The 72,089-nt window shown below is 43.1% G+C and overlaps 1 protein-coding gene across 1 annotated transcript; it reads left to right on the top strand.

The window, feature by feature from the left end:
* Positions 1-42,536: 42,536 nt before the first annotated feature.
* arhgef39 (Rho guanine nucleotide exchange factor (GEF) 39) lies at positions 42,537-70,719 on the top strand. Its single transcript, XM_048267292.1, has 12 exons — positions 42,537-42,699; positions 44,918-45,085; positions 45,785-45,879; positions 49,302-49,422; positions 52,464-52,582; positions 58,936-59,006; positions 61,008-61,136; positions 63,782-64,011; positions 67,280-67,368; positions 68,751-68,922; positions 69,292-69,407; positions 69,777-70,719. Exons 2-12 carry the CDS (start codon positions 44,930-44,932, stop codon positions 69,814-69,816), a joined length of 1,338 nt encoding a protein of 445 aa, XP_048123249.1. The 5' UTR covers positions 42,537-42,699; positions 44,918-44,929; the 3' UTR covers positions 69,817-70,719.
* The last annotated feature ends 1,370 nt before the right edge of the window (positions 70,720-72,089 follow it).

Raw genomic sequence — 72,089 nt, 5'->3', positions numbered from 1 at the left:
TGCTGTTACTATGCAGGATGGGGAACATTAATCACTCCAGGACAACTGCCTGTAGGATGCTCTATTTAGGAAGCCAAGTCCATCACTGATTCTGTTTTTTTCCCCTGTCTATCACTTCAGATGTAGAGCAGAACAACACTGATAGCTAAGAATATGACACAGTTGAAATAAAAAAATCATGCAAGTAGTACATACAGAAACCATATGTATCTTTACAAACATGCAAGAATTGCATTTGGTGATTTTAAGAACACAGATAGGGCTCTGCACAGTTATTTCCTCATTTAATTTGTTTATTTGTATATTCCAGGCTAGATGTTTGTGCACACAGAGCAGAGGCGTCTCTGTTCGGGGGAAGAGTTACCATGTGGGGTCCGTATCGAACCCTGGCCATCGAGCCACTATCCCAGCCTGCATCCAATTTCAGCCTGAACGCTTCCTGTTAAACCCCCATCAAACAGACACACGGCGGCACAAAGGAAAACCTCATCTCCACAGGAAACTAATCCGCCGGTGTGCGCCTGTAAGCCTGTCAGTTTTTTTTATTATTATTGAAAGAAGTCATCACTCATTTCACCAAAGATTAAAAGTATGGCTAAATTGAGAAAATCCGCTTAGGAATTCTGAATTTAAATTTGGAGGGGCAGCAGGGAGAGATGCCAAGGCTTGTGAGGGGGAGGCCAGGCAGGTATGGGAGGTGAGATAAATTAAAAATAAATAGATTTGTTTCTGTCATTTGATTTCCCCTTTTAAACCATGGCCTGCTCCCATTTAGTGACTCTTAATGGAAAGGAATTCTGGGAGGAGACAATGGCAAGAAAACAGGATAGCTATGAATGAGTGTGCAGCCCTTCCAGTTTTTTTTCTCAAACGCTCCGTCTGGTTGCAGATTTAGGGTGAAAGGACATGCATGTGAAATGACTTGCCTGTCCAATTAATTGCATCTCTGCTGACAACAAGATGTTTTAGTGGAGAGAATAACAATTGCTTACAGCTAGATACACAATGGCAAGGTCTGTGGGAAGTTCAATTCTACAGTCAGATCTGTACTGCTGCACATACACAACTTTCACAGGTATGATTAAGGTAAATATGGCAAAATAACAGGTGAAGACCCTAAACGCAGTGATCACATTTTACAATACAAATAACAGCTGAAAAAACAGCTTCATAACAACATCTTGTTGTTATGAAGCTGTTTTTTCAAGTAACTGTCATCATGTGCAATTGTTGTGAATTCACAAAATACTCTCTGTTGACCACATAATGCCACTATGTGGATACTGTTTTTAGAATTGATTTAAATTAAGTGTTATTTAGTATAATTTGTATTTTAGTATATTTAGTATAGTCTTTATCTTCTACTGTCCTTATTGCTTAGTTGTGTTTTTTATATTATATACTTTTAATTACTTTTTTCTGCTGTTAGTGAATGTGTGTGTCTTGTCTGTATGCTACTGAGGCCTTGAATTTCCCCTGGGGATCTATCTATCTATCTATCTATCTATCTATCTATCTATCTATCTATCTATCTATCTAATGCAGTTCCTTGTATTTGCAGATCCTGTACTCCTATGTTGCTTTTGGAAGCAGAGTCTTATGTGCATTATAGAGGGAAACGGTGCCCTTTCAGGAGTGTTCAGGCTCTAGCCTATGATCCTTTGCTGCCATTGTTGTTTCACTTGCTGGCCAGAGCCCTCTTCTTAGCTGGTAATTATGTCAGGCCAGGCCTAAATGATTTATTATTTATTTTGCCCGACTGCTGCCAGAGAGACAGCTGCCCCTGGAGTGGTCATTAATCTGCTATCTGGCCGGGCCGGGCGCGGCTCCTATGATCCCGACCCAATCTCAGATCCTAATCCAAGGAGGAAGGGGGCTGCAGGCCAGGATTTGGCGGCCCCAGCTATCTCCCTCTCTATAATTGATAGGTTTTAGGCGATTATACGCTTCACGTGATTAAGATCTATAACGACATATTGATTCGACTGTACTGGGATTCGACAGCGGTGTGAGACACCCACATCCCCCACACCCCCTCTCTTCCCACTGTTTGACATTTTGATGTCTGACATTAGATAAAGGCACACGCTTTTTTACAGTTACAGCAAGCAGGGCGGATGAAAGAGCTGCATGCCGTTTGGGTTTGTATGTACACGTATGCTTACAGTATGGCCGTCCACACATTTGGGTATGTATGTACACGTATGCTTACAGTATGGCCGTCCACACATTTGGGTATGTATGTACACGTATGCTTACAGTATGGCCGTCCACACATCCATCAGCTTTAAGAGCGGAGATCAAAGTAAACACACATGTCTGTGAGGTGGCAGAAATGGATATGTGGCTATTAATTATGATTTAAAAAAAAAAAAACTAATCTGAGTCCTGCCTTTCAATGCCCATGGAGCAAAATGATGGGCGAAGCTGTGCATTGGAAAAGCCATGCCTGGTCATTATGCTGCTTGTGCTCTCAGAAGAACAAAGCCAATTGAAACACTGTACTGGGCAAGGGGTCAGTAATTGGGGTGTGAATGGTTTCCAAATGTGACAGAAAAAATTTAATTTTGCATGGAACAAAGTCAGTGGGTATCACATTTGTGAATCCATCACATCTTTAAAAAGGGAATGCAGTGAAGGAGAAAGCAGTGTGTTCTGATAGCATCAAAGCAGCCATGTGCTTGATGAGCAGCAGGGACAAGATGTTCCTAGTGAGAAGGTCTGAGGCATAGAGGCACAACTCATTAGCAAGGCACCTTATGCAGACCATAGATATTAGAAAGCTAGATGTCCATTGAGTTCTATTAGGTGGCATACATGAATGCAGCAGCCATATTGCTGGGGGCAAACACCTTACTGTCTATGGGCAACACTTGCCAGCAATCAGACAGACACCAGACACCTGTTTCTCCATTGGCCTCCAGTGATTGTTGCCCCCACCATGATGTCGGCATTATGTATGTACGTTCTGGAGCCCAATGCGGGATCTAACTTTCTAATATCTATGATACAGACCACATCCAGACTAGGACCTGCCCAGGTGGGAGGAACCAGTCAGGACCAAAACCAATCAGGTCTGGACCACTCAGCAGTCCTGCTATGGAGGGGGGCTGAACAGTGAAGTCTGTCTGATGCCAAGTTGCTAGCCCTCTCCTCTGTCGACTTACCATGTGAGTATCCATCCTTCTCTCACTAATAAACTGAGCTCTGTTAGGGCATTAAAGAAAAGCAGACAGAAGCACTTCTAGCTCATTCCAGTATTATGGTGCATTTCCATTTTTTCGCCTCGGTCTTAATCTCCATTGAATGACTGTCATCACCCTGCGGCAGTAATTAGGTATGGACTCTGGACAACAACAGACGAGTCGGCCTAGCTCGTCACAAGCAGCAAATTACCTTTAGCTTATGGTAAGCAATATTCCGTGCCAGGCAACTTTTACTGCTGATTAGCAATTAGCCCAAACTACCAGCAGCCGAAGCGCTAATGTTTAATTTGCTCCTCTAATGATATACAGCATTCTAGTGCACACGGGCTCGGAGAGAGAGAGCGAGAAAGTGTGAGTGGGGGTTGAAATGTATGGATTTCTTCTTAATTCCTTTTCATTTACAACCTGACAGGCCTGCAGGTAGGAATGGGAGGAAATTTCTTAGCGATTAGTAATGGCTGCCCCTCAAAGGCGGGCGACTGGTGAATGCTAAAAAGGCATACACAGTCTTTCCCAGGCCTCTCCCTCCTGCAAACCTCATCTCACACAATCATTCACACACACCGGGGCCCGGGAAAAAATAATAGAATTTTTTCTCCAAGACAAGAGAGTAATTACTCTCTCCATCCAAAATGGGGCAAGTGAGAGGTGTTTATTTTGACCATATCTGCAGCCATACGAGCGCACAGTGACTCACGCCTGCTCAAAATGGAAATAGATTCGGAAATATACTATCATGAGACTACGCGCCTTATTATCAAAGAGTGCCGCTGAACAAAAGTACGTAATCACTGGGTTCATTATTTCAAGGAACTGTTGTTCATTACTCCTGTGACATCATCGCTGTCTTCCAGAGATGCCAGTAAAATATTACAGCAGAGTCATCGGGCTAATTGGGCCCTGGCCTACACTACCCACAAGGCCTGATGCAGAGAACCTTCTAATGCCTGTTTTATTTTTTTTAATTTTTTTCGGTAAAGAGCCAGCGCCTTGTTTGCAAACACAAGCAAAGCAGTGTCAAAGGAACCTCCAGTGTGTTCCCCCTGGACCGGGCTAATCTGCAGTGGATTCTCGTTTAAACAGGAGGAGAAAAAAAAAAGGAGGCGCTCATGGGCTGGACTCGACAAATCAGGTGGACTCGCGCCGCGCCGGGCCTCACTGGAGCCTCATCTGGAGCTCAGGCTTGTTAAAAAATGGCAATGGGCACTGTGGGGATAGCCTTCTCCCCTGGGGTTAGGGAGTTCTCGGCACTAATGAACGCCGAGGATAAGGCTCGTTATTCCTCCCTGGCTGCCTGCTATTCTCATCCTGGTTAGTTTCTCTCGCACCCCTCTCTCTCTCTCTCTCTCTCTCTCTCTCTCTCTCTCTCTCAGAAGGCCGCACTGTTTTTGCGAGAGCCCAATATATTTATGATATTTCTTTTAGATGTTTTCATATTTTGGAGAAAGTATCCCTGTGAAATGAGGGCTTGTGTATCATATTAAAAAGGTGCTCTTGCACTTACCGTACTCTGTTTTACTAATTAGAATGCCATGGAACAGTTTCGACCACTGCAATGCACTGCTTTAGTTGAGTCCATTGATGACAACCTGATTTCTAGTAAACATTGACAGCAGACTTGAAAATAAAGGAAATCCCACAGGAAACACTGATTTAAATAATAAAAACAATCAAAAGAATTTGAAGATAAAAAAACTGTCCACCCAGACCAGCCATGCACAGAGGTGTGTTTTCTTTTTCAGACGAATGCAGATATGTAGGCAAGGTGTGCTTTTGCTGTTTGGAAACTTCAAAAGTGCAGGGGATGTTTTCCTTTTCCTTTTCAAAGTCCACAAACCCAACTTTTTTCAAACCCGCGCTGCTGGTTTGCCCAGGCTCCTGGGAATGGCAACTCAGAGAAGGGGGCCTTCGGAACAGAGAGAGAGAGAGAGCTTGGGAACGCGGAGCTCTCTCACTCATCTCCTCACACAAAAACACAAAAGACTGACAGGCTGCGGGTTCAAAGCTTTCACTCCTCTCTCTCTCTCGATCCTCTGGTGTGGAATTTCAATGCTGTATTTCATTTTTTATGGGTGGGATGGGGGTGTATTCTCTCAATGATTCTCTGTCTGTCCCTCAGCGGCCTCCACATCACACTGATGAATTTTGGTAAACTAACAAATAGAGTGTTTTGGTGTCATGGATACCACAGTGTGAATAACTAAGTTCCTGTTTATTAAAATGCATGACGGCATTAAGAAATAACACAGAGCGCGTGATTTACTGCCTCAGCTAAACAAAAGCCACTAGGATTTTTTTTACTGAGTTTTAGAAATTCCTTGCATTCATTATGTCCTAATTAGGAAGCAATTTGACTTTTGACAATTTGATTTTTATACAGTGCGACCATACAGAAAAAGATGGTGTTCATAACTTCTTATACGTTCTGAAATCAGTTGACTGAATGACCTCTGAGGTCAGTTGACTGAAGGGCTTAATTTTTAGAGCAGCCACTGCAACCAACATGCTCGCTAATAAGAGAAGTCACTGGACAAAACAGACACAAAGCTGGCGCACAAGTTCCTGGAGGAAACGCTGTGCATTCAACTGCAACATTACATTAGTAACTGCAGTACCTTTCAGAGAGGCTGGAGCACAGCTATATACGGAGCAATGTCCAAAGCCAATATCTTCAGGTCTACATGGCTGGAAAAGCAACAGTGAAAGAAAGACAGTGAGTTAATTTAATCACTGTAAATATCAGCAGGACTAGCTGTGTGACCTAATTCAGTGAGCAAAGAAAAGATTACTCCTTTGAATGTCACTCACTCACCATCTCATTTTAGGGCAACAGCGGCCAAGAGTATGTGTCAATATTGTACAATCATGGACACTGAACTGTGCTATTGTTGAGTAGGAGCAAGACTGGGAGGTTTTTGGAATGGCTATAACATTGCACACTCCCTTGTATGACCCAAAGGTCTCAAGGATACGGAGTCTCTCAGCCAGCTGCGTCTCCTGTGACACATCAGAGAGGTGAGGGGAGGAGGAGGAGAGGTCAGACCTCTGGGCACTGCTGCTATCTCCGCTTCCTAAGGAGATGGCTGTGGGGACTGTGTCTGAGCGTCATCTGCCCTCTATGCCATTTAGATAAGGAAAGGTCAGAGCACGGCAGTCAGTTCCTGGCCCAAGGCCCCTGCAAAAGCAGGAGAATGATACTTCAGCCACATCAAGGTAATGTTTGAAAGTGCTTTTCATTCCCCCCCCCAAAAGTTTCGAAGTGCCAGGGATTTCACATGGCCTCCTTCAGCATGTCTACCTTGTGTATGTTCCCATCCGCTGGAGAGGCATAATGAAACAGGGTTCGCCTCACGTTACAACGCTTTCCCACTTCTCGTTCCTCCGATGACTAAGCACACCCATCGCCACCCCCAGCCCCCTTCAACTGAACTCACTCTGTTATTCCTGATTAGTTGTAAACGAGCAAATATTTTCCCAATGTTCGCCAGGTTAGATCCCCCATTTAATTAAACTGGCTCATTATGTCGCTCTCTGATTAGTGGAGGGGAATCAATTATTCAATTCACAAACATGGGCCGCAGGAGCTAGAGGTGCACAACGAGCTGCTCATTTAATTCCAAGGACACTAATTAGCTACAAAGCAAGCAGCAACTTTCTTTCTTTCTTCCCCCCTCTCTCTCTCTCTCCCTCTCTCTCTCTCTCTCTCTCTCTCTCTCTCTCTCTCTCTCTCTCTCTCCTTCCTCCCCTTCTTTGCAATTACTGTACAAGCAGGATGCGGGAGGAGGAGTGTGGCAGAGGCGCTCGGCGTGAGAAGGAGGGGTGGTGGGAAAAGTGGAGATGCAAGAGGATGGGCAGGGCGGGTCAATCCGTTCCTTATTTAGCCGGGTTCTACCCCTCGTTGGCGGGGTCAAGACAGGGGTGGTGCACAGAAGGGAGGCTTATTTGCTGATATGTAGATCAGTGGGGGAAGCCGAGCATCCAGGAGAAACGACCTCTGGGAGTTTTGGATGCTTCGAGCCGGAGGCCGGCTACTTTTGTTCTCCACAATCAAACAGCGGGCAATTATCCGAATTATTGACAGCAGATTTCTCATTTCAACTGCAAATTAAGGCTATCAATAAAGCTTTCTGATGCAAAAGTGACTAATTAACCAACGGAGTGAAGCTCTGAAGCCTTGATATGCGGGGGAAAAAAGCTTCCAGTCGGCTGTACACTGTGGAAACACAAGGGAACTAATTAGTTTAATTATCAAAACAGCTAATTAAAATTACACAGTTGCCTAATTAGTTCTGTGCTTCTTGCTGTCTCCTTCTCCCCCCTCTCTTTTTTTCCTTATTGCCCTCTCACTCTTTAATTGACAGGTTGAAGTTAAATATAAAACAGGAAGAGAGGGAATGAGAGAGAGTGAAAGAGAGGGAGAGAGATTGAAAGTGTGTGGATGTGGAGGAGGTGATGGGGTAAAAGGAACACATGGTGTCTCCTGAATATCTTAGCTGATGCTATCTTCTCGTGTGGCAGCTAACGCTAACAGGAAAATAAATGGCTCCTATTCCTTTGGTGAGCACTTCCAAATTTTCCTCCCATTAATCTGTCCTTGGCATGGCCAACTGGAAGGGTTTATCCTCCTCTTCCTCTCTGGGAACATGGGATCCTGACAAATGAGCAGGTCACAGTCAACAGCATGGCCAACTCCGCCTCCTTATCCCCAGAAAGGCTCCCTCTGAAGCGTTTACTTTTGAATCAAATTAAAATAAGCATCTTAGCCAGAGATGAATGCACATCAGAAAGGCCATGCGGAATCAGGACAACTCAAATCTGTCAGTCAGAGTATCCCAGAGGACATGTTAAAGGACAATATGACCAACATTTGTTACAATATTTGAAAAGCCAGACCTGAAGATGACTAGTCTTACAAAAGCTGCAAAACTCTGCAAAGTGCTGACAACACAATTATCTGTAGGTAGTTGATGTAACAATATAAGACACTTTTAGGTTGAAATTGCATACATTAAAATCACTGGATGACATTTACTAGCTGTGGTTACGATCCTTCCATGACTGCTAAAGGGATTGGAGTGGCTAACCATGGCACCCCCCCCTCCCCTCAGTCATCAGTCCTTCTTCCTACAGTAAGTCTAGTGGATAGGTCTGGAGCTGCTGAAGGAGCTGGGCTAATTGGCCAATGTTTTCAGCATCATGTGCATCAATGGTCCTCCAAATGGTCTCATTAAAGATTTCTGCCTGACAGGTTAAAATGATCATCTCTAAATATTAGATGGAGCTGGTGAGAAGCTAGTTTTGACCTGCATAAGCCTGTGCAGGATGACGAGTTGTCTCTCCTATCGTTATGTCAGTATCATATTTAACACAGATTCATTTGCCCTAACATGGCTGAGAACTCCAACACAGCCATGTCCGATTAGCTTATCAGTGCCTCCTGGAAAACACAGAGCATACCTCCTCGACATGGAGAGAGTAATGTGTGTGTGTGTGTGTGGATGTGTATGTGTGTGTGAGAGAGTGTGAATGGGGGAGTGGGGCTGGGGTGGACAGACGATGGAGAATATCATATGATTATCTAGGAGTCCAGGGTCCATCTCGGCACTGATGTGATCTGGACGGCGCAGCAACACAAACAGCCTCTGAGCATGCAAATGGGCCTTGCCCGGCCCTGGCACCTGGCCCCTTTCGGCCAGAGGTATTTTTAGTCGCGCTAATCAGGGAGCTTATTATTTCTTAGGTTCACGGTAACTTTGAACTCCAGACTCCCTCCCTCCTTAAAGATTCATGAAGGCGAGGCCATCGGGGAGCCAGCTCCAGATTGGTAGGGGTCAGAGGTCGGTGTTACCCCTACGGCAAGCAGAGAAAAACAAATTGCATGTTTCAAGGGCAGGATTATTGTGTACCTCTAAAAAAGCACTGTACACATGTTACTGTACGGCATCATATCTATTTCCCCACCACCACCCACCACTCACTTCCTCTCCATTGCAACCATGGCGCCATTTGAGCTCAAATTCAAGAACACTTAAATGTAACCACATCCAGAGTCTGACTGCAGATGGAGAGTAGTAACCTGAGCAAAGTTTATGGAGACCCTAGTTTGAGCTGTTTTAATAGCCAACTGTTTCAGACTTGGGCCATGGTCTTTCCCTGTGGTGCCTTGCTGTCTTTGGTGGCATCAGTAGTGCAATTCAATTTAGCATTTTACAAAGTTGACAATTGCATGAATGGTTATGTGATTCCGGTGTTCGTCCTACTGTCTATGTGTGTTCCGTGCGGACAACATTCCACATTGTGTAGACAGAGATTGTATTTAAAGCAAAAACGGAATAGTGTAAATGTAGCCCGAATATGAAATGGAGATTAGTAATCTGAGCAGAGTTTATGGAGAACCTAGTTTGAGCTGTTTCAATAGCTGACTGTTTCAGATTTGTACCACTTACTTTCTCTGTGGTCGACGTGTAGATTGGATCGAGTACATGGCCACTACACAAAGCTGCAATACTGTAATCCATCGGACAGGCAGTCAATTCATGGATTAGATGATTGGCCATTGAGCCTGTGTCTAGACCAGCCACTGACATGGACTAACAGAACAATGGGGGAATATGGAATTGTCCAGATAACAGCTGACTCTTATACAGATGTGGACCAGATCTGGGCCTAATTCACACCAGAATCAGCTGCGAGCTGCTAGAGTCATAGGGGAGTCTGAACCAGAGACAAATATGGGTACATTGTGTGGAATTACACTATTCAAATGCCTCAGTTTTCTTCTCCAGGATATTTAGCTGTCAACAACTGGGGATTTCCATCAGTTTGGCTCCACTAGGAACATGGAGTTCATGAAGGAAATTAACTTGATTTTCGAAATCCCCCCTTTTTTTGAATACATTCAACAATCTTCCAGTAGTGTTATTGTGGATGCACTTGTAAACTTCCAGACTTTATTAGATTGTGACTGAAAGCAATGGTGCTCCGAAGCAGGGCCCTTTGTATATAAAATGCAATCTGGTCTTGGCTGCCTGGTGAGGGATGCATGTAGATTGCCGGGTGAATTGCCTGCAAAGAGCTGTCCGATTTGAATTGTCAATGCGACTGCTTCCATTTGGCTCATACAGAGACCACTTTGGCTCAGATAGTGCAAAGACAGATTCCATCAGGTCCTTATCTGTTACAACCTGCATTGCTTGCAATTGGATTCAATAGCTACCAATAATGGTGTTATTTTTTTAAACATTAGGATACCTGGATTTTGTGCACTGGTCAGCAGTGGGGTATATGTGTATGAGAGAGGCATATAAAACGAGACCCGCTTTTGCCAACCCTTCTCCCCCCACACTGTCCAATGCCATGAATAGTGTATTATTTCCATCATTTTTCTGACTTCCTGGGGAAAAAAGTAATTTTATCTTGTAAAGGACGTATTTTTTTCTCCTGGCCTGTCCCCAGAGTAGAGTGCATTGTGCTGGGATGAAGAAATCTCCTCACTGCATTGATACATCACTGTAGCCAACTGCAATCACCATCGCCGAGATGTCCACAGGGACCAATTTGGGCCCACAACACTTAAGCCGTGATGGAACTGCTGATGATAATGTTTTTGGAGATTATTAGAAGATTAATACAGGCAAAGCTTTGAAGGCAAAACTAAGCTGTGCTATCACCGGATGTTTAAGTACTCCTGAATCCCATAATCATTTTGACTACGTAATACATTGCTGTAGATTACACCAACCTGTGGTATTGTTGTGGGGTCTTATACGAATATGTTTGTTTGGAGGAGAACTCAAAAGGTAGTTCAGCAATTCATTTTTTATACGTGCCTGAGCAAAATCACCCCAAACTGATTACCCACAACTTTTCAATTACAATTGAACAATGTTCTACCTTTACACTGTCTGAGTATTTGAAACGGCACCATCATTCAAAATGTAAAGCTTTCAGGAAAGTTTTAAACCACGTTTTTTAGACAAATGTTTTTACAAATTGTAGGGTTTCCACAATTGTATGTCTTGTTGCTTTATCTGTTTAATGGAACAGGAAGAAAGAAGATTTCTCATATCTATTCGCTCCCTAGAAGGTCTGGTCTGATCAGTGTGTTCTACTCATACATTCTCAAACTTCAGAGGCAGAGGCATGTCACATAATATTTAATACTAAAACAAACAAATGTCTCATCACAAAAACAACTGATTTTACTGCACACCACAGAGGTTCAGCACATGCTTTGTCTTAAAAAGTTACTTTTGAATTAAAAGTTAAATATGCTAAGCTGTCAGATACAATACATCAGCACTTGAAAAGTTACAGGAAAATGGGCAGCGCAGTTTGAGGCAAAGTCTCAACGTCTGATTGCCTTGCTACACATTCTCTCTCTCAGAGCGGAGCAGCATGGGCGACACACTTCTGTCATATTTACATTTCTTTTCTCTCATATTCATCACTGTTCCTTTCCCTAAAAAAATGGCAGGAATGAAACAGCCAGAAATATAAAGGCTGCGTTTCAATGCCAAGGTGCCTGGGCCTCTTTTAAGCGGTAAATGTTCTAACAGGGCGAGAAGAGAAACGTGATAATGAGAGTGGAGCCCCTTTCCAAGACGGATGCATTGTTTTAATTGTTGGAGCTGTGAGCGGGAAAGGGAAGGAAGGGAGGAGAGACTGGAGTCTCAGAGCCAGCGTGTAAAAAAAGAACAAACCTGGCTTTTCCCGGCAATGTGTTGGAGCAATTATGTACAAACCCCATAATTATGCATATCTTTTGGAAACATGTAAAGCTGTATGGAAATGAGACGGCGCTGTTTTAACACCATGCCACACACCCCCACGGCTGCACATTGTTTGATATTTCAGGCAGTTTTGGAGAAGTAATGGGGAGTTTAAGTCGGTGTTTGTGTGTGTGTGTGTGTGTGTGTGTGTTGTGTGTGTGTGTGTGTGTGTGTGTGTGTGTGTGTGTGTGTGTGTGGTTGGCGAGGGAGTGTCGGAGAGGTGTCTGCAGGTTGTTCACTGAAGGCATCAGTGGAAAAAAAGACATGAAAACCTATCCCTTCTTTCTCTCTCTCTTTTTCCATCTCCCTCTCCTCACTCACTGTGTACACTTCAGTGCATTTCTCTTCCTTTCTACCCTTCCACTCTCCTCCTCCTCCTCCTTATCCCCCCCCCTCTCCCCCCCTTTCTCTCCCTCTCTCTCTCTCCCCCCTCTCTCTCTCTGTTGCTCTGCATGTGCTAGGTCCCACCCTTAATTAAGTCTGCTGGGGTTTAAAAGTGTTGAATCTTGTTTAAAGCCCATCTCAGCACATTTAGAGGGCCAGGAGTATGCATGGTAATCAGGACATCCTAAGCAGTGCGCTTTGCAGTGTGAGAACCTCATTTCAGGCTGATTTCTTCACACTTGTTTTCTGTATGATTCTGGAGGTTGCTCGGAGGGTGGGGACCAGACGAGTGATTATTCTCAGCAGTCTCTTTTGTATAGGCCCGGTAGCCTCTCTTGCTCACAATTACCACTAGTTAATCTTATCTGAGTGAAATTCAATTACTTTTATCAAGGTTATTTCATACACGATAGACACAGCCTGAGAAAAACCTAATTCTAAGCCAGAGAAAGCAGTCATTGTGTGCCAAGCCACTGTTTATATACTAATAATTGAGCTGGGCATTTTTTCCAGGAGAATGATTTGCCCAGAACGCAACAATGCAACATGTTACAGCTCTATGAGAAACCAATAATGGGGACATTATTACGGTTCACCAAGAGCTGAGCACCTGTTACCCGGCCTCAATTCAGAGCCCACACACTGACATTTAAAAATTTCATTTTCAACATTGATAACAGGTTATGGACAGGGCTGCAAGCCAGGAGCCTGATGAAGGCTATTTAAATGCTTGCAAAGTGGCTAGATTAAAATCGAATAAGTGCAGATTTTTTCCCCCCTCTCTTCCTTTCCTTTTTCTGCTTGACTTATCTGGATTGGCTCCCTCAGACCCTCAGCAGCCACTGGAAAGCAGCAGAGTTTTGGCTCCCCCTCCCCTCTCCACCAATTACCCCCGGATGGATTTTTTTTTTGAGTGAAGCGGGATAATTGTGTAATTATCTGGTTGAAATGGGAAGTGTAATGTGTTAAAGTGGGATTTTTTTAAGCCACGGTGAGGGTGGGGGGTGAGGGGGGGTGCGTCGGCAGAGTGGTGGGATTGTGCAGCTGAGTGAGGTTGAGACTCAGCTAAATAGATAAATAACTAGATAAGGACACCCACATGCCACCGCCACACTGTAAGACACACCTAATAAGTCCAGCCCCTGGCCAAGCGTAAACACTAGGCTGGCCTGGTGTGTGCATGTGTGCACAGGCTTTGTGTGTGTATCCATCTGTGAGCGTGTGTGTGTTAAAAAGGATTATGCATTTTGTTTTTTTTTTTAACGTAACCACTGTCAATATTGACCAAATTTCTTTACAGTTTGCTGACCACACTGTAGGAAAACACAGTGGCAACTCTGTGTAAGGCTCTCTCTGCCTCTCCAGTGCCTAGCCTGTGTGTGAGACAGACAGTCGGGAGGTGAGAGGTTGGAAGGTGGTTTAAGTCACTGAGGGGGAGGGGGGGGGGGGCCGCCATCATTTGCCATGATTAGAGCCTGCTCTGAATCTGTAACAGCGAGCAGGAAGCATTTTTTGAATCTCAAATCTAATAATGATGAATTCAGGAACATTTAACATTCAAAAGCGTTTTCATTCGGAAAAGGGATTTTCCCTCTTTCTGGGCCATGGGGAAAAGTCTTATGTTAATTGATACAGGAAAGGTGAAAAAACAATGAAACACCCAAGGTCTATTCCTTTCAAAATAATGCATTATTGCATTGACCCTAATCCAAAACCACTTGCACACCAGGCAATTTCTCAATGCCAGTCTTAAGACCTGCGCTCAAATCCAGAGCAGGTGGTAAACAGTGACTTGTGAAACAAGGAGGAGGGGGGGAATATCAAATGAAAATTCTGGGAGAGGAAACATGAGATATGTTGTCTGCCGCTTTCAGTGGTTGTTAGAAAATAAATTGCTTTTGAAAGTAGAAATGTTTACTTCAATTGAAAAGCATTTTATGCCCTTGACAGGAAATTATTTCACAGTCCCCCTTACACTTGCTCTTTCCAATGGTTGTGCTTTCTTAACCTCAGAAAATAACTCGGCCTCCACATTCAGCTGGAGTATAAACACTTATTTTGTGTTTTGAGCCTTCTCTCAATGGGCACCTCAACTCATTTCTTTCTTCTGTTGAGGTGTTAGAAAGGCAGAAATGAGGGGAAAAAGAAATATTGCCATTCCCTCGGCTTCCGAAAATCAGCCCTTTTGTGTGGAGTGTGTATGAGGCTGTGAGGAATGATTTGTATGAAAATCCGAATGATTATCCAACTAGCATTATTAAAAAAATAAGTAATAAGTTGGGCAACTTTGCTTTTTGAAATTACATGAGTTTCATCAAAACAAAAATCAGCCCATCACGCTGTTGTTATACATTCTTTGTCCGATGCTGTAAAAAATTGCATACTTGGTGAACAAAGGGCTACTGGAAACTTCAAATCATAGCCAACGGTACCATCCCCAGTATAAATGCAAAGCCTCATTTCGTTGTTATTATATTTTACAAGGGCAAATATGAATGCATGTGTGTGTATGAATGCCTGTGTCTAAATGTGTTTTTTTTGTATGGATGTCTGTGTGTGTGTGTGTGTGTGTGTGTGTGTGTGTGTGTGTATACGTGTTGTGTGCGTGTGTGTATGTGTTGTGTGTGTGTGTATATGTGTTGTGTGTGTGTGTGTGTGTACGTATATGTGTTGTGTGTGTGTGTGTGTGTGTGTGTGTGTGTGTGTGTATGTGAGAGGGCAGCCCAGTCGGTCTCAGCCCCTGGAGTCACTCGTGACATTGACACTGGGCGTCAGTCTCTCCCCGGCGGAGCCCCTCTTATCGGAACCTTCTCAGCAGCGCCTGGGCCACAGGGTGCAGGGGAGCAGCCATGTCTGGGTGCCGTCGCACCCCTGCCCACCCCTGCCCAGCTAAGGCTCCCCAGCCAGCTAAATTGCAGGCCAACACTCACAGCCTAGGGGTCCACATGGACTATCACAGAAAGCACCTAACACAGGGAGCATCCCATGCTAGGACACAGGGAGAGGGCCAGGCACAAAGTAATGAACAAAATGAGCTTGTCTCCGGCTAAGACCTGACTGCATGTTTGTTTATTCAAGGTGAAAGCGTTTTCCTGCCTGATAATATATAAGGAGAGCATGAAAGGGGCTTTTATCTACCTTTAACAAGTTATAGCCAATCATCTTTAATGCCCAAGGATGCTTCAGTTAAGTCCAATAGTAAACATAATTCAGCCATGACGGCCTGGGAACGCTTTGAAGTTCAAACTCAATATTGTAACATTATGTTACTCGTATTCCATGGGTTAGCCGTAAATAGATACAAATATGGTGAAAAGCATTATGCTCAGGGCAGAAAAAAATATGTTTTGGAAAATGACTTTGTTCAAAATTCATGAGTAAATTGTGCATGGGAAATGACATCTCCAAATACTTTACTGACAGAGAGATGCCCCAATTTTGTGCCGTTCATATTTGAGTGAGCTAAACAATAAACTCACAATGCACTTTCAGAAATGAGTGTACACTCTCACACAACCCATGCCTGCCTCCCTCACTGAAGCCGCAACTGTCACAACCTTTAGTGAGGTTTATGCTGGCGTGCTTTATCGAGTACCTCTCAATCAAAGCTCAGGTAAACAAAAACATGCTGGAGCTTCTGCCAAAGGCCAGGAGGAAATCTGACCCTCTTCCATCCCTGATGGGTGCTTGTGCAGCCTTTAAACAGAAAGTCCACTGCAAAAAAGCAGCAAATTAAAACACACATCGCAATTAGCTTGAATGGTGCTCATCTCCATTATGAAGGATGCACTATCAACAAAGAGAGCCCCAACCCTCAACCCCCACACACACACACACACACACCACACACACCGAAAAAAGATCTCTGCTGGAACACAATTTACATAAAAGTCAGAGAATCGCTCACATGTACAAACTACATGCAGCTCATGGTCTACAACCAGGTCCAGTGGATACAGACCGTATTATCGTATTGTATATATCATAAGTGCAAATGCATATTGTTACAAGATATTTCACTCTGCTGCTGACAGACAACTACATCAGAGGATGTCAACAAAATGCATCGGGCAGATGAGAGAGGAATAGCAAAATAATCTTTAATCTATTTTAAACAGTTATCTGAAACTTTCAAAATTAATCTCTTAACAAGGCAACTGCAATGCCATCAGCCACCCTGATTGAATACTTGTGATGATTGTCATAAATAGCACGGTTGTCTGATCAAGTTTCTTCATTCAAACTAACGATGACAACAACCAAAAGGAATTGATGATGGCTAATTAGCAAAACCATAATGTTTCCCTCCTTTTCAGCATCTCCCTCGAGGGTATTTTGAATCATTATGCAAATGATGTTGTGAAATGTCAATTAGCACACTAAGCAAGTCTTATGATTTATTATTTGAAGAGAAATTCTTTCCGCAGAGACAAACTTTCCACCAGAAGTCACCTGAAGTAATGAGGAGAGGGTGTCTGCCTGGCAGCGTGCACGCGATGACTAGCTGTTTTTAAGAGCTTTCTTGCAGGCAGAAAACTGAAAACATACAGCTCTACTGATGTGCTGATGACAACAGTAATTAATACATGTTCCAGTGATGACTAACAGTTAGCTAACACTAACAGAATATAACTAAATAATTTCCACAGATTAATAACAAAAAGGATACAAAGGTAGGGGGCATTGCAGAGTGGGTGAATCTTACTTCTATCTCTTGGCATTTCCCAGGCACGGCAACTTGCCTTGTTCCTCAAATGAGGCTCTCTCTCTCTCCCTGCAGAGTGTGAAGTGCTGGATTTTTAGTGGCAGAGAAATTACCCAATAAATCAACCAATAAAAGACAATGTTGGGTGTCAGTTAGGTTTTGTAATTGAATAATTACTGGACAGCACGCCACGGAGAAGTGATTACGGGCATGGTTCTCCAAATGTCAAAAAGCAATTGAAATGAATTGCACAGCTTTAAAATAACTCCTGTGATAAGGCTACAATAAAGCTGCGCTCCGTTTAGCTCCGTTTAGCCTGTTTAGCAAAGCCTCAGCTTCTCTGTTCCCTCGCTCTTTCTCTCTCCCACTCATCCTCCTCCTCCCTCTCTTCACCTCAACAACCCTAGAGTCCCTAGCTCTAAGGGATGCAGTGCACTCTTAGCTTTAGGCAAAGTGCTTTTCAAGGGTGTCATCATAATGATTGTACTTGTTAATTAACCTGAGTTGAAGCATCACCCCCACACACACACACACACACACACACACACACACAGACAGACACAGACACACACCCATTGAAGTATGACACATAGACCAGAGTGAGGAGGGTGGCGCTATGAACACTAAGCTACTTTACAGTAATTAGTTTGCATCCAGTGGTCAGACAAACTTTTTCATTTCAATTATGTAATCTCTATGCTGAGAGAATACCGGTAGTCAGTAAATGTTATAAAACTCTTAACAAGGTTTGTACAAGGTTTAATGTACCCTTGTACAAATGCTTTAATGTGATTCACACAACTGTGGGCATACGTGACTGTTACATTTTGAAGAGTGCAGGTCTGACGATAGAATAACCCACAGTTTTAGGCAGCTAGTTCATCCATTATCCAGAGGTACATTTAATGAACTAAACTTGTGTTCAGCCTCATTATCAGACTTGGCACAAACTTTATCATCCCACTGGTCTGATCTTTCAGCAACATGTTCTTAAGAAAAAGAAAACAAAATCCTGCAAAAAGCTCCAACCACACCAGATCTGGACTTTGATTAAACATTGAGGGACGCCCGCTAAGAAAGAACTGAGTTCAGCCTGTCGGTGCTCCATGCTCACAGGACTCTCTGGAGAGCCTCCGCTAGTTATTGTCCACTGGCCGCAGCGCACTGCCGGTCGGCCTCCTTTAGGTCTCAACTGGACCCAGTTGGCCTGAAAAAGGGACTTTGATCATTATTTTGAGCACGGCCAAATACAATATGGCTGCCTTACACTGCGCTTCCATGCCAAGAAAAGGGACAAAATGCAAAGGCGGGGGTTAGGGGAAGGGGAGCAGGACTTTGATTGGCAGCCCGAACCTCTTTCAGAATATCAAGGTCATTGTTAATAAGATCATGTTGATTTATGTTGCACACGGATCCACTGGGTCTGCTGTGATGATGTCCCCAGACAGGGTATGCTCCCATTTTGCTGAAAAGTAGATGCATAAAATAATGAGAGCAAGTGATAGATTGAATCTTCATGGGTAATTTAGATATATTTTCTTTTTATTTGCTTGATATACATAACAAATGGAACTTTGATTAGTTGCCCTTGTGAATGAATAACTTGTATGAGCTTCACAAAAAAAGTAGGTTATGGTTTTGAGTATTCACTAGAACACTAGATATGGTGATGCAGGCACTACAGAAACTGTGTTAGCTTGGATCCAGGTGATTAGAATAAATGGCTTGCCATAGAATAGTGCTACGCCAGTATGCCATAGTATACTGGTTACTGCCTCATGTTATGTATTTGAAGCAACTTAGAAAAGTCATGACCTGATTATTAATATGTCAATTCTGACGGACTGACTCCATTCTGACCTGAGTTTTGACTTTGTCAAGTAATGGTATGGACTATGGAGGATATCACACCAGGTTACCACATAAGTACTGTACAAATCATCATGTACATTTAGTGTCTAAAGTGTGATTTCCTTTTCATCTTTAAAGGCTGTAGGCTACAGTATACTGTAGAAGATAATGCTGTACAAGATGGCGGTGCAGCCGTTTCGCGGTATGCTAAATGCACTAAATTAAATGCTAAAATCACCAGTCAACACTGAAACTGCAAGTTGTTGGATAATGTAAAAATGCTCATATTACAATAGAAAATAATGTCATCCTTGTAAAATGGTAATTGGGATAATTACATTGCTAAAAACTCTTACATATGGCTAATTGAATGAGAGCTAAATTACATTATGGCTGTTTTACCAAACTGGCCAAATGATTCAACTTGCTTCATGCTAGCTTTCTTTTTCACTGGTCTGGGTGAAATAAGCAGTCAATGTTGAACGCTGGTGTAATGAACTGCCTGGCCTAGTGCACTGTCTGCACACAGTCTTTCACTACATCACACATGTATCTTAAAAAGGAAGGGAAGGGCATATTTAGTTTCATAACTAAACCATACCCAATATGGACTGGACAAACCCTGAAATTTGTTTAAACTATTCACCAGTGACCATGCGCTTTAGACTGTCATAATAGGGCCCTTCAAGTTCAAGATACATTTTAGTGGACTAGTCAACAAAAAACTATTTTGTCTGATTTATTCTGTTTTATAACTCATACAAAAACTGGATAACTGTATTGGACTACTGTATTGGATAACTGTATTGGATAACTGTAGACTGGATATCCTATTTCTGTCACAGATGGTGAAATGTGTCATTATTTATTGAGCATTTGGTGAGAGGTAGACCATTTTTTTTAGTATTTGGCTACATAGTCCAACCACACTTTCAGCATTATGTGGAAAACAAAAAAACACAAAATTAATTATTAGCAAGTCCGGTCTTTACTCAGCCAAGAAGACACATGTAACTCCTTTGTTAGTTAGTCTTCATCAGAGGCGGACAGAGTACACAGCTCCATTACTTGAGTAAAAGTACAGATACCCCTGGCTAAATTTTACTCAAGTACAAGTAAAAGTACAACAGTCAGATGTCTACTTAAGTAAAAGTACTGAAGTACTTGTTTTTAAAAGTACTTGAGTATCAAGAGTACAAGAGTATATTTTCTAAATATTGCATTACTACTGCCACAGTGCAGAAACGTCCTACATGGAGTTATGAAAAATGTTAATGTGGAGAATGTAAAAGGAATTGAAATACAATTTCAAATACAAAATATTATTTTGTAATTGAAACACTTGAAGCGAAAACTATCATTAACTTGTTCAGCAAATTGAAATAGTCTGGCGAGGTGGGACCACGGGTTGGCACATTCCCGGCATCCAGTAACCTGCTGCGTCTTCATCCATTGTTTCGTCCATGGTTTCGTCTCTTATCTAAAGCTGACCATGGAGTTGACTTTGGCGGAAAGCTGAAGGTGGTGCTGATAGGCTGTCCCAATCAGTGGCGCCTGCACAATCCAATCACGTTTGAGAGGGAAACAACAAATTGAGGGTTTCCGAGATTTTTCTTTTTTCCTTTTTTTTTAGAAGAAGTAACAGGTACTCATGGTTATGGATCGAAATGTAGCGGAGTAAAAAGTACAATATTTGCCTCCCAAATGTATACTATATATGTATACTGCGTAGTCCTGCATATCACATAGACTACACCACTGATTTATGGTTATTTTTCTGTTAATTCTATTTTGTCTATCATGGTTTATTTTTAAATTTAGGCCATATGACTTTATGGTAAGCTGTTCATTTCAATGTTAATGTTTATTGATGGAATTGTAACTCATTTTGGACAAAAGCGTCTGCTAAGAACCATAAGCATAAACATAAACAAGTACACTTTATCATTTTTTCCTGTGAACTTATACAAATTTAGTTGTATAGTGAATAAGTAAATAAAAACACTTTTCTATGGCTGTTTGTAAACCTTAATCACTCCATGGTTGGAGAATGCATAAGTGATTCAAGATGACCTTGACATAATTCAAGTTGTCCAAACCAAGTCCTCTTTAACAAAGAATGGGGGTAGAGGAGCGCTTCTTGGACTCTAAAGTTTGGTTAAGTCAGAGGTGATCTTTGGATGGGAAACTAAATGCCAAGAATCAAGAAACTCCAAGAAGAAGGCATGTAGCCAAAACGCGTTGGAGTTTTTTAGAAGGTTAACTTGACCAAGCCATGATAAAGCCATGAGCTTTTTAACTTTTTCAATAGAGAGTGCCTTGGAGTTTCTTGATTCTTGGCAAGTCCTATTTATGCTCACAATGATCTTATCTATGGCATTCTCAAATCTGACTGAAATTGATGTGTTTTACTGTTACTTGTACTGATACTATATACTAGAACAGAGTTTTTTCTATAGTATAAGGAGATCACCTTATACTATAATATAAGGAGACCACCCCTTCCCATTTTCTACCCGTTCTGTGCTGCTATAGTGAGCTCTATCAAGTAGTATAAATCTTTAATTTTAGAGATCAGCATTAATGGCCGAAACCGCCTAAGATCCGAGCTCCCACCCTCCCTTTCATCCTCTCTGCTGGTGGAATCCCAGAGGGGTCGGCGCTCAATCGTTTGCTCCCCTAAGTACACAAAATTAGCTGCTTATCTGTTGATCTCCGTACATGATCCCTATGAAATCCTTTCTGTGCGTCCAAGGCTAGCGCCTGCACAGGAGTTTGCTGGAGGAGCCAGCCCCTGCCTCTCTCCCTGGCTCTGCCCACAGAGAGAAGGGGAACTGGGCCTAATTAAATTGCTCTCAAAGACAATAAGGACTGGGCTTCTTCCTCTTACAGCCTCCCTCGTCACCACCAGGGCTTTGGGCTAATGCTAAGCCTCAGCTTTTTACCTTGCTGATACACAGGGGCTCAGAAATTGAATTGTCATTAATCTTTTTTAGCCCCATGCAAGGTAGCAATATTTCAGAAAATAAAAAAGCTCAAGATATACCAGCTCAAGGGGGAAAGGGAAAAGGAGTCAAGTTTGAGAGGATAGATAAGGCTAACAGAGTTAAGTTTAACTCATTCCCCTGCACAAATCTCATATTCTGTGTGTAGTTCACACTGTGTGCTCCGAAGTCTGTGTGCACAGAAAGCAGGCTATATGTGTGCTGTGTGTGTGTGTGTCTGCAGCACATGTTGTGTAGTATACAGCCTATGGTATCTGCATGTGCTGTGTCTGTGTGTCTAGTCCACATGTTGTGTAGTATACAGCCTATGGTACCTGCATGTTGTGTAGCATACAGCCTATGGTACCTGCATGTTGTGTAGCATACAGCCTATGGTACCTGCATGTTGTGTAGTATACAGCCTATGGTATCTGCATGTTGTGTAGTATACAGCCTATGGGATCTGCATGTTGTGTAGTATACAGCCTATGGGATCTGCCTGTTGTGTAGTATACAGCCTATGGGATCTGCATGTTGTGTAGTATACAGCCTATGGTACCTGCATGTTGTGTAGTATACAGCCTATGGTATCTGCATGTTGTGTAGTATACAGCCTATGGTATCTGCATGTTGTGTAGTATACAGCCTATGGTACCTGCATGTTGTGTAGTATACAGCCTATGGTATCTGCATGTGCTGTGTCTGTGTGTCTAGTCCACATGTTGTGTAGTATACAGCCTATGGTCCCTGCATGTTGTGTAGCATACAGCCTATGGTACCTGCATGTTGTGTAGCATACAGCCTATGGTACCTGCATGTTGTGTAGTATACAGCCTATGGTATCTGCATGTTGTGTAGTATACAGCCTATGGTATCTGCATGTTGTGTAGTATACAGCCTATGGTATCTGCATGTTGTGTAGTATACAGCCTATGGTACCTGCATGTTGTGTAGTATACAGCCTATGGTATCTGCATGTGCTGTGTCTGTGTGTCTAGTCCACATGTTGTGTAGTATACAGCCTATGGTATCTGCATGTCTCATGTTTCTTGAATTTCCCCTGGGGATCAATAAAGTATCTATCTATCTATCTATGTCTCCGTCTCCATGTTGTGTTCCTGCTCTGCTCTTTCACTCGGTTTGGCTACCACACTGAGAGCTGGCTTCCAGAATTGGGCCGAGCCTCACTTGTGCACGGGGGCCGGTGGAAGGCTGAGAGTGACTGCAGCTCTCGTTAGCCGCGCTGGCTATCGCTGGCTATTGATTGGGCTGGGCCACTGGGAGCTCCCTACCTGCAGTTGACTTTGTACTTTTGCTGGAGTTGTAAGGGGTCTGCTGAACAACAGGGACTATGCACATCTCAAACAAGATCTATGAAAAGCCTATCAATTAGGCTTTGAAGGTCAAGCAAACTCTCTCTCTCTCTCTCTCTCTCTCTCTCTCTCTTGCACACACACACACACACACACACACACACACACACACACACACACACACACACACACACACACACACTCCTAGATTCTTTCTTCAGCTGGCAGTAGGCCTATATTCCCTCTTTCTCCTTCTCTCTCTCGCATCATGCCCTCCAAAATACATCTGAAGACTCCATTCAATTAAATATCTCTCAGCTCCAGCTGCTCCCTAAGTGAAAGGTCATCTAAGTCCAGGAGGCTAAAAGAGAAAGGCTTGGCTTCTTCAGAATACCCTCTATCCCCTCCCCCCACACCCAACAAAGCCTCCCTCAAGCCTGTTCTCTCTCCTAATGATACCCACTGGTCAATCCCTAACTAGCAGTGACAGTTCCCCCCAGAAGCACCGCTGTGGACGAGAGCCAATCGATCAGGTGAAAAAAAAAATACATATAATGATAACCCGCAGACATAATGTCAAGCCCTTGCACCGTCCCAATTGGTTGACATTCAGGTAGGCAGAGGGGAGAGCAAACTGCCCAGACATCAAACAAGAGGTGCAGCAGTGAGTTTCAGTGCACCAACAGAGGTCAGCCAACCTCTCTCCCATGAACTCTAATTACCCACACAGTGGCCTGAGGGAGGGAGAAAGGGATGACCAGCGACGTTGAATGACCCTCTCCCAATAACTACATCAACACAACCAGTATATAATTGAGCCTCATTACCAGGGCTACAGTGGAGCAAGTGCACACTGCATGCTTAAGGAGCAGATGGAGAAGGGTGCAATAGTGAAGGGAACATGCATGGTGCCTGTGGCTTATTCTCCCTCCTCACAGTGCATCTGGATCATTACCTTGTTTATGAATTTTGAATGAAACACACATTAAATATGGTGTTTTCCAAAAGCCAAATTTAGCAACAGACAAGGTTAAATCCTTAACCAGGACACTAGCAATTATTATAAAGGGAGTGCGCTTTGCTCCTTTCACCCTTGAAGTGGAGGGCTGGCTCTTCACACTCAAATGTACTGTAGAAGACAAATGACTCCGCAGGGACAGAGTGTGCGTGGGTTCGTCTTACCAGGCAATGCTTTGCCAATCTGTTTTCCCCTTTAATTGCAAGCAGACAAGTGGAACCATACATCTGCTCAGAGCTGCCCGACCCAATACATAAGAGCCATTGATCAGTCTGGTTTAAAAACTGGTGCCACTTTCCAATCCCTCACTGAGAGCCGGCCAGGCATTATCAGACGAGCTGATATGATACACCAACTCGGCTCCCCCCAACTGGCCTCCCAGCCCACACCCTCCTTGAATTCGGGGCGTCTCGTTTTGGATGTAAGATGGACAGACCGGCTGACTCCAGTGCTCGATGAGAAAGTGCAGTGCTGGGAGGTCCCTCTGCCCTGAAGGCCCATCAATAGCCCCTGGGACCGTTGCTTAATGGCAGTTGCACAGGATGGCTGCTGCTCCTCCACTGATTGGAGCGATACTCTGAGAAAGGGGAGAACAACTATCCAGTAAAGCAGAACATGTCTATCTCGCTCAGCCCCTTCCCTTCTCAAAAGTAGAGGAGACTGTTGTGATCAGGTTTCCCATACTATCAATACCATCCTCTTCCTGGCCCCTGCCTATTCCAGTTACCCGTGCTTTCATAGCCTATGGGTCTATTGTGCTTGTGCAACCGGTGGTGACATAAAGGCTTGCTAATTCTCCTGAATTTCCCACATGTGAAAAATAAATTGTTGTTTTGTTAAAGTGGAAATGTGTTTTGAAAGTGGTCCAAAGTAATAGGCCAGGATGGTTTTGAATGTTAAGGATGCATCCTTTTGGCAAACCATGCCACCCTCATATGTTTGCTTACAGTGAAATGACTCATGACTGATGCGAGATCAAATGCAAAGAGTTCTAAACTGGATGCTAATTTAATCTTTTAGCGATCAACACATGCAAGAATCTTGGTGAATGATGTGCAATTCTTTGTTTGCTGTTGTTTCTTATTGATTTGGAGGTCATACATTCTCTTGTGTCACAAACAAAACAAATGTTGCTGTGCTGTATGATTTCTCATTATGTCCCTGTCTCCAGTGGTCTAGAGGCACACCCTCTAATCAATGAGCCATGAGCTCTATGAATTGCCATTGTGATGATTAGGTATCGACCTCTCTCCTTATGGGAATGCTTTATGTGACAGAGAGACTAGTCACATATTCAAATATCACAGTAGCGTATCATTTCAGTAAACACTAAATCCATAACTGGATTTGGATTTCCTGTGCTAGGGGAAAACCAAGGATATTGGCCTATGAGTATATTGGATAACACAATACTATTGTTTCTGCTTAGAGCAGCCTGAGCTCTGTGTATCAGGTTTAACTCCAAAGTTCCAAAGTTAGCATGAGCACTAACTGACTTCCAGTCAAAGTCGAGAAACTTACTGATTTTGAGCCCCAGCTATTTGCGCAAACAGATATGTTAAGTATGTGGTTTAAGTGCCTGTAATTATAAAAAATTGCTTTTCAGAGCAACAATACAGGGCGATGCATTTGTACAGAGTGATAGTGGTGCAGCAGGTTGGAAGCTGGCTGTAAGAGGGCTCTCTGTGTAAGGTAATTGAATGCCCCCCTCCAAGTTAGTGCTTTAGTCCTGCCAGACTGCCTCCGCTGGAGAAACAGGAGTGGCTCATTTGTGGACCCGACTCTGGCAGCAGCGCGTTCCTACAGGTGCCACCCTCAATGTCTTTCATTTCCAGTGCTCTTCACTCTTGCCTGCGTCTGAAAAGTCCCACTTGCTCCCTTTGATTGAACTCATTGGGATTACAACAGAGTTAATCGCTCCTGGGTTTGTCCACTTATTACCATGTGAACTCCCCTCGGCACCCCATTGTTTTCCACCCTTCCATAAAGATTACCTGCTCTCGGCTGCAGAATTGCTCTATTGTCTCCGTTCGAGCGTGGGTGCCTAATGAAAGCCGAGTGGCAGACTGCACAATAGAAACGGCCGCTGTGGCAAGAGGTGACAGTGTGTTCATTAATGAAAGCGCTGGAACTGCCTTTAAAAATAGAAATGCTGGCAGGTCTTAGATTGAGCTATTAGGGACTCATGATTGTATGTGAGGCTCCCCACCCTCCCCATATTTTAAACCAGCAGGTAACAGAAAATTGTGCCAGGAAGCCTGTTGCCAACCTCTGCATGTATACATGCAGAAAAAATGGCAATAGTTTACTTTGTTTGTTTGCTGAAGTAACAGTCAAGGTTTGACTCTTAACATTGTTTAGATCAGATATTTCCTGCTGTGAAGCAATTTTTGCCTTTTGATGTAACTGCAGTCTGACTTTTTGCTTAAGGAGTCGTGGAACGTAAAAAAATAAAATAAACTATTCATGCTAGTCTAAAGCTTTTAGCAGTTCTGCCATAGTTAGCCAATGTCAACACATCCCAGGAAATAAACTTGATTTGATAGACATTTTGGAACATTTTATGGAGAACTAGCTCTAAAATAGCTGAATTATCTGACAGATTTATTTTCAATGGCATTTTGTTGAATTTTGTTGTCATATCTACCTTGAAAACAGCAAATGAATACCTTTGGTGAAAAAAAGCCCATAAATGCAGCAAAATTCATTCAGTCATCAGTCCAAGGACAGACTCATGTCTGCGACACAGACCACTTAAGAAACACTTAATTCATTTTCAATTTGTTTACAGTCCATTTATTTTCACAGTAATGTCAGACTAATTTCATGCTTTTCACAGAATGCATTTTTTCAGACTCTAGAGTGGCGTATACTCAACCCTGAATCAAATTAAGATGTGCTTGAATGACCAATTCATTCCTTGTATTCATGATCAGTATTCAGGATACATGCTTTACCATAGAGAATCCTTCCATAACATCCTTTTCTAAAGCAGAACTATGCAGGTAAAGTGTTGTGTTTTCTATGTTTTCTATAGTCTTATAAAGGTACATTCTAATTTGCCCTAGCTGGGACCACTTGTTTTCCAAACTCTCAACCTATGAAACGTTTTCCTTCTATCAGCAGCTCAACTCACTGAGATATGAATTGAATGAATTGTTTTAGTGTCATCAAATTTATCATGGAGGAGGTAATATACATAAAGAGGATTGTGCTTGTTTTAGATAATAGCCTAAGAGCATCTTTTAAAAAGAAGTTTACAAACAAAGGCTTTTGTACGTCAGGGAACACAGAACAACACTCAACTTAGCCATAGACGTCACCTTAAACACACATTTGCCAAATAGAAAAGGTCAGCAGCACCTCTTGCTAAAACCTTTAGTGGTCTTTTGCTAGCCACTATGAAAGCTTGGCACTGAGGGACTGTCAAAACTGAGAGGGCCTCTGCCAAGAAAAGTGTACGCAACCTTTCGTGTCCTAGCATTGAGGAGAGCAATCCATTTCACCTTAACAGTACTTTAAAGGCCATATGTGGTGTTTATGCTTTGGGTTACCCTTTTGGCTGCTCTCTTAAGGCCTCTGGGGCTGATCTCTGACCTGAATACATATGACCAGAGGATGTTGGGAGACCGCTCTGGACTAAATGCACCTTAGAATGTCTCTGAATATGGTTCAAAGTCAAGGAAACCCTATTAAAAGTATGTATTCAAGGTGATGTATGGAGTTTATGCTTTTTAAGAACTCCTTCTAATGTGCAGCATAGCATTTGAATGGTGTGTATCCATCCTCAAACTTAACTTGTGCTCTGCTATCGAAATAAAAAGTTTGGTTCCAAAATGCATTTTTAAAAACATAAAAAAAACAACTCATGCTATTTAATTGTGTATTCTAGGAAATATCAATCAATTGAGTAAAGATAAATCAAATAATAATACCCAAAAACATTTCTACTGAACTGAACTTTAATTGGACAAAATGTAAAAAAAGATATTTATGAAAATTCATTAACATGGTGGATATAGCCTAGCCTTCAAATGCTATTTAAACCCCAGTATAAGTATATAAGTAAATATAAGTATGAGTATAAGTATATATACTCTTTTGATCCTGTGAGGGAAATTTGGTCTCTGCATTTATCCCAATCCGTGAATTAGTGAAACACACTCAGCACACAGTGAGCACACAGTGAGGTGAAGCACACACTAATCCCGGCACAGTGAGCTGCCTGCAACAACAGCGGCGCTCGGGGAGCAGTGAGGGGTTAGGTGCCTTGCTCAAGGGCACTTCAGCCGTGCCTACTGGTCGGGGTTCAAACCGGCAACCCTCCGGTTACAAGTCCGAAGCGCTAACCAGTAGGCCATGGCTGCCCCTTATCCCATGTAGAGTACAGGTACCTGTAGTCTGTCATATGATTTTGACATGAGTTGAGCCTAATGACTGGCCTCGTTGAAACCAAACCTTCCCAATTCACCTTACTCAGGAGGCGGCCATTGTGTAAACCAAAACGAGGCTACAGGGTACACTGACACTGTGTCTCAAATCGCATACTTCTACACTTACAATACCTAATTTGAGTGCATGAGGGCGTTCACACTGAAAATTCCAATGACACAAAGTGCACTGCAAGTCCCCGGATGGTGTACTCACTCATAATGGTCAAAAAGCTGAGTGTGGAACGCTGGACACTTTTTGCCCTCAACGGGCACCATCTTGGCTATATAGCGGAAGGGCAGGGAGCGTTTTCAAACTCATGGTAATCGTGGTGGTTGAGAAAGCTGAGGCAGCAGCAGTGTAAAACACACTTTACAGAGATGTACAAGCACGTTATAACATAAACTGTTCATGTTTTGACACAGTATGATCATGTCACTGTCAAATAGAGGTTACCAATAAAGTTATATTTAAATGTTGCGATTGTCATTTCCGTTAAATGCACAGAGTTAGTGTTTGATATGAGACGACACTATTCTGTTAAAATTTACGCAGGGGCGTAACTAGCACTGAAATTGGTGCATTAAACTCTTCGTTTAATTGTTTCAGAAATGTAGCAATCTTGTAAACAAAAGGTTTTAAACGCAGCTGTTTACTCAATTCCAAAGAAATACACGTCCATGCCGGATTAGTGATTGTATTTGCGTGCCCGTGTTTTAGGGACATAGACCTCTGAAGTTCACCTACAAAAAAGAACCAAAGCTGCCATCTTTGCCCATATAAGGAGATCCGGGTGTTGATTGAAGCTAACTACCTATGGCAAGTTGCATTGCAAGTTAGCTCTGGGGGTAGCAAAAATCTAAGTTTGCCATCTTTACATACCTTAAGATCACATGAGCCACTCGAAGGCGGAGGACAAAAGTGTGTTGAGCAAAATGTCTGCATTTCAGACTACTTAGTCAGGAGCGATAATTCCCCCATGTTATTTTCCCATAAGAAAAATCACAAGATACCGGATCTCAAAGATGGTACGTTTTTTATTGACCCTTTCAAGAGAGTTCCATTATCAGCATCATAGTTGGCCCCACAAGGCTTCCGTTTTAACATTCCATATGTTATGCAGAGGAAGTAGATTGGGACCCAAATAGAACGTTCAAGCATTGTTTTTGTTTTTATTGTTGAAAGGGTCTATAGGCAAACTGCAGAGATCTACTGGAAATGTGCTTCAATGACCTCTTGGCCAGGAGCAAATCCCAAATTTCGTATGGGTATTGTAACCTTAGTAGGAATCAAGTTAATTCATCATCATGAAATACTTTATACGTTGAAATTGGTTTTAGAGCCCAGAAACAACCTATATTTGGTTATATGTTCTCCATGCTGTAATTTCTGATGGTTTCTGGTCACTGAAGACATGATAGCATGAGATGAAGTCTTCATTCATTCAGCAAATAAATAAGGAGTGGAAGCATTGGTTTGGGAGGCTTCAGGATAAACCTCCCTGAGATCACATGTTACTTGGACATCTGAAGCTCACATGGGAAAATGAGGTGTCAAGGACACTGGACCCCAACTGTCAACTGGCTGACTGTCATACGTCAATCATTTCTTCAAAAAATTATTGCCTTGCTTTCTCCAACATACGGACATAATCTTGTTTTATGAACTTTTGTTTCTAAACAGTGTGTAGTAATGGTCTTAAACCTCAATTCTAGAATATGTTTGATAACAGAACACTCTGCTTTAAAAGCACAAACCCATAAGCATTAATAATTGCCTAACACTCAGCCATGTTGCCTACACTCCACTATTTGCAGTCAACAGAAAACACACATCCGGTGGGGGGTGTTCTAATTAACAGTGTTTTGCATGATTTAATCAATCGTCAAAAAAGTAAAATATCCACAAGGTATTAATTACTGCTTTTCTCCACGTCTCCCGCTACCGCATTCAGTATTCACTCAAGTGGGACACGTTTAAAGTGATAGTCTCTCCACTATGAAACATGAATGAGCATCCAGGGTGGCCTCAGCTTCTGACAATGCCCTGAGTCAGTGCCTTCGGCGAAACGTTTCTTTGGCTCATTTCTGTACAACATCCCTCTAGCCAAGAAGCGTTCCCTTTTCAAGTGTGTTACACAAAGTGGAAATGTTGGAAATGCGGAGAGGAAGAAGGACTGCACACACATAGATGCATGTATCAAAGGCGTGTTGGCATCAGGGGAGGGGAATACGCACACCTTAATCAAGACAAGCAAGCATATTTTATTAACCAGCTATTTATTATTGAGGATATATCAGCTATCAATTATTTAGTGGGTGTTGCCTAGTTCTTTCTTCGCCCTAAGACTGGTCTCAGAGCAGAATACCTAGGGGCTACGTTTTTGGGTCTACTTCCCCTGCATTACTGCAAGCATGAGTTGTTAACTTTCCTACTGTACGACACTCAAGGAGTTGGATTCTCATTAGCAGTGCATTCAGTCTTTCAACCGACAGTGACTTATGTCATTATCATATCAAGACATTTTTGATATATGTGATACAATTGATGGAATTTTCAAAAATGTATTGTATGCATTTCTATTATAATATTTGATACGTTTTTATAATACATGACCTTACAAAAATGGACTGCATTAGTAATGTAATGTGTATGTTTATACAACCATTCGCAAGATGTCCAACAAATGTTAGGTTTTCCAAATATACAAACATTTAAACCCCACCAATGGGTTTAAATAACTGAAATGTAACTTGTTCATTCAGTCTCTGTCTTCTTGGGTACATCAGAATTGGTATGTAGACTGCTGCGGCCCTCAAAGCTTCAGGAGTGCCCAGTGAGCGCATATGAGCAAACAGTCCATTTGGCTGACTAGGTTGCTTGAGAGACATTTTAATTAAAACTGTGACATTGTATCATAAAAACCAGAAATCTAATCACGACGGAATAACTATAATGTAATTATCAGCCAGGCTATAAATAGCTTTAATTTCATGCTTTGCGGAAAATGAAATGGGAATGGCATCAGGGTGTTTACCAAGCTTGCCACCACCCTCAGTGGGTGCCAAGAGACACAAGCCAGGTCCAATTTCCACTCTCTGATCACACGTCTGTCCATTCATCCATCTATCAAACGCTCTCTGTCTGTCATTGACATTGGTATCATAACTCTGTTTCATCTGTGGTCACTCAGAGGTAATGGAGTACTATCAATTAGGCTCTTAGTGAACTGCATAACAGAATCATTTCTTTCTCAGACCCTGCCATGGAACAAATTATCGAATTCTCAGCCGTATCCAATTGCTAATAACATGAGGGGTTAGATAAATGTAAGTTAAGCACAGCTCAAATTGGATTCCACTGTGGCCCATAACTTGAGACCAATTTAAACAACGTGTAGAACAGACTTTGGCCAAACATCTGGGCTGCTGTACTTGACTGAGGAACGTGGAGTGAGCAGAGAGCATTAATGACTAGCCCACAGAGAAGGAGAGAGTGGAGGAGCAGGAATCCCTGATAAGGAGTCACCAGTAGCACAGGTGCAGGAGGTGAGAATCAAAACCATGTGTGTGCCTAATGATCAGAAGAGGTCCTTGAAGTGGTCCTTGGGGAACTGGGAAACGGGGGGAGGACTGGGCCATGAAAAGCAAGGCAGCCAAAATGAAGGGAATAGAGAAATCTTGGTCCCTGGGATTAACTTACTATAAAATACGAACTACTGGTTTAAAACTAAATAAAATGCGTAAAAAGTGACAGCAGACACTCATAATAAATATATATTCATTATTTGTCATGTATTTTTTTCATTCAATTTACAACTGCAGGGCTTGTGCTCTGCAAAAATGAAGTAATCCAGGTGAAGTGAGTTTAAGAGCTGATGCTGAGCACCAGCGTCACACTGCCTTTCAATTGATTGCCATTAAACAGACGAGGCGGCAAAGAAATTGGAGATTGCAGACGCTCCCTCACCTTTGGTCCCTGAGGGAGGCCAAATGGAAGCACTGTCTTAATTATAACTACAAAAGACCACAAACCTGTGGTACCCTGAGAATGAGCTCAGTATATTGATGTACACATTTGAATGATGGACAAAGTGGGGCTTTGCGCAGAACGGTCATAAAACCGAGGTCTTGTGTCCATTAAACCGAGCTATTTCAGCAAATTAGCCATAAACCTGGTGATGATTGTGCTGTTTCTAAAAATGTTAATTCCCTGTTTATGTTTATTGCTGTGTGAGCCCCGAAGTCTTATTTACTCTTTTATTTTTGCGCTTCTGCTGGTCCTCAGTCTGCCCCTTATTGTGCCGTCACATTAATTCCCCCAGTAGTGACGTTCTGATAGGAGCAGAACAGATGGAAATACAGGATTGTCCCAGCAAAATTCATCATGAAAAATGCATTCGACACCTGTGTAATTTGCCTAATCATCTTTTCCTAATAAGCTCCCCCTTTTAATTATGCACGACTTCCACAATGCAATCAAGATAAAAGTAAATCTGATGACTTAATACCCTTCAAAATAATTGGTTCACCCCCCACCATCACCACACACACACACACACACACACACACACACACACACACACACACACACACACACACACACACACACCCCACCCCTCGGCTCATCTCTGGGACAGCTTTCCTTTTGATTCTTCCTCTCTTTCTCCTTCTGGACTTTAATTGGGATTAGAGAATATAAAATGCATGGTATGGCGCGCGCAGTGCGTCAGGGCCGTTCCACACAGGGGTTAGGTCTGCTAGGTGGTTGCGGATAGGATGTTTCCCTGCTGATTCTGTTGGGCAGAAATCAAGACTCTAAGCAGACTTAAAGAGCGTTCTCTCTACCACTCACCCGAAAACCCTCTCTCTCTCTCTCTCTCCCTCTCTCTCTTTCTCTCTCTCTTTCTCTTTCTCTCTCTCTTTCTCTCTGCCTCCGCCTCTTCTAGTGTCTCCATGCAGGTGCAGATGAAGGTGCAGCAGCTGCAAGTGCCTGTCGGTGGGGCTTTTGTGGGCCTAATGAGAGTCAACCTTCACGAGCTCGCTGTCTTGCCGCGCGTCCCACCTGTCACATTGTTACAGGCTGTGTGTGCCTGGAATTAACGCGCGCAAAAAAGCAAACGAGGGCGGCCGCTGAAATCTCAAGCAGACTCTCCAGATTTAAAGGCTGGTCAAGCAGAGTCCACTCACACAGAAGTGGCCAGGGAAAGGTGGTATTTAAAAGTCTTTTTTTTTAGGAACCTGTGATGTTGGCATTAGCACTCACAGAATACCTGAACAGGACTGTACTGCTTTAATGTCCATGAAAAAAGAAAGACTTAGAATCCTCTGTATGATAGCCAAACCCTTTGTTTGCCTTTTGTTTTACTAATCCTCAGTTTCACTGTTGAAATGTTCCCTTTAATTTAACTTCATCTTATACCTTTTTTTGGAGTTCCTCTTTGTTCCCGCTCATCTATTCCTCCACACATCTATTCCTCCACTCATCTATTCCTCCACACATCTATTCCTCCACTCATCTATTCCTCCACACATCTATTCCTCCACTCATCTATTCCTCCACACATCTATTCCTCCACACATCTATTCCTCCACACATCTATTCCTCCACACATCTATTCCTCCACACATCTATTCCTCCACACATCTATTCCTCCACACATCTATTCCTCCACTCATCTATTCCTCCACACATCTATTCCTCCACACATCTATTCCTCCACACATCTATTCCTCCACACAGGCAGAGGCTGCAATTAATGGCAGCGCTTGTCTTTTGTCCTTGGCATTGCTTGCAGAACACTGCATTAAGTTGACATCAATAGCCAATATAGATGCAGGGAGCTGTATCCAGCTGTTGCTTTTGCAGTTTTAGGAGTCACCTGCTGGTTTGGTAGGGATCCCAGAGTCTTTTGAATTCCCTTCAAAGGGGTAGTCATTAGGTTTTGGCCATTGAAAGGGACAGTCTTTTCTTGGGGCACATACAAGAGAACCACTACTTATTATGAATGGATTATAAATTTAGTTCAGGCATGTTTGCATCTTAGTTGTTTCCCAAAGACAGAATTACTCATTCAAATGGGACGGATTTGAATTTCAACAACAACTGGCAAAAGCAATTCACTAGTTAGTTAGTTCAAAGTTACATAAACTGGAACCCTGTCAATTTCAGTGATTACTCTAGAGATACCTCAAATGTCGGGTGGTGTGATTGTGCATGTGGTGTGTGAGGGTTTCTTTGCACCTGTGCCCCCCATTTTCAGGCTCAATCTCTCTGAAACACCTGCATGGGCACTGATGATTTGGAGTTCATTGGAGCTTTTACTTCATTAATTCAGAGACTGCTGAAGTGCTAATCAATGCTGTTGCCTAGATAACAGAACAAACAGCAAGCCCCAGCTCTCCCACACTAATTGTGCTTTATTGTTTTAGGCAGAGCAAGGGTTTCTGTGTGGCTTCTGTTAACTGGGATGCCACGCCTGTTATGCCTCTGCTTCTCCATCACACTGATCTGCACTCTGTCTTCATTTGGAAACTCACACCTTACTGCTGGAGCACGTTCCAGTCAGTCTAATTAAGACATAGCCAGTTGTGAGGAGTCCATGCCTAGTGTTGTCATTTCTGTATCCTGAATTGTTACTCCATAGCTGTCAATTACACTTTGCATTTAATAAAATGAAAAAGCCAGATGATCGTACACAACTTAAAAATATGCAGCTCCAACAGAACAGATCATTTTGTAGATGCCGTCATCATCTGATATGAAAAGCCACTTATTTGGACATGCAAATGGAAGTTGGCCACCTATTAAGAACTTTTATTTGTAATTCTTCCTGCCCACATTCAAAATGTGGCATTCACCTCCCAGAACATGAAAAATGCTAACAAGCTTTTCAAAAAGTATAAGTCTAAAAAAATCAATGGGAAGTTTTAATGGGTTTTATATGTGTAATGATAGAGCAGGTGAAAGGGCCAGGGCATGGGTTAATGGCACTATCAGGACATAGACCAAGTTAAGTGCACAGGAAAGGTCTACCACCAGAGGTTAATTAACCTTTTTAAACCCTAAGGTGTCGGAACACACATACATATTGAATGGAAGCTGCCACAAAAAGCCTGTAGGTCATGGCTAATACATTCTGAGAGTTACAATTAAAACATCATCAGACCACTCAAGATCTCGATTTAAGAGCCATTTATGAGGGGGAAATTCAGAAGGCAATTTATTGCAGTCAAAAGCTATCTGAACGGGGGGCACATGGGTTACCAGATATATAATTTGAGTCAATGGCATAGCAACTAAAGGGACAGCAAGGCCAACGATGCAAGCACAAAGGAATTCACTTTTACAGGCAGTCATGGTAAAAATCCACTTAGTTGTGTTGTAAAGAAAGCCTTAGTCTAAAGCTCATCACTTTTAAGCATATCTTTTCAGTCAAACTAAATTTGATTTCTGTGCCGGTCTATTGTGAGCATATTCAGCGTTTTGTGGTGGAAGGTAGTTTTAAATCTAAAGAGTAACAGTAGCATTCAGACCGAGTAATTATACAGGAGATGTGACATTGTCTGATATTTAAGGCCATGACTTGTTCCATCGTTATGTTTTTCGTAGAAAATGAAAAAAAAAAAGATTATAGAAATTAAGGCACACAGCCCAATTCATTCAAATGTGAAGGTAAAGAATTGTAACGTCTTAACAAGAGTGTTTCGTGTTCCTACACAAACTCCATGACATCTGCTCAGGACAAATAAGGAGAAACAGTAGTAATTCTGAGCATATTCATAAAGAACTTCCACACTCAATCAAATAGCAAAACTTTTACTTTTAAAACTCAGATACAGCACATACGCTGTAAGATCAGTCCCTGAGTGACTGGTATCCCCATCATTGCCTCCACTTTGGAGTCAATCCCAAGGCAAGGCATTCCAAAGGGAATGCACACTGGGAAACGGCTTTTTGCACGTCCTGCCTTCTAGAAGCTTCTTAGCTGCGCTGCAGCGCTTGGCCCGGAGGAGAGAGGGATGGAGAAACACGAAGTCGGAAAGATGAAGCTCCCACTTCCTCCCTTCTCTACCCCCCCTCACCAATCCTCCCGCTTCCATCTTGTCCCATGGGCCCACCAGTCTACACCCTAAACAAAGACAACAAAGTAATCCCCACTGGAGCCCGGCCATCCGTGGCCACGCATGCACCGGGAGCGGCTTCTTTCCACCCATGATGTAATGAACCTGCAAGGCTTTCCCCCGCTCCCTATCCCTGTGCCTGGGTTTGGGGCTGTACAATTTATGTTGCTTTAATTGTTAAAGTTGTCTATACAAACTGATATTCACATTGCCTCTCTCTCCATATATTACTCTGTGCACATTTGTGTGTGTCTCTCTCTCCCTGTGTGTGTGTGTGTGTGAGAGAGAGAGAGAGAGAGGTTTGTGTGTGAGTGTACGCACAGCTTTTGTGTCTGTGTATGTAAACCTCAAATTTGTGACTGCTTGCAAGTCTTGCACCCACTCTCATGCGATGAGGACTATTCCCTTGGCAAACTCTTTCCAAGTAATTGCCCTGTTTTTCCGAATGCACAGAATCCGGTGCCATGGCGATGCAGCGCTTTAATTTGCTGGTAAATAGGCTTTCTGCTGAGTTTAAAGGCACGGAGCCCGTAGTGGGATTTAGCTGTGGGGAGATACTCCGAGACAGGGAGGAATCATTAGGAGAGTAAAGCACCTTGGTTCTGGCTGCGTATTCAGGAAATGGAGTGGGAGGGTAATTCTCCAAACGAGATCTGAGATGATAACGAAACTGACCCAGCACACACTTCAATGCTGTCAACACATTCTTGAATGTGGATGCCACAGGATGGGCATACTAGGACATGGAAACTTCCCGTGCTTTTCAAAGTGAGGGTGGATGGGTGGATGCAGTCACCCACAGATATCTCCAGTATTTCAGCAACCTGGTGGAACATTAGCCCACATTTGGACAATAAATTCTCATTTAGCTCTTCATGTTGATCATGCAATCTGACGACACATACAGTATGCATTTGTCCAAGCATTTGGGATCTATATTTGGATAACCAAACTTCCATTTGGAAGGATAAACTTTCTTTGGGTACTAAAATGATGTTAGTCGCAGTAGTTTTGAGTAAGACCGGAATATACCAACCAATATACCAACAACTGACTATTGGGAGTTATAGCATAGCAGGGAGTCATATCTTTGGCCACACATGACCTAATAACACCAACATAACTTGGTTATAGTATCCAAAACATGCATTGCTCTATTCACCAGGATTCTCCACTGCATATTATAGGTGGCATTGTGTTGGTGGTGCTGCAATGTATCGTGCAATCACGTTCAAAGGAGAATGAATTGCAGTAATTAAAACTGACATTTCAGGAACAGCAGAGAGCTAATAATATGTACAAATGAAATAAGCAACAAGACACTCTCAAACCTTCTTTGCATGCAATCACTTTGAAATAAAAGGCAAAATACCTCTAGAGGATAAAACAATTATGATGAGATAAAAGAAAGCTAAAAATAAGGTTGCAATGAAAAGGAATTTGCAGCTTGTGTTTGTTCTCATTGGCAGTCACGGTTGACTTCAGTAGAATCCTAAAGGTCTGTGCACTGGTTAAGCTCCTCAAACAGCAATGCCAGCCCTGTGTCCATCTCAGTAAGACACACACAATAACACATTCCCCAGTGTATAAAGAAGATGTACGTTTAAAGTCACCGCACCTATTAGTGATAACTCTGATCTTTACTGAATTCTTTAACAAATGATTCCTCTAATGGCAAGGCCAACAGTTGAATGTAAAGTCCCACTCAGTCCATGAGCTTAAACACTTCCTGGCAGTAGACTGCAGGGTGGCGTTCCCTCAGCACTGGTTTCACTTTCAATCGTTTCTCCATTGAGAGACTGACAGCCACTGCACAGTGCATGGACTGGAGATCATTATATCATCTCCTCCTGTTTGCATATATAACTGGGAGGAACAATACTATAGAGAGAGCAGCGGACCTCCATGTACTGCATGGACAGCTCTCAACAATTCCCCAATGTTACCTCATGCACACAAATAGCAATAGCAACTCTTTCTGACGCTTGATGTTTGAGTGACAGCCTTCGAGTGAGCTACTGTCCCCTATCGTCAATTAGGAGCAAACCTCATTGACACGCATAAAACCCTCCCATCCGCTGCTTGCCGTAATTGCAGCCATGACAGTTTATCATTATCCATGAAAACCACTGGGTTTTGCCAACACAACGCTTGTTCAATGGTCCTCTACCACTGGAGTGTCATTCAATTTTTGTGCGTGTGTCTATTTGTTTCCGTGTGATTATTTTTCCCAGGGCCAAACAGTCATTTCACTTTAATGAGCTCACCATTTTCAAACATACAGAACACTGACAAGTATGGAGTGCCAGGTTGTGGAGGCTGATTGAGAGCTTTAATCAAGGCCACCAAAGGTAGACCACAGGCAATTACTGCAAATTGCTTTTGAAAATCCCGGGCAGAGCTTCCCTCCATTTGTATTGTTTGCCATAATCTTTGGGGTTTGTTTGTTTGTTCACCTCTGTCCACAACTTCATTTCCATTCCATGGCTTAATCTATTACTTGCTGTTATGGCCATATAATTAAAGGTTTAACTTTCGGAAAGTTGTGAGTACTTGCGCAGAAGTCCAGTGGAGGTATGACAGCACAGCTTCTAGGTGGATCAGTAATTAGAGGCTAAAAGGGGTTAGCCTCTCTCAGCCTGGAGATGCTACCCCAGAGAATGCTGAAACAACTGCTATAACACCCTGAACATATCAAAATTCACATTAATTAAAACCAACAAGTCCTACTTTCTTAAAGGGAAACAATGATTTTCTGAAAGAAATGTGACCAGAACATTCCCCTTCTTTTAACACCTATGGTTAAGGTTACATGTGATACAATTATGGGTGGTGTTGTTTTAGATGACATGACGGAGCATTGCTGGCTTTAAAGACAAAATTGTGGGAAATGAGTTTTTCTCCATTAGGATAGGTTTCATCACCTGCCGCCTGACTCTGTGCACTGTTTATTATGATGATGCTCCTTTCTGTCTGTGGGTACATGATTCACCTTGTTCTAGACTTTAGGCATAGTTCTTCATGACATCTTCAAGCCAAGGTAACCCCTCATGTTTTGAATAATGCATGACCTGGAATCCAATACTATTGGATTGGAGTGAGATGGACTCAAAAGTTGAATTACAAAACATTGCATTCTTTCATCTCATGAAGTTTTAGCAAGGAGCAAGGGTCAATTAAGAGTCCTCTGGCAACGGTGAACATGAATAATGCACCACAGGCCTGAAAAGCCTTGGGAGAGTTGCTTTACTTGTGTAGATTATTGACACTCATACATTCTTTTTCCTTTCCTCAGGTAAAAAGGGCCCTTTGTCTGTAGCGTCTCTTACTGTTCATGCCTCAATAGCCTACAGGCAAAAAGGGGCCTAATTTGCACAGGTCTGTTTAGGGGCCAATTATTATAATACCAAATTCTCTAGAAACACAATAAAATAATAATAAAAAAACAATAAAGAATGGGCCAACCAAAATCATCATACATTTTAATGAGATACTAATTAAACATGCTTTTTATCAGTATGGAGATACTGTAGTGCAAATTCTTTGCTATGTTCACTTTATAGTACTTAGTGGCCATCTGATAAAGATGTCACTTAATATGGGTAATATGGATAGTCAGTATAATGGACCAATAGTATCACTCACTCCAGGAGTTACACAAGGTTCTTCAGTTACTGATTTATTTTATTCTTTAAGCTTTTCATATGTATTAGTATAAGCAAAGTCCTTTTAGGCAAGTCCCTCCACTTGGCGGTCATATAGCAACGCTTTTTGGCCACTCATCGGGCATCCTATTCAGCAGAAATGCGCGTGTGCAAGGCTTCACGACACCAATCTTGCTCCAGCGGCGAGTTCACAACACATGATTGGGAAGATGTCTTCACAACGCACCATATGATTGGCTCAATGTATTCACATCACACCACATGATTGGCTCAATGTATTCACATGTCGACGTTTTGCCGAGGAAGGGGTGGGATATGTGTAGACAACGGCCATATTGGCGTTACAAACAAAAAATTGGCGTTTCTATGGAGGATTCTGGTATAAGTAAGTATATACAGTATACTCTTTTAATCTCGTTAGGGAAATTTGGTCTCTGCATTTATCCCAATCCATGAACTAGTGAAACACTCAGCACACAGTGAACACACAGTGAGGTGAAGGTGAAGCTCTAATCCCGACGCAGTGAGCTGCCTGCTACAGCGGCGCTCGGGGAGCAGTGAGGGGTTAGGTGCCTTGCTCAAGGGCACTTCAGCCATTCCTACTGGTCGGGGTTCGAACCGGCAACCCTCCGGTTACAAGTCCGAAGCGCTACCCAGTAGGCCACGGCTGCTCATCCCCTCTTGTGTGCAGCCAGTGTTTGTGAATGCCTGTTTATTGTGTGTTGACTACATTAAGGCAGTTCAAAATCTACTCAAACATGCTTATCATATTCTTGGGAGAAGCTATCACATGTATTTGTGATGATCTAATTAATCCAAAATAATGTATCCATGTGTTTGGAGTGCTGATTCCTTTCATTTACATAAAAACATCATCCTCTTCTTTCAGTCTGTCATGTACCACTGTTGCACAAACAGAGCTGCAAGCAAGCAATGCATAAACTACAGTGCTGCTTACCATTGAGGGGACGCCACACTTCACAATACTGCTTGCCTTTGAGTAATGTTCCCTCTGTAACAATGCAACAGATACAACACAGAGTATGTTTCCACATAATACTTTCAAAGTTTAATACAAAGGTCAGATAATTAACACATACAATATAAGCTGATTACAATCTGTACTATGTACAATTGCACCAGATTTGGCTGTTTTTTAACTGCCATAAAATATGTAATTCTTAATATGTTTATCATTGTTATGTTTTGTGCTGTTTTTTTTGTTTGTGCCTATCATGTGGTTTATTTTCATGAATATTGATTATTGATGTGTTAAGATTAATTAAGAGCGACGTCATGTTTTCTTTCACACAGACATCTGACACAAACAACTCACTTGGCAGAAAAAAAAGTGAGACGCTGACAAAGGTTTTATGGGAACTTGCGTGCTCGTGTTCAAGGAGATTTTAAGGCTGTGGCCATTATTTCAAAAGAATCAGAGTCCAAACAACACTAGATGTCAGTGTTCCTGCTGTGCACAATCATGGAGCACTCAAGCACTTGCAGAGGTTGTGAGGCGGGGGGAATGAAAGCTAAGTTAATACCTATACTTGCGTGGTCCATGGTCCACACGGATTTGTTCATCTGCAAGGGACTGTCTTTGAGGAGTTAGGGCTATTACTGTTCCACGCCTGATCAGGGGGCATCACTTTCATCTTACCCACTCATTTTCATAATTAGCACAGATTTGCTGAGATATGTTTTCTCTTTCCTTCATTTCCTAAGATGTATCATCTAGAGTATAAATTCCCCTTATAGACTCCTGCAGAGCAAAAGTCACTACAAGAATGTTCTTTTCCAGCTAGATGGTAAATAACTTTGAAGGCAAAACAGTAAAAAAGGCTAAACTTTTTCAAAAAAACAAAACATGGATTTTCACTGACACAGAAAGGCAACAGCATGGTTTAAAATGTTGCTGACTATCACAGTGGTTAGACATACATAGAGATACATAGGCTAATATATCCATGTCCCATTGCACTTTCTATGATACTATTCCAGGATACAATATATTATCATATACAACTGATATTATTACTTGCTTGCAAACACTGTCACCTAACTGCTGTGCTTCGAGAGGGAGTTGTGTGCTTCCCAGGGAGCGCCATCGTCACACTAGTGGGCTGGGCGGTTTCGATGTTCCCTTTGGTTTCCTTCCCCGAGGTCTCGAGAAATAGCCAATGGTGTTTGACGTAAACCCGGAAAAACTGAAAAGCCCGCTTGGATTCAATTTTGAAAGGCAAGACAGGTCAGTTTGTTCGCAAACATAAAGAATCTACACAAATGCAATCAATTAGAATTGGGCAAACTGTGATTGAGGTGTCTTTTTAGGATGTAGGCTAGTATTTATGGCTACAATGACGAAAAATCCTCAAGTTTGCAACGCCTGTGCGAGAGCTTACGCGACTAAATGTTGGTTTGTTAGCACTGCAGCGTTAGCAAGGAGAGGGTTATGATGAGGCAATTTATCACGACTAAAACAGTCAATAATAGTTCTAGCATTACGATATTTCTTTTCACCCTAGTATGTGTGTCAACGCTGATTGTTACCAACTGTGAGGAGCAAAACACGCCACGATGATTTTGTTACAATATATGTAGTGATACACTCTGTTGCTCTGATTGGTTACTTGTAACGGTGGGTAAGTTTAGTTAGTCGCCTAGTGTTAATGAGCCTTTTTTGTATTCAAACTTCGTCTGTTGACCATTTATTATCGTCTCACTACCGTGTTAGCTTGATGGTTGAACGAGCATATGTGCGGGGGAACTTACCGACTAATGTTGTGTGATGAGTAGCCTAACATCTCGTTCTGTGTTTGTGTATGCGTTCTACCTTCTGCTAAATGAATGCCCTACATCGTTGTGTCTCCATTTCCCATACATGTAGAGATGAATTATACAACCCACTTTGGCATATCCACTCTGAGATCAGACTGTTTTCAGGAGTTGCAGAAAACAACACAAGAATGCTTTGACTTTCTAAATGTCCGCTTTGTGAATGTTTGTCAGAATAATAAACCAAATGCAGGCTATAGGTATATCCACAGACTTGGCCTAAGTGGCAACACTAGCCTACATTTCAAATGTGTGTAGGAGCTGGTACATCATTGAGTTCCCTTTTATCATGATGGATGAATAAAGAAACACTGAAAGATCAGCACTCAAGACTCAAAAGGGCACTGATGAGAGTTGAATGCTGCTTGTGTTTTGTTTAGTCAGTGTAGTCATTTTGACCATCAGCAATGTTTTGCATTGGTTTATTACAGAGCAAAAGTAGCCTACTTAAAGATGCAGTATGTAGAACTGGGGGGTGGGGGACACTATAATAAATTATAGTATGGTGTTCATGATGATTTGCATTATGCTTTCAGATTATCTTTGGATATTAGTACATTATTCACACCAGAATGAATATTTGAAAATGCAATCTACTCTTGCCTCCTTTAAATGGTGTCAAGCAGACCTGCTCAGTTAATTGTTTTAAAGTAATATGCAAATTATACAAGAGAGGAATACTCAAGCTATTTTAGTAATAATTATACAAGAAGGGAATACCCCAGCCATAGTATCCTGTGTTTTTGCTTCTGTCTTAAGCAGTCAGCCACTAGCCATGGCACAAAAAGCAAGAATAAGAGGCTTCTGATGTCAGCCATCTTGTCATTCAGTGTAGAGAGGGACCTTTCTTCCTGACCCCCTCCTCCCTGCTTGTTGGCGTTGATCAGACTGGCTTGTTTACAGTGTGTTAGCGGGCGCTTGACGCAAGGCTCCCGCGGGGCCGGACAGGGGTTAATTGCTGCTAAAGCGGTGGTCTCGGCCCACTCCATAGCCCCACTGCTCTATTAGAGATGACACTAATGAGGCAGTGCAGGGAGGACACCCCTGAGTAGAGGGACAGCATACAGCACAGACTGCGGCAGCGGCAGGGAGGTGGTGGAGGTTGCGGTGGGGTGGAGGGGTGAGCAGGGGTGGTGTGGGGCCGGGGTTTATGCTGATAAACCAAAGAGCAATGCGGACTGAGCACTGCTCTGTGAATCATGCATGGGGCTCGTGGGAACGGCTGCAGTGCATGGTGTGGTGTAATTGTTTTCCACAAGCTCACATGGGCTTTTGATTTCTGTGTGTTTACTTGCTTTGAGATCATGGTGGTTCTGTCCCTACCCTGTTTCTTAACCCATGTCTAGATGTTGTTTATATATTTGTCAGAAAGAGTAGCCAGTATATTCACCTGATACCGCATCATCTTCATTTTTTGCCATCAGTAGCGCAATGCAGAAATGATTCTGGGGCATTGAGTGAGAACTGGTACACAGACAAAAATCTAATACAGGGTTTGTAACTAATGATTCCCATATCAGAATGGGCTGAGTTTCGATCAAAATGACTAAAAAAAAAAATATGAGCTATGTGTGTGTTCTGCAACCCTTTCTGATCTGAGATCAGCCTGTTTGTCTGTCCTGTGGTCTCAGTCTCCAGCAGCCATGAGCTTCGCCCCGAGCCCACACCCGTCCGGCCTCACCGGTGCCCGCAGCATCCAGGAGCAGAGGGAGCGCTGGGAGAAGAAGAGGAGCTGCGCCGGCCGGGAGCTCGTCCAGACTGAGCAGCGCTACTGTGAGCAACTGGAGCTGGTCACCACGGTCAGTGGATGTCTCCTGAGATATTAGGACTCACACAGTGAGCACAGTAGCCAATGGTCACTTGATTACGATTTGGATGCGACCAACAACCTCATGCTTATAAGCTGTCAGTGTTTTTCTATGTGATTGTGTTCATCTTCCAACTGAATCACACCCATGTTCACAGCTTTGTGTGGTGTCCTCTATGACCTATTAGTGATTTTATATAATATAAAATATATAATTATATACAAATAATTTTCACATAAATTCAGAGGATTGATAGTTGTTTACATTGATGTTGTTTACTCATTCTTTAATTAATGTACCTTGTGATGCACTGCATGACACTTATCATACTCCCACCCACACCTCTTGGTATAGCTTTGCATATGTGTCATATTAATTAATCGTTTGATTATCTAAAGCAAACCCAATTTGTGAGAAATTACATATTCCATGCTTTGCTTGGCCACCCCACCCCCATCCGGTCCCCCTGGTAATGCTGAAGTAGCTAAACTCCACACACCACACTAAGTTGTTAAGGGTAATTGAGATGTCAGCCATGTAGAATTCTCTCCCCTCTCTTAAGACCTCTTTCTCTCTTTGTTTCAAGGGTATCTATATAAGGTGTCTGGCTCTGGAAGATGAAGAGCCACACACAAGAGGTTCGGAAAAAGATTTAATTTTCTCCTCCTTCTGTTCCTCTTCTCTCTACAGTACTTTGTGGAGATTTTGAAGGCCAAAGGAACCCTGAGGCAGGACATTAGAGAGAGCATCTTCAGTTCAATTAAATCCATTCATTTGGTAAACCAGTAAGTGTGCTTTTAAATAATTAACTACATAAGCCGTGAAGAGGGTGGGGGTGGGGGGGCAATTAATAAGTGTCTGGTATGAGAACAAAGTTTGAGATCAACTTGGAGATTGTCTGGCTTTTCTTGTCCTGTGTTATTCATACAAATTGGACTGAGAATCAATGCTGAGCACGAATCAAAAAACATAGCTGACCTCTTCCAAAGGCTTTTTGGAATGTTTTCAGCTTGCTTTAGGGAAGTGTTATTCCTAAAGCCTCCCTGTCTATTTGCTCTGTTTACTAAAGATTATTTTGTAAATGCGGTTGAAAAACACAGAAAACCTCCGACCTGTTTATGGATTCGACACGCTCATCTATTGCAACCTCTTTAGAACTCCCTTTTTTGTGGAGGGTCAGTTTGACAGGCTTCAGAAATCAATGTGCCTGGGTTAAAGCTTACTCTTTTAATGGTGGAGCCTTAGTACTAATTCATGAGGCCCAGTCTCTGGGCCTGTAGACTCTCAGCTCGAGGGAAGTTTGGTTTGCGGCCGGCCGGCCAGTGCAACAGAAGCTGCAAAGGAAAAGCCCGAGATGGGGCGAAACGAGAAGGAGCAGATGAAATAACAAAACCGGCCTCAAGTGTAGCCTTGGCATTGATCTGCACGAGCCGGCCTGTGGAAAAACAAACAGCAAATGAACGCGCAGGTGTCCAGAAGTCCATGCTGGTTAATGGGAGGCTCATCAGAGTGCTGTGGATGAGCTGGCTCTGGCGCCGAGTTCTGATGAGGCATCATGCGTTCTGATGCGCTCGAGCCGCACACATCTGAGCAAATAGTTACTGGCAAACGAGCAGCTCCCATCTCCTAGCTCTCAGTGGCTCTAGAGAAAACAAATCTGCAAACAGGCTCTAGCTTGGCCGCATTAAATCAAAGTGCCTGCTGGATTTGCCATTGACTGCCCAATGAGTTTCTTTTTGCTGTTTTTGGAAAGGCATAATTTTGGCGAGAGCGAGGTCTACCTCATCAACCTTGACATCACCCCAGCATGCGTTTCTGCACCGTTTTGAGGAGCAGAGCTTCTGATCAGAGTTTTACATAGTCTTTGGAACAGCCAAGCAGGGCTTTATCACCGGCTGGCTGATTGAAAATTATTTACAGTTTGAATAATGAATCACAGTGGCTCCCTAAGGCTTCCATCAGTGCAAGACTGACAGGCATCCTTATGCTGCTCTCCACAATGAAGATGGAGAGTGGAATCTCCAAGTCTGATGTATTGGTTAAATTGGAAACCTATCACCATGTATCATCATTATGATCAGCTATTGGAGCCGTGAGGTGGTGGTGGTGGTGCTCGGGGTGGCAGGGAAGTGAGGATGAGGCCCAATGGCACCCTTTCAATTTGGATTCACTCAGAAATGGTTGTGCTTGACTGATGATAAAAAAAAATCATTGGGATCTAGAGCTTTGCTCCTCTTTGATGCATTCTTACTGAAGCACCCATCCAATTTGAGCAATGGCCTGTCCAAAAATAGATATTTTTGTCTTCATATATGTTCATGCCAATACTTTAGGGGTGGTTTCTGTCTGTTAGTAATAAAATAATACTATAATTTTATTTCCAAGATGTAAGTGTTAAAGCAATGAAGTTTCACCACAGTGCTTCAGTATGCTTGGGCACCACAGAAACAATAGAGAAAATATGGACTGTTCTGGCATGGCCTGGTTAAAAGCCCAGGAATCTACAATCACGGTGCGCGTGAGCACTTGGTGGTGGGAGGGGGGGGGGGGGGGGGGGTCTAGGAGCTATTGACATCCCCTGTTTTGTTTGTATACTCTGGGGGTAGTACAGAGTGTAATACATTGTGATTTTATTAACCAGTGCTGAACAGTAAAGTGGAAAAAATAGAATATATTGATACACCGATGCTATTCATCATCGTTTGGCTGTTCATGGAGTGTTGGGAGCAGGCCTAGTAGGAGCAACCCAATTATCCCTGACTGCTCCATAACAAACCATAATAACAAACTTAAAAGTGCTGTCACTTTACAGAGTAAGTAGTGCAAAATCAAAACCGTATTTGAAAGATGAATATTCCAAAACAGTGCGTCTGGGGGGTTTCTTAATGAGAGTAAATGTGGTATGAAAATAGATCAAAAAATATCCCACATGACGGAAGTCGGTCCTTGTCACTGTCAGCGGGGGAAAAAAGAGTCATATTACCAAATGCTATAGTCTGCACTGATTTTAGTTGTCCTGTTTTTCTTTACTTGTGTATGTGTGTGTGTGTGTGTGTTTCTTTGTATGATATTTGTTGTGCATCACCATGTGTTTGTGTTCTTACTTAACAACCTGGTGACAATAATTAGTATTCTCCTGCTCTAGCTCTCCACGCTTGACGCTTCATAGACTGTCATTGTTTGGCTGAGGCCATACCCATCCCAGATGTCGCAATTGCTAAGAATTAATGTGGATTAACATAATGCTGAAGAAATGCTAATGTTATCTTTGTCGTCTTCCTGACGCCCCGAGAAAGAAATTGCCCTTAAAATATACAAATATACTTCATCATTTTATATTTATCATAATAGCCTCTGGCTGTGTGGGCGGAGAAAATCGGAAACAGAATTTTCCCTGCCCTTTGCCCTCGTTAGAACTCTCTTGGCTGTGCCAGCATCGCCTTATTACAAACAGAGTCTACCTTGGATTGCAACTTCATTAAAATCTATTTAAATCAACTTCAACAGCAAAGTGCTTCCTCTTCAAGCATGTAAGAACGTTACATCTTGGGGAACATCATTAGAGAGAAGGTGTGTGTGTGTTTTGTGTGTGTGTGTGTGTGTGTGTGTGTGTGTGTATAAAGTATGTGTCTGTTTCTATGCCTGCAGGTCTGTGTGTGTATTTCTTAGTGTCTCCAGGTTTGTTGAATAAGCTCCTTCACAAGTGTCAGCGTGCTCGCTGATTTCCATCTGTGTGCATGCCTGTCTGCATTAGCTCTCCGCCTTTAAACCCATTGTTTTGTTCCTGTCTCTTGGTGAGCATGTTCTCAAAGCGCCCCGTCAGTGTTCATGGGGGAAAGACCCGCTGCTTGAGTCCCAAATAAACACATTATCCATCGGGAGCAGACCTTAAACGACACCCCTCACGATTGACTACTGACAGCTGGATGTGTCAGGATCTGTCACCTTTGAACTTTGCTTAACCTCCTCATTATTTTCACCTATAAGGCAGGGCTGCCGTAACTGTGTTATTCAACTGATTACAGAGAAGAGAGACACGAACTGGCAGTGTGAACTCCTCACCCAGGTCATACTCTTACATGAAGGCCAGGGGAGACCATGTACAACTTTAATGTCCCCAAAGGGCAGGCAGGGTTCTTACGAAGATCACCAAGTACACCACTAGGTCCTGTTGTATGTATCTTATGAATGTGCTGTTTGTCACCAGGACATTGCTGGCCCATTTGGAGCAGGGGAAATGTGGTCTTGGCTTTGAGCAGTTCTGCTCACACCTACAACATTACGACACCTATGTTGACAACATTCAGAATGCAAACAAAGTCCTACAGGTAAGAGATCTAAGTCTGTATTATTATTCTTGATGCCCAGCTGCAGATTACTTTTTGTACATTTGTCTCCTCATTGGGTTGATTAAAAGGGTCTAATTAGGATCTATTGTTTTGAATAATTACTTGTCAAGGAGACAGGGAGCCTTTCGTGTGTTTTTCCTTTACAGTTGGAGGATTTAAATACGGCTCCGCATCACAGTTAACTAATGCTACCAGCTGTCAATATTTATTCATGAATATGCATTCATCATGGATCTATGCTAATGGACTCTATTGCTTTCCCACTCCAATTAGTCCCATCCCATTAGGCCATTATGTGCCATTTCTCTCAGAATGACTCCTTTTCACTGTGGTTAGTGTTGTGTCTTATGTCAGTCCCTTGAAAACCTATTAGGGATAAAAATGGAGACCACTCTCTGATTAAGGCCTGGAGATGACACCTGCAACCTCTCTGTCTCTGAACCACAGGCTGGTACCGTTAAATCTCTCACCTCTATGTACGTCCACAGCCTCCTATCAAATTGAGCGGAACAGAAATAGCACTAGGGAAATCCATGTGCTAATTAGCTTTTCCGTTAGTTAGGAACATGTCGCTCCTCAGTTATAGATGGATAGTCAACTGATTTGTCATAGTAAGCCCCATTTTGGCATGACTGCTTCACCTTGATCTTAGCCCCAAAGAAAAGTAATTCAAGGGGGCGCTGTGGCGCAGCAGGCTACAGCGCTCAAACCATATACGGATCGGAGTGCCCACGGGGACCCAGGTTCGAATCCGACCTGCGGTCATATCCCGATCCCACCCCATCTCTCTCTCCCACTTGCTTCCTGTCACTCTTCACTGTCCTGTACGATAAAGGCAAAAAAAGCCCAAAAAATATTAAAAAAGGAAAAGTAATTCATGTCTATGCTATGTGGGTGCCTGTGTTGACGTGAGTTTGCCACGAGTCCCAATGGTGGTTGTTTACAGAGTAATCCTCACCTTGCAGCTCTTTCACACTCTGACTGGAGACTGAGAAGCTGTGGTGCTGCTAACATCTGCTCTTATTTATCTATGGGAAGTCCTGAGCTTCAGTGATATTAATGTCTTAATTAAGAAGAACGATGTGTCTGCAGCAAATTGACTGATCCCATTGATTACGGACTGAGCTGCACACGTTTGCATTGATTCGTTCGCTGGGCCTACATGACCGTAATTGCCGGCACATGGGGTCCTCTGTTAGCTGCAGTATATCGCTGTGGAGACATACACTGCAGCTGTGTCACCATTTACCAGGACCATCTGATGAGATCACAACAATAAAGTTAATTCATAAATATTTATATTCCCAGTAGAAACCCCTTAGAATGTACAGGTAATTCTGTTTTTTTTTTTTAGTTCTTCAGCCTTGAGTTGCTAACTGCTCTCATTAGGTCTTTAGTTTTTAGTTCTTCAGCCTTGAGTTGCTAACTGCTCTCATTAGGTCTTTAGTTTTTAGTTCTTCAGCCTTGAGTTGCTAACTCCTCTCATTAGGTCTTTAGTTTTTAGTTCTTCAGCCTTGAGTTGCTAACTCCTCTCATTGTCATCTCATTGTCATCTCAACTCCTCTCTCTTGAATTTCCCCTGGGGATCAATAAAGTATCTATCTATATCTATCTATCTATCTATCTATCTATCTATCTATCTATCTATCTATCAATCAATCAATCATTAGGTCTTTAGTTTTGAAAACAACAAAAGGCACCCAAGACAAAAGAGCGGTGAATTTGTTCAGGATTTAAAAACTTGGACACCCCAGATGTGATTTGATGTTTCTGTTTCTTTTCAAAACATTTGACTTAGATTAATTAATAATTACAACAAAATTAGAAGGTGATACCTATAGACTGCCGAAGATGGAATGTAAGACTCTTTGAACCATGTCTACAATAGTAAATGAAGGATCAGTGACGGGTATGGGTACTGGTATATGTTGCAACATCTGGAGTTTCTGATTCATGGCAACCTCAAGTCTTAGATCAAACATATTGCAAGTGTTTGAAATGTTTCAGAAATATTGGAAGAACTCTGTGGCTGTAGATAATAAACTAAAGCATGAAAAAATGACAACACCATATAGCAAACAGCAAAGCTCCTAATTTCCCCCCAGTCCACACCTTCATAACATGTATCTGTGATTTCTTCAGGCATGATAGCTGGAAAATGAAATCAATTTCTGATACACAATTAAATCCCAGTAATGCACCTGGCAAATACAACCAATACAGGAAGATTGGCCAAAGCACAATCAGGGTTGGAAGTGGTTCCAGTCCTGTGATCCAAAGTTCAGTAGCCTATGTAAGATTTTTGTTGAACAATTGCTGACCACCCCCTAACCTTTACTTTAACCATAAATTGCACTTAACGGAATGTCAACAGATAGTTTGTTGATAATCTGTCGATCTTTAGATAGTCGATGGGCGGACTATCCTGTGTAACCTTGGAAACTCCTGGTGGATGTAAGAAGGCAACTGCAAGTTCCCCAGTGTGTTGCTGTGACTTGTTGTGATCAAGGGCTGTTCTTGTTGCTGATGGAGTCATAGATGACCACAGCAACAAAGAGCTTTGACTGAACAATATCGTCAAGATCACAATCGTGTCATTGTCGTTATAGTTTATGTCTGGACATTTTCATTCATGTTAGCTAAAGCGATACTCTTTTGCTGTGATCATTCATGTTAACTAAAGTGATACTCTTTTGCTGTGATCATTCATGTTAACTAAAGTGATACTCTTTTGCTGTAATCATTCATGTTAGCTAAAGTGATACTCTTTTGCTGTAATCTTTCATGTTAGCTAAAGCGATACTCTTTTGCTGTAATCTTTCGTGTTAGCTAAAGCGATACTCTTTTGCTGTAATCATTCGTTGTCATTGTTGGTGTGAACAGATCTGAAGGCCTGTACAGTTTGTACTGACTTTTTCACAGTTCTGTAAATTCTCCCCACAATAATGCTGGTTGTTTCTGCTTAAGATTTGTTTTGCAAGCCAGTTCTTGAATGTTGTCTTCATGTTTTCTATGTTCAGATTCAAGTCAAGAAGAACAAAGCCTTCAGGCGCTTCAAGAAGCTCCAGGAATCGCGGCCGGAGTTCCACCAGATGAAACTGGAGGATCTGCTTCCTCTGCCCCTCCAGCGCATTCAGCAGTGAGTCGCAGCTGAAGGGCACATGTCCTATGGGCCCTGCCATTACGCCCATGCATCATTTAGTGCATCATGACATGTACATGTTTAATGACTGCTGAGAATTGGTTGGATGTGATACTTGTTATTACCTTTATCCTAATCTGAGTTTCATTCACACACTTGAAAGCATTGAGGATGTAATTATTTAGCTCATTACCTTGTGGAAACCTAAGTTCCTCTCTGTGATTTGTATTCTATTCGTTCTACATTTAATCTGATTGTATGCTATGATATAAGGATCCCTGCTATAAGGAAGTATTTGCTTTTTCTCACTGGAGGAAAGTTTGAATATGCTTTCTCCGTCATATCCTTTCCCAGAGAAAATACTAGAAACTGAAGCTGATCTCGGAGACATTTGCCCCTCCTCTCCCATCTGCTCTTTGCAGAAGAAGGCCCTTTTTTCTTTCTTTCAGAAACATGAGATCATGTTTCGACAGCGTCGACTGCAGCATTGATATAGTCATTTTCTAAAATGAAGCCAGTGCATTTGGTTCTGCATCAGTGTCTTCTGACATTGGTGAGTCTGCCTCCTGTGATGTGACAAAAGTCCTCTGATTTGCTGTCAAATCATTCTCACCCCCCCCCTTGTTTGCACAGAGTGTGTGTGTGTCTGGGTGTGTTTTGAGATGCATTTTTTTGGTTGAATTATAGGATATCAGGTGTAACAGCAAGGATGTCACCATCGGGTCGTGGTTTTCATGCTTGAATTCTCCTTCGCTGTTTTGTTGTTTTTCTAAGTCACCCTCTTCATCTCACGATTTGGAGACTTTTCAGCGACAGATGCAATTATTGTTTGAGGTAAGACTGTCGCCAGGCCCCAGACTGTCCAATAACTGTCAAAATTCCTTTTGTTAAGCAGCTGATTTTTTTTGGCTGTAATTTCACGCGGTCTCAGTTCCCATAGTTAATTGGTGTAACAGGGTGAGAAACGGGCTGAAACATGCTTAAGAACCAGCAGAAATTATGTGACATTTCTTTATCAAACTGTGCAAGTCTATCTTAATTAGGCTCGCGTGTCACCTCCACTTAGCCAATGAGATCTAAACATGAAAGAGGTTAGATGCGTCAGTCTTGGCACGGAGATAATTAAATCCTTATACTCATCTGTCTTGTTAACCCCCACCCCCCTCCCCATCTCTTTTAAACTCACCCTTTACCACATTTTTGAAACACTGTTTGCAGTGAAGGAAAGGAAGAGAGAGGTATTTTTTGTTATGATGGACCTTCATTGATCTGTGCAGTGCTGCATCTGTGTCCATCCAAGAAAAGAGATGCCCTTGAATCTGGGTGAAGACATGGAAGGCGGTTATGTTGCCATTCAGCCTTCGCTTGCAGCCAGCAGTGACGTCCTCCCTTTTCTTTAACGCTTCTCCACTTCAGCCTTGATCAGTGCTTCTCTCCTCCACATCATCTTCCATTGATTCGGGGGCCCCTCTCCACAAAAGAGACTGAGGAGGCACGGGGGACACATAATTGTGTGATGATCCTAAGTGGTGCTGTAGAAGTGCTCCGTTCACTGAGAGCCCAGGTAATCAGGAGTCTCACCTCCAACCGGAAAACGGCGGAGATTGTTGTCACTTATCACCGGTGAGGATGATGGATGGCCGCAGCCACTATGTCTGGAGTACGGGCACTTAATACGCAGAGGCGGGGAGTGGAATAAAAATCATTGCGCTTATTAAGAGGCTTTCTGGAGAGCTGCTAGAGCTAGCTGGCCACAGGTTCCCCAGAGTCCCACTGGCTTTGACAGCGATGGGGTCTCATGCTGCTTAGAGATGGTGTTTTTAAGACTGTGAGCAAACCACAGGTCCATCTGCAGATTCATGTATGTAGTAGAGCTGTACCATGACCAACACCTATACTACTGGGGGTAGGGGTGTTAAACATGGTGGTTTTATGTTAACCTTACTCTGGTTGTTAACCTTGCAATGTTGCATTGCTTGATGCCTGGCAACAAGGAGGCAGCGTGGGTTTTAAGGCCTGTTTGTATGTCGGATAGTTATGTCTCCACTGAATAAAACAGGGTAGGCCTTTGGGTGAATGAGAAAGGGAAAAGTGTAAAAGTCTCTTCTCTTATGAAGGCTTTCTTTTTAAGGTGATCAATTCATTTCAATCTATTTTGTGCGAGAACAAAGCAGATCTATCTGAGCTTGCAACCTTGTGATTAGGTAAGGCCAGAGGTTAGACTGATTCAATTTTTCAGATTAGCTCTATTTGTTTCCCTGTAAGAAAGGCCAAGAACGCATCAGAGCATCTCTATTGAAAGTGCTCACGGAATCTGGAATGGATTGCTGTTGAAATCGGCACAGATCGTTATTGCACCAGAAGCCAACAGGTCACTGCCATGCAGCTTTGTCTAATTCGCAGAAAAGACAACCTGGAATGAAGAAAAGTAGTCCAACATTAGAATTCACCATCGCAAAAGATGGCCCTGATTTCAAGCTATTATGAAGAGGGGGTCATTTTGATGAACAAATTGTTTCATAGCATTATAACATTTATTTAATATCCTATCTGAGTCATCAGATCTCCCGGTGACTGGTTGAAAAAGGGAAAGAAGTGTCATTTTAATGCACAATACAGCGTTCACGTTTATTAAACCAGGCGCCGTTTGGATCATCTCTCAGTGATATCATTAAATTTGACCATAAAAGAGTTTTTCTTTCATTTCGTTTTTTTCTGTGCAGTTGATTCTCATTTGTCTACTATACCACGATTTCTCATTCTGTTTGATACCCCAGAGTTTATAGGAAGAGTAATAAGACATTTGCTGCTTTTCTGAGCAGATATTTCATTTCTCGTACCTCAGAAGCAAGTGTTGTGTGGAGCGATTACGCAACAGCCCAACGCTGTGTTCAATAACCCATGCCCAATTCTGACGGCGCCTGTAGTCTCTTAATTAGATATTTGAATTCTTAATGCGCGTATTTAAAGGAAAATAATTAGACACTTTTCTCCCGCTCGCCTCTTCGTTGCTGACGTGTGTGTAAGCAGTAACTGACCCAACGTGTCTGCGGGTGGCGGGCAGGCGAACGAGGGAGGGTGGAAGGGGGGGGGGTAGCAGAGATGAGCACGTTTCGTATGCGCATTCTAAAGGATCGACTGCGGGGAGGCGTCCGCGTCGCTAACTAGGCCAGCGCTGCTTTCTAATACGCTACTCCCCATTCATTAGAATATCTGAACTGTTCTAAATCTGGTTCAGATGATGTTATTGTCTCATTATTTTCTCTTTACTTGGGCACTAATGAGTGGGACAGGATGGCTAAACGAGGGAGTTCAGTTTACATTATTAGGAATGTGCCTCAATAATGCTCATTAGACAGCTCCGGTTTTGTTATGTGGAGTCGCTAATTAGATTGCCTTTGCCCCCTTCTTCTTAATAAGGCCAGCGCGTGGCTGGTAATGCCTGTAATTTATTTGTTACTACAAGAGGAGACAAGGAGAAAAAGAAGTGAAATCATTTTTTTTTCTCCCAAGCACTCCTTAATTGAAGTTGGCTTAATTGGTGCATGTTTGGCTTTTCTTTCATTTGGAACAAGTAATCTAGCACTTTTCCCCCTTTTTTGCTCTACCCATTTAGAGGACTTGTGTTTCACTTGTTTTGTAGGCCTTGATGTTCTTCACATAATGTGCCACAGCAGCTTAGTCGCAGCAAGATGGAGCTGTGTGGAGCAGCACGTGTGGGTGGGGCTTGGTTGCGGAGCTGGTGATGGAGCTGTGTGGAGCAGCACGTGTGGGTGGGGGGCTTGGTTCTTGAGCTGGTGATGGAGCTGTGTGGAGCAGCACGTGTGGGTGGGGCTTGGTTGCGGAGCTGGTGATGGAGCTGTGTGGAGCAGCACGTGTGGGTGGGGCTTGGTTGCGGAGCTGGTGATGGAGCTGTGTGGAGCAGCACTTGTGGGTGGGGCTTGGTTGCGGAGCTGGTGATGGAGCTGTGTGGAGCAGCACGTGTGGGTGGGGCTTGGTTGCGGAGCTGGTGATGGAGCTGTGTGGAACAGCACGTGTGGGTGGGGCTTGGTTGCGGAGCTGGTGATGGAGAAGAGTGGAGAGTTTGTTTGGACCACTTTTCCCGTCATGACATTTGTGAACCTGCCAGCCAGTATCAGTGCAAGGCTGACATCTTCCAGACTCGTGTGTGTGTGTGTGTGTGTGTGTGTGTGTGTGTGTGTGTGTGTGTGGCTGAAAAGCCAGTCGGGCACCTGTGTGTCTGGTGAGCCCGCTTGCAGACAGCTCGGTGAGCGGGACTCCTGTCTGCCACCGAAGGAGAGCGAGAGACAGACACAGTGGAAATCAATGTCTGTTGTCAATGGACTCCAAGGTCACCGTGATGACCCAGGTTAAGCATTCTCAGATTGGAACTGTTCTCAAAAAAATACTTTTGCAATAGATGAAGAGACCAGGAGTGATGTCTGTCTGTTCTCCACCATCCCTTAAGGCCTTGAGTGTGTGTGTGTGCCATGATCGTTTTCCTATGTGCTGTGTGTGATTCTGTGAAATGAGCATGCAGTCACACCTCACTGAGCTGATTGTGAGTTCAGCCACAGAGCTGGTATTAAGAGTTGATGCTTTTTGTTTATCCAGCTTCCCTCTGCTAGTGTGGCATGGAGCAGGTTCCAGGTCTTTGATCATTTCCATAGCAGATCAACCAAGATGAAGGCCTTAGGAGGCGGAATTAATGGATGAGCACAATCAGGATCTTCCCCAGCTTGAGCTCTTAATATGCCAGCTTTGGCAGACATCCTGCACTCACGCCGCTGAATAAACACGCTCTTTTATGGAGCCACACGTCACTCATACTCATCATGGGTGTCAATGATGGAGGGAATGTGACGGGATGGATGGGGAAATGCAGACGAGAGTGTGTGTGTGTGTGTGTGTGTGTGTGTGTGTGTGTGTGTGTTGGGGTGGTGGTGGTGGAGGAGGGTGCGGGGGGCCTCATCACACTCTTTGGCTCGCCCTCTCCTCCCAGTCCTGTTTGCTTGAACCTTCCCTGTGAAGTGGAGTTTAAAGCAGCGCGGTGGCGTGCGCCTCCCCTTGCCTACCCTCCACCCTCGCCTACCCTCCACCTCACCTTGTCATCTCTGCCACTGATGACGGGTGACGCGAGTGCTGGCACAGTGTTTACGTTGCGTCGACATGGCTGCAGGGAACAGCACTCGCTGGCACTGCCTTCTCTGCGCCCCCCCGCCAGCCACCACCAACACCACACGCACACATCCACACACACACACACAGCCACACACAGTTAACAAGCCTGCCCCCACAGCAGAGCTTGCCGCAAATCGGAATATTTAAGCTCAACTTTCTGTGCCCTGGGGGAACGGCAGTCTGCCTCATGAAGGGGAGCCACTACCCCAGGGGTGAGAGTGCATGAGCAAGTCCCGGCACACGAGGCGCTGCGCCCAGTATGCTAATACTAGGTGAGGCAAATAAGCCTCGTTAGTGATTATTACGATCATTTGCCATCCTTTTTATGATGCTTCCTTCACTGATCAATTCCTCTGAGGCCCAGCATAAGTTGCTTACATTTTCTTGTGAGAGAGAGAGAGCGAGAGGGAGCGAAAACTTTACCCAAAATATAGCGGGCATGTTTAATTTCTGAGGATCCTTTGGTGTTTTGAGGGCTGGTGAAATTCTTGGTAAGTGTAACGTTACATGGCAGGCTTTTCTACATCATTCAAGTCTTTTATTTCTTTTTTTCCCTTTTCCCCCCTTCTGCTCTTCTCTCACTCCCAGAAGCGGTGAAATAAATAACCCTTTCTGCTGCGCTCTTCCTGTGGCACCACCGTGTGATGGGGGGGCATTTCCTTAATGGAGCCCTTTATTTGGCCTGTCATTAATAACCTTTATCTTCAGATGGTCCCACAATAGCACAATAATCAATATTTAATTTTTCCTGCACAGCAATCCATCTGCAGAAGGCTAAGGTTTGTGTGCGGACTGTGACCCTGTTAGATACAGTTGGGTGTTTGTGATCTTCTCTTTTTGACAGGGATTTTTCTATTTCATACTCTCAAGGTCTGCCGTAATGGCCCATCTTGTGGAATAGCAGTGAGACAACAGACGCCAGTTTTCATTTTGACCAGCAGTGCAAGTGTGTGTGTGTGTGTCAAAATGTGTCTCCATTTGTGTTTGATCTCTCCCTGACAGATTATTTTTTTGTTCCTATACTGTTGGCAAAAACAAGGCCTAACTCAAACTGCTTCGTGTGTACAATGACAAAGCCTACCTGCTAACCCTTAACTTTGTTTTGCGTGTTCTCTGGTTATTTTTAGCAACGGCATGGTCCCGGTTTGTTTATTTGTGTCTCTTCTCAGGTACAAGCACTTCCTGCGAGACTTGACAGAGAACACAAGTCCAGACAACCCTGAGTTTCAGCAGCTTTCAAGTAAGAGACTCCCATCAACACACACCTCTCCAAACAACCTCTCATCTTAACATGGCTTTGTCAGGAGAGTGGTGATTGGTTAACCTCATGCCATTTTAGTATTCTTCACATGCCAACAAGTATTTGAATCTGCAGCACGGAGAACAATATGGTTCTGTGTAACATCTGGTAGAGCTTTTTTTCCCCTGCGCTGAGTGCTATTTTCATATTTTGGTAGCTTACCAGTTGTGTGAAAGTATACTGGTCTGGGGTTGTCAGTGTAAATTACTGATTATTGTCTCTACTCTTTCGATAAACAGCAGAGTTCAGTGTCTTTGTTATCTCACATTAGCCAGTACTGTCACAGCAGACTGTGCTCTTCGAGGATACAAGTATGGTAAAGCCCAACGTGAGTCTAAATTCTGGATGTGGATTTTGACATAATTAATTGGGCACAGATCAGAGGATATCAAGCGTGCAATATATAAATAAATAAAATCTTCAACATCAACAGAAGCTCGATAATGACTAATTTCTATCGTCAAATAAACAGCAAATCCGGCTTAAGCGCCCATGTACACAAGGAATTATTTATGTGTATCAATTAGAATCTCATTGCTTGTGTGCTGCTTTTGCTTACAAATTAAAACAGCCCCTGATTCTAAGATGAAGGTACGTATCCAAATTTGCCCCTCCATTGCGTCTTCCTCTTCTCATTAGAGAAGCTTTTTAAAACTCCCTTGCTTTTTATTAGGGTGGAATAAAAAAGAACTTTCTGTACTTAGCTGGGGCGTATTGTAAAGGGAATTATTTAAAAACAACCCCAGACAAATCACATTGTATCTGATTAAGTGAACCAGCAGTGAGAATCGCAGGAGACTTTGTTGTTGTTTTTTGCTTCTCGTGTTTCTTTTTTTGGTGTCTTTTGTTTGTTTTATTTCGGTGTGTGCCCTTTTTTTTCCCCTCTCTTGGTGTGTTTTCAAGTGAGAAGCGGTTGTTTTAATTGCGGTAATTGCCGCACTTCTGCTCGCCTCGCCTTGAACCGTCATCTCATGACACACACTCTGACTCCGTCAGAGGTTAATGTCTGAAAGTTAACACTGGAGAGCTCCAGCAACAAACTTCTGTTTAAACACCCTTGATGAATGAAGTACGTATGCTGAGAACACATGTCTTTGGAATATATGTAATGAATTATCCAGTTTATTACTGCTTTAGCAGTGGCAATGGGAATGTGCTTGGATTGGGTTATACGTTTAGAATTTAGAGAAATGTTCAGTTTAGTGGGCCATCTCCATATAAAAGCTTTTGTTTGGTTTACAAACCAAACAAGTGTAGTTGTTGTGAAGATAAGTAGCTCAATTAAGCTGGGTGATTGTAATGCATAGATAATGCTCAAAGCAGTTCATGCAGAGTTTAAATTTCAAGGCTTTTTTTACTAAACAGCCAATATGCAATGAATTGTAACAAGAAATGTCTGCTTGTTTTGTTAATGATGCAAACGTATAAGCATTCTGTAGTTGTAAATATCATTTAACCATGTGTGAACAACATGTGCATGTGTGTGTATGGGTGTTGCATATGTGAACACTGCAGGAAAGGCTGTTGCCATTTTGATATCCTACTGGATGTCATGTCTGTATTGGAACATTTGAGAAAGCACCTACCAACTATCTGTCTATCTGAGGCTTATTCACCCAGAGTGCTATAATTAAACATGAAACATACTTGATGTACTGTATGCAATGCACCTAACCAAGTTAATTTGCAAATCTGTTGCAGTTCTAAATTGTATACAATATCACCAAGTAATGTTTGGCCTTTCATGCAAAGACCAACTTTGTGATATTGAATAAGATGTAGTCAGGCTAGTGTAGGGTACACTCTCATGTACACTCTTATGTTTGGGCAAGTGTGTGTATGCATAAGTAGGCATAGAGTTTATTATTCATTTATTCAGTAGGCGAGACTGAGGCTTTTGCTGCTTCTTCCCGTCTGAGACGTCCGTGTTGATGGTTGCAGGGGCGATGAGGGCGGTCTCCGAGGTGTGCCAGCGTGTCCAGGACAACGCCCGGAGCCACGAGAACCACCTGCAGCTGCGGCGAGTGCAGAAGATGCTGAAGGGACGCAAGGCTCGGCTGCTGGCTCCAGGTCAGAGCTTGTGATCAGCCATTCCTTTTATCTCCTGCTGAAGACTTACCTCTCTCCTTCAGCTGTCTGTGGGGATGGAGAGAGAGAGAGAATGAGAGAGAGAGAGAGAAGGAGGGAGAGAGAGAAGGAGGGAGGGAAAGGAGGAGGGCAGGGGAGAGGGTTCAAATAAAAAGCGGAAGAGAAGTTAGCCAAGAAAAGGGGGGGAAAATGTCTAATTGATCGAACAGCCTGTCTAATTGATCGAACGTCTGCAAAATGACGTGAGATGTGTAATTTCTGTTGTAAGCGGTCGTGTCTTGACAACAAAATGAGTGGAATGTATCAGCGGATTCTCGGCACTAATTGCCAAGGAGGACTGTGCTCTCTCGTCAGCTCCCCACCTTTGTTGTCTTGCACTACTTGTGGAGCTGTGGCCCTTTCTTCCATGTTGTTTGTCCCAAGGGAGAGGGCCACGTGTGCAACAACAGATGAGAGAGACAGGCAGAGAGTGTGAGAAGGACAGAGAAAGTGAAAGAGAGAGAGAGAGACAGAGGGAAAGAGGGAAAGAGGGAAGGAGCCTCGTTGTGAATGCCTCAGCCTGCCAATCTCCCCCAGGACCAATTAGCGTCTCTCCTCATCTTGTGGGCCGGCAGATGAAAAGGAAGGTGTGTGTGTGTGTGTGTGTGTGTGTGTGCGGGCAAGTGCTTCTGAGTATGTGCACAAAGGTGGTGAGGAGGCTGGTGATGAATACCCAACGAGCTGCGGGTTGATTTCCTGCTGATGCGGATGTGGGAAGTTGAAGAAGCTCACGCTCATCCCAATTTTCTGGCCCCCAGAATTCTACTGAGAGCCCTCTCTTGTCCAATATGTTGAGCCCTCACCATCCCTCCCCACCACAAAGCCCTGTGCCACCTCGCTCCCTTACACTTCAGAAGTCCTGCCACTCCTCTCCAGCCTCTCCCCACCACCACCCTTACCACCCCCACCACCCTTACCACCCCCACAGTGTCTAATGTGGGTAAAAGAAAGTGATGCTATACAGATGAGAGGCTTTTGAGTCCCTGAAACATATTAAGTGGCGCTTCAGGAGATAAGGGGGGGGGGGAGTAGATGGCAGTGGCAGAGAGGAGTGTGTGTGTGTGTGTGTGGGGGGCGACAGGTCTCTGAGACGCAAAGGCTGAATCAATGGGACATCGATACGCCAGACAGACTGTCTGTTTCCTTGGAGTCCTGGAATGGCCGCTGGTGGCACTGTGGTCGTCCATAGGCCCCACCTCAGCTCCCAGCCTCCAGCAGAAAAAATTGCAAACGAGGAGAGCCGAGCATTGATCAAGTCAGAACCCAGCTCTCCTGCGCCATGAGCAACACACGAGTTAACATATAGATCTGCCTCAGAGGCCAGATTTCCTGACTGCCATTTCAAGCAAACTAAAAAAAAAAAACATTCCGGAAAGACGGAACTTGTTTCATTATAATGTTCAGCATTGTGCACCAACTCCTACAGCATGTGGACGGCGGTCACTTCCAGCCCTTAACAGTGGACTTGCCTGGCTACCCACTTCAAAGCCCGTCCTATCAAACAAAGTCCACTTCAAATTAACAATGATCATGCTTGCGGTCACCCCCATCACCCCTTTCGTGCGTCCTTTTAAGCCTTTCATGATCTCTCGGCCAGCCACATCAGGAGGACCTGCTGGCTTTGTAGTGCAACCTTTAGCACCTCGCAAATCACTGGGCCTTTGTAGCTGACCAAAGGTGCTCTTTGACAGGGGAAGTTGAAAGCGCTCGACATGGAGAGGGGAGCTCCAAGTTCCTGCTCTTTGAACCTGGGCTCTTGATGGTACAGACAGTCTCTCTCTCTCTCTCTCTCTCTCTCTCTCTGGATGTGTCACTCTCAGGCAGGGCTAAGATGGAGAGGTGAGGGGGGTGGGATGGAGGGGGGGGGTTGATGTAGAGTCTTCAGAGCTTCAGTCAGCCCTGCTGCACCTGATTTCCCCAAACACAAATTAAGGAAGGGCCCACAGTGGCCTCCTGCAGAAGACTTTGGCTGACAGGTTGCCGTTTGACTGATTGCCGGGCTGTCTGAAGTTGGGCCGTGTCGTGGGCATGCTGATGCAGAAGTCAAACTTACTTCAAAACACAAAAAAGGATAAACTGTTGCATTTGTGTGATGCATTTTAGTTTTGAAAGTGTAGGTATTTAAGAAGTCTGGCTATTTGGTTTTAGTTCATCTGGGGGGGTCCAATCAATACCCAGTGTAGTAGAGGCATGAAATCTCATTTCTGAGGACCATGTGGAAGGATGTCTCCTCAGCATAACTACGTATTAAACCTATGACATTTTAAAAGCAATATCACCCCAAATTGACCCCTGTTCTAATCATGGAAAGGTTGTCTGTGCCTGAGAATGTCCAATTGGGTCCCCGTAGCTATAGCTGTTCCCTGAACAGCAATCACTCGATGTTGGAGCAATTAAAGAACCGGTGGCAGGGCTAAAATTTCATCTTATCTGTTCAAATGTCAGCATTTAATTTATTAACCATCAAATGGCTGTCAGTCACCGAGAGGAGATTCCAGGAAATCCTTACACGTCTCTCCCGCGCACACACACACTAACACACACACCTGTTTCATACTCCCCCATATCCTGTGCTCCTGTGTTTTTAGGAAGGTGGTATATCCGCGAGGGCTGGCTGAAAACCGTGCCCCCTAAAGGCACCGAGACTAAGCCCAAGATGTTCTTCCTGTTCTCCGACATCCTGCTGCTGACCAAGCCCTGCAGCTCCCTGCATCCCACCAGCTCAAACAAGTTTGAATGCCAACGCTGCTACCCCCTCAAGGAGTGCACCGTGGACAAGGTGTTTGGCCATACCAAGAGCCAAGGGGGGCTGATCAGTGTAAGTGTCTGCTCACTTGCTCTCTGCCAGACAACACTGTTTTACTCTGACTCAGACATTTTAGACATAACAATCTTATTATTTACAAACACTATGGCAACAGCAGCATTCAGAGCCCAAATAGGCAGTGGAGATGATACTGGAGGGCATTCCATGCCTGATCCTTTCACTCTACAACTTTACAAGTTAAGTTTCATACCTTCAAGCACATTTTTCATTATGGTTCAAGATACCTGGAGAGTTTACCTGAAAAATTATAAGGAGGTTAAAAAGATAACTGATGATTGTTCAGCCAGAGAATTAAGCCATTCATCAGATTTTTTTTCTTACTTCAATTTATCTCACTCTGTTTTTGAGCAGACAATAGCACCTCTCCATCAAGTCTGTAGCCCCCAGGTATACAGGCAGTCCTCCGAGGTCAGATGATTAATTGTTTAAATGGGAGTTTATCTGCCGGAGTTATTATGAGACTGCTGTGGAGAGCTCCATATCATTTCTTTCTTTGGCTGCTAATTGCCCTGATTCCTCATCTGCGGAGATAAGACTTAGATTTAATGTGTTTAACTCCTCTCTGCTTGATCCTTTTCCAGGTCTCTATGCTGTGGCTGTGTGACAAATTATGTCTAAATAGTGGATGGTGATTCCATCATGAAAGATTGAGTCGAATGTGTTGCTGAGCTCCAAATGAAAGCGTTTAGGCAGACAGGATTTTGTTGGTCCTCTGCTTCATCAATATTAACTTGGGTTTTGCTGCTCCATGCAAACAGCCAGGAGTTATGTCTTGCCAGCCAGGCTTGCCACAAGTTTGTCCTTTATCCAGATTTGAGATTTGGATTTCTCCAAAGGAGGCTGTCTAGCTGGTCTCTTAATATAAATGTATGTACGTATTCACATGTTCATTTTCATACTTGTCCTGGTAGCTGTCAAGTCCTTTTGCAAATGAGATAATCATGACTATAGTTTGGCCCACTCAAAGGTCCATCCAACCATGAATTTTTATACAAAATTGCGTTTCCGTGACAACACCCCGCAACAGGCCGCCGCCGGTCCGCCTGGGGAGCATCACTCAGGGGCTGCTGACGGACGGTGGTCCGGCGGAGGAGTGCTGCCGCTGCCTCCGATTATCCATCAGATCCATCTCTTCCTCCCATCCAGTCCATACATCTTGCTCAGGCGCCTGTCGCCGGCACCCAGCCACGCTCTCCCGCAGCCTGGCAACCACACATTATCTAATGGCAAGAAATGACATTTCATTAGCTTGTTATCCCATGGAGGCCCCAAATGCATACTCAATAGCATTAGGCGTAATTTCTCATAAGGACACATTATTGATCCAGGGGCCCCCCCACCTCCCAGCCGCACCTGGACGGAGGGAAAGAGGCTGTCAGCACTCCGGGGCCCTACTCATCTGTGGCATGAAGAATTAAAGGCAAATTAAATTTGACAGCTGGAAATGCCATGGCAATCTATATGCAAAGTTTGCAGCAAAAAAGAGAGGGAGACTGGTGAAAATGTCCCCCTTTTTTTTTCCGCCACGTACATGTTTGGAGGAGAAAAGCATTTCTTTTTTTGTTTCGAGAGGGAAAAATTCCTTTCTCTCTTTCCATAATTTCTTTGCATTTCCCCTCCATTCTGTCCTCTGTCTTGTGCTCTCCTTTCCTCCTCTCTGCTCGTCTGCCCCCCATTTCCCCTTGCTACTTGAATATTTTTCCGCATCCGTGACAGATTCCCTTTGATGTATAAATAATCAAGCGAAATGATGTGCAGTGAGGAGGCTCCCTGCTCCAGTGTTCCTATTATCCAAAGTCATTTCTACCTAAGAGGGTCAGATTTTTTGACAAATCCCTAATTATTGCGCAGCCATAGAAGAGGAATCTATTTGTGCATAAATCAAGCCATGCGTCCCCCGAGTGGCTGGTACCTAATACTGCGCAGCGCCAGATTCGGCCTCGTTCACTGAACTCTGTAATTAGATAATGCTTTTGATGATGGTACATTTGAAATCTTAATCCATTTAATATAGGAAGAGCCTTGCACCTCCCACCCCAGCACGCACAGGAAAAAGGCCTCTTATTTTATCAGTATACCAGGTATCAGTATAAAGCGGGTGCTTACCACTTTGCTACCATACATTAGAATTCCAAACCTTGCGGTAATAAAGATTAAAGATGATTATTGATATGCTCTCCGCTTCCTGGGAAGGTTCCCATGATTCTCATAACCTCAGGTAAATGTGAGGGGTCATTTAATATTTCCGCAACCCTAATTATAATCGACTCTAATGGGATTCAGTTGTAATTATTCAGGGATAAACCCTGCCTTTGTTTGGGGATGGATGGCTGGCGTTTTCTTGTTTGACATGTGTAATCTCGCTGTAAAGTCTCTCTAATGTGGATGAGTGATGGTAATTACTGTTGACTCAACGGATGAGCCATCTGATAGGAGCGCTTCAGAAGGATGGAAGGGCCTTCTGGAAGGAAGGGGAAAAAACAGTGGCCGAAACCGGCCTGTCTGTTGCACAGTACTGGTGATCATTTGACTATATCAACACAACTCTGGGCTCGTCCCTTAGATGCCGGGGTCAGCATGTTGAGATGTGATCATCACAGTTGTTGCGTTGAACTGCTTTTGCCTGACTTCAAATCCATTTCCATTTAGCATTACATGATTGGTGACATATCTTAAAACAGAAAATGAAGGTGTCATATTTAAAGTGGCTGTATTATTTATGCAAACATATATTTATGCAGTAGCATAATCAGTTCCACAGGTGTCTTTAGCATGTAATGTCCAGTTTATCGTCCACAGGTCTTCCATGCATCTGTTGATAGGGTGACATAACTATTGTTTCATGTATTTAACTTGCATTACATTGCTCCTGCTTATTTCTTGTAACCTAATAATTTACACAGAAATACTCCTTCAGAAATGTTGACCATCAGAAAAACTTTCAGGTTTTCTTTTTTCCAACCTGGATTGGGGTGCCCTCTAGTGTTCAAAGGATATCATTACAGTGTGTTCACTTGATTCGCAACAGTGTATCAGATGAGCTCAATTGTGCTCACATCAGCGCAGGCAAAGCCATTCTAGAGACAAGGAGCTCGATGAGTAATGATTGTGAGGGAGACAACTGTCTGATCCTTGAAAATGATCCCTCAGAATTCTCCCCTTATGAACGATGACTCCAGTTCCTTCCGCATCTGTGGCGACACTCAGTGACCTCTCCATCTCTCTCTCTCTCTCCCGTCTCTCCTCCTCTCCCTTTCAGCTGACCTTCTCCAAAGCCAAACTCCTGCTGATGTCCAGTGATCAGGAGGATATCAACGACTGGTATCGCAGCCTGTCGCTAGCCGTTGGGTACGTGCCACGAAGCAGGGGCAGGGCCGTCTGCCTCTCAGACGCCAGCGCTCCAGCTCGCAAGCATTGATCCCACAGCCAGCCAGCCACCTTCTGCCCTCGGCCCGTCACTGCAACCTCTGTCCTAACTGCATCCCCGCAGCACAAACAGGCTCACTTTAGTGTTAAAGTTGTTGGCAAGTGTCTCACAAAGTAGAGTCTGTTTAGGTGTCTCAGCTAATGAGTTTGCCGTAGAGGAAGGGCTAAGAGAAGGTTGCAGTCTGGCCCATAATCACATCACACCAGGGGGATCATTTAGAGTGAAGCAAGGGCCTCACTCTACCTGAAGGCTCCTGAGCGCACAATTAGTGGTGGCCCAGAGTAAGGCTATTTGTAGTGGCCAGGGAAACTGACAGCACAAATGACCAGCACAGCTGGTGACTGTGTCTGGTTGAGCTGGAGATGGTGAACTCAAGGGCAGCCATTTGACAGGATGTGTTCGCAGAACTTCGCACTTAGAAGTGAATTAGTAACTTACAGTGTAAGTGAATTAATGGGATTGGGAACAGTTACTCAACTACTGCAAAACTGTATGCGTACCTTCATAGGGAAAGAGATTCACTACTTAAACGCTGCATTAAAAACGAACATGATATTGTGTGGTATAGTCTTTGAGTTACTGTAATTAATTAATCTGCTTTAGTATTGAGTAATAGTAGTGTGGGTTTGTATCATATTGCTAACCATGGACCTTAAAATCCATAGTCCATAGCTAATGTTTATTGGTTCTGAATATATAATCGCTTCCATTCAAAAATGGGTATCCAGTTCCTGTTTTAATATGGGATCATGTTTTAACTCTAGCTTGCGGTTTAGAAACCCAATCCATGCTCTTATTACGCTTTATTGCATTCTAGCAATCTTTATGTCATAGATTATCGACTCAAATCAGAAAAAAAAAAAACAGAAGCCATGACTCTTCAACTCCTGAAAAAATGTGGCTTTGTTTTAAAACTTTTAAAACACATTTTACACAATCCCAAATTATTCCTCAAATAAGTCTTGTGATAGGATTGTTTAGAAAAAGAAACAGATCCATAGAATGTGTGAAGCATGTAGCATTCTCATACTACACAATAATCGGTGCCATATTTGTTGACCAAGGCCTACAGATGCCACTAAGAATTGTTGCAGGCAGCTCACTGTGCTGGGATTAGTGTGTGCTTCACCTCACTGTGTGTTCACTGTTTGCTGAGTGTATTTCACTAATTCACGGATTGGGATAAATGCAGAGACCAAATTTCCCTCACGGGATCAAAAGAGTATATATACTTACTTACTTACTAAGACCACCATTTCATTCACAACCTGCAATACAAGCTTTCCATTCCATCTCCTTGCAGGCAGCTGAAGTCTAAGGCCACTGTGGTGCACCGGCGAGATGACCTGTGCAGGAGGCCCCTGAGATCCTCTGAGGAGACCCAGCAAACGGCCCCCAGCACTCCCCTGGCTCCAGCCCACGAGAACCTTCAGACCACAGCAAGCAACGAGCCTCACGGCAGGAAGAGGAACATGGTAAGATCCCTTCTCCTAAATCATGTCATGAGCTCACTCTGTCTGAACGCTCTGTCTCACCTCAAATCAGTTTGTTAATGTGTATATATATAGGAATATGCAACACAAACTGTGTAGCATGGTGTAGCTGTTTCGATGTTTCTTGAAAAATCAACTTTAATACAATAGAACAATATTTCAGTAATATTGTTCTATTGTATTAAAGTTGATTTTTCAAGAAAAATCACTACTCACTACTATCTTGCTTCATGTCCTTTCATTTGTCAAAAATGTTTTTTAACCTGACATATACACTTTAATCTCAAGACTGACTCGAGAGTAGACTGTTGATTGGCTCAGTAGGGGTCTGACTTGCTGTGTCCTCCCCAGGTGCCCAGCGAGGGGAGCAGAGGCAGTCAGGTCCTCGCCAGCTCTCAGATCACACACTCCGAGATGGTCTCCAGCGCCCCCAAGAGGATGAAGCTCTCCGATGCTCCCAGGGCAGGGTAAGGAGCTCATCAATCACTGCTGCATGGGCATTATGGGATTAGTAGGGGAACCTTTACTCACACTTGGATGGTCCCACAAACTCAAACAGACTATCTGTTGACATACTGTTAACAGTTGACCATTATGCAAGGTTTAGGGGTTGTGATTGATTTGTGTAGTTGTTCAACAACAATTTTAAAGACTGAACTTGAATTTCAACAAACTATCTGTAGGCACTCAAGTAAAGTGTCAGTGATGCTTGTGTTAGATTTCCATTCTCCTCCCGAGAGATAAATATATTTATATGTATACCTTCGTAAAGCTGTAGTATCAGCAGGATTCACACTGAAGGTGCATAGTCATGTCATTCTCCCATCTACCCACAGGTCTCAGGAGGCCTCAGGTTCCAGCTGTGTGATCCTGTGACGAGGTGAAAGCCAGAGCTTGGGCACTACACAGAGATGCCTAATCAGGGTATCAGGGTATGGAGTCAAGCCAAATGGGCTCCTCAGAGCCTTAAAATATGCCTAGATGGAATCCTTATATTTTATTATATTTTTATAGTAGCTTTACTATACCGGTATACCAAAGATGGGAATAGGGTGGTATGCTAAGGAGAATGGTGTTACAGAATGATTTGCTTTCTCCTGATGTTAAAATGCATCTGCTGATTCCACCACCAGCAGGACTAGCATGTGAAGGGAGGCCTAGATGACGTCATATTCCAGACGTCATGTGCAAAATATTTTGGTCAACACAAATGTATTCACACAAATGTCTCTAAAACTACTTTTTAAATTCCATTTATAAAGCCGCACTGCTTTTTTAAAAGCTGTATTTATAAACATCATGTGCTAACTACTAACAAAATGCTTGCAAATACTACTTTTTAGAATAGTAACATTTCTGTGGGGTTTGGGGATGAGGAGATGTGTGCAATAGCAGAATGGTGTGTGTGGTAGCAAGTGTGCACCGTGTACACTGTGTGTAAAGGAACTACTGAAATGACTGAGTCACTCCCCATGAAATACGATGCCTTTGTAACCACTGGACCAAATCTTATGGTATTTATACTCAACATAATATATCACAATGTATGTTGCAATATCTTCATTTATGTGCAAACAAATTCCATTTAATCTATTTTGTTGTACCAATTATTTTTCAGCTGAGCCTACATTTGCTAAATTGCACTGGGGTTCAGTTGTTTTAAGTCTAATGGGTTTATGAATCTACAGGTGCCTTTTTATAAAAATGTTGTCTCATTTACCTTGGACTTATTGCTGAAGAACTGTTACTCTGAAAAGCAATAAATTCAGCTTTACTCTCCCTCGTAAATGCCTAAATTACTTTTGTCTTATTATATCCCAGGTATTGGCTAGCATTAAGGTGGTTTCCTGGACATAATTGAAGCCTAGTCCTAGACTAAAAAATAACTTCAGTGAAGATCTACACTAAAATATAGCCGTAAGCCACGATCACTGGGAACCAAGCAGTCCGCAGCAAACTCAAAAATGGTTGAAGAAGATTTAGTTCAAAGGGGAGAAAGGTTGAGTATTAGGATCTGTTATAGATGTAGTCAAATAGATCACACATCAACCACACAGTACTTTTTTTTTTAACCCCATTCACACCAGCAGACATTTGCTACTGATTTCTGATTAGCTGCTTGGAGGCCATTTTTGAAAGCCAGCCTGGAAACACTTCAGGCAGTAAGGGCAAATGATACAATGTACACATACCAAATGTTGTATTTTTTAGCTCAACGGGTTCTTGAGATATATTGACTTGTGCTTGTTGTAGTGCCTCTTATGGACATTTCAGGATGTTTCAAGTTTAGACCATACCATCATAAGAACTTAAAATCTAAAGGGTACCTATGCTTTTTTTTTTAGCTTAATTTACCTTAACTTAACAGCTTTGAGTCATTGGAATGGTTATGTGACTTTCTCCGGGTTAAATGGTGGCTGTCTCGCTTCCCCCTAGCGTCTGTGAGTGGAAAAACCAGCATTGCAACTTTGGTCTGTCGAGCCACCGGCCTCAGAGACATAAAGTCTCGCGCTCTCATGATGTAACGAATTGCTTTACAGCACTACACTACACACATACATGCCAGGCAATGGCTAGAACAAGGTAGCAATGGTGTTTCTCAGACATTTGTCATGGCAGAGCCGGCGAAAAGAAGCCGTTGTCGGAGGAACAGGGAAAGAGGAAACGGCAGACTGACTGAGCGAGGTGTGTCGTATACTCTGAAGCTGTAGGGGGAGCTCCGTAGAGAAAACTGCGAGCAAAAAGTAAGAAAACGCCAAAACTGCATAGGGTCCCTTCAATTGACATGAAACTGAAACAGAAGGACCATAAAAAATATTTGAACACCTTTTTGTTCAACAATGTGTGGAAATGATGTATACCAAACTTTCGTGATAATCGGATGAGTTCATTTTACTTTCCGTTTCAGTTTTTTGAAAATGGAGGGACAATTTGGCAACCGGATATTGGCGGGAAGAGATGTTTTACTTGGGAGCTCTCAATTAATCTGAGGGGAATTTAAATATAAGTCCTGCAGAGGTAAACATTTGTGAAATCTCTCCTTGATCAGGAGTTCATTTGCCAAATTTGATGCCTGTACCATTTACATTTTTTGCTGCCCAACTTTTATGACGGAAATGAGAACCAACAATAATCTATACCAAAAAAAA

This window comes from Alosa alosa, chromosome 17, assembly GCF_017589495.1.
Source record: "Alosa alosa isolate M-15738 ecotype Scorff River chromosome 17, AALO_Geno_1.1, whole genome shotgun sequence".
Taxonomy (NCBI): domain Eukaryota; kingdom Metazoa; phylum Chordata; class Actinopteri; order Clupeiformes; family Clupeidae; genus Alosa; species Alosa alosa.
This window is presented reverse-complemented; position numbering and strand designations above follow the sequence as displayed.

Excerpts from the sequence above, each read along its gene's own strand:
- arhgef39 (XM_048267292.1), top strand. The coding sequence starts at position 44,930 with ATGAGCTTCGCCCCGAGCCCACACCCGTCCGGCCTCACCGGTGCCCGC. Across the intron at positions 67,369-68,750 it reads AGCCTGTCGCTAGCCGTTGG|GCAGCTGAAGTCTAAGGCCA; the intron begins GTACGTGCCACG and ends ATCTCCTTGCAG. Across the intron at positions 69,408-69,776 it reads TCCGATGCTCCCAGGGCAGG|GTCTCAGGAGGCCTCAGGTT; the intron begins GTAAGGAGCTCA and ends ATCTACCCACAG.